The sequence below is a fragment of the Bicyclus anynana genome, chromosome 4 (assembly GCF_947172395.1).
Source record: "Bicyclus anynana chromosome 4, ilBicAnyn1.1, whole genome shotgun sequence".
Lineage (NCBI taxonomy): Eukaryota > Metazoa > Arthropoda > Insecta > Lepidoptera > Nymphalidae > Bicyclus > Bicyclus anynana.
The window spans coordinates 15897352-15969440 of NC_069086.1; the positions used below are offsets into that span (position 1 = coordinate 15897352).

The 72089-nt window shown below is 36.4% G+C and overlaps 5 protein-coding genes across 5 annotated transcripts; 3 read left to right on the forward strand and 2 right to left on the reverse strand.

Annotated features, from left to right (window-relative positions):
* The first annotated feature begins 12928 nt into the window (after nt 1-12928).
* On the forward strand, nt 12929-20197 carry LOC112057036 (homeotic protein ocelliless-like). The gene is made up of 3 exons (XM_024097527.2): nt 12929-13216; nt 17573-18084; nt 19428-20197. The coding sequence occupies exons 1-3, from the start codon at nt 13201-13203 to the stop codon at nt 19902-19904; spliced, it is 1005 nt and encodes a 334-aa protein (XP_023953295.2). The 5' UTR covers nt 12929-13200; the 3' UTR covers nt 19905-20197.
* A 392-nt stretch (nt 20198-20589) lies between these two features.
* LOC112057035 (uncharacterized) lies at nt 20590-21320 on the forward strand. The gene has a single exon (XM_024097525.2). It carries the CDS (start codon nt 20651-20653, stop codon nt 21272-21274), a length of 624 nt encoding a protein of 207 aa, XP_023953293.2. The 5' UTR covers nt 20590-20650; the 3' UTR covers nt 21275-21320.
* A 1484-nt stretch (nt 21321-22804) lies between these two features.
* Nucleotides 22805-28091, forward strand: LOC112051479 (estradiol 17-beta-dehydrogenase 8). Its single transcript, XM_052881181.1, has 7 exons — nt 22805-23071; nt 23776-23913; nt 24713-24906; nt 25510-25615; nt 25913-25997; nt 26635-26750; nt 27399-28091. Exons 1-7 carry the CDS (start codon nt 23026-23028, stop codon nt 27482-27484), a joined length of 771 nt encoding a protein of 256 aa, XP_052737141.1. The 5' UTR covers nt 22805-23025; the 3' UTR covers nt 27485-28091.
* A 438-nt stretch (nt 28092-28529) lies between these two features.
* On the reverse strand, nt 28530-31927 carry LOC112051471 (deoxynucleotidyltransferase terminal-interacting protein 2). Its single transcript, XM_024090132.2, has 4 exons — nt 31725-31927; nt 29863-30224; nt 29308-29472; nt 28530-28795 (listed from the first exon to the last, which is right to left on the reverse strand). The coding sequence occupies exons 1-4, from the start codon at nt 31807-31809 to the stop codon at nt 28550-28552; spliced, it is 858 nt and encodes a 285-aa protein (XP_023945900.2). The 5' UTR covers nt 31810-31927; the 3' UTR covers nt 28530-28549.
* Nucleotides 31928-42925: 10998 nt separating this feature from the next.
* Nucleotides 42926-55926, reverse strand: LOC112055661 (chymotrypsin-2-like). The gene is made up of 5 exons (XM_052891567.1): nt 55787-55926; nt 55089-55266; nt 54162-54408; nt 50265-50411; nt 42926-43521 (listed from the first exon to the last, which is right to left on the reverse strand). Exons 1-5 carry the CDS (start codon nt 55833-55835, stop codon nt 43366-43368), a joined length of 777 nt encoding a protein of 258 aa, XP_052747527.1. The 5' UTR covers nt 55836-55926; the 3' UTR covers nt 42926-43365.
* Nucleotides 55927-72089: the final 16163 nt, after the last annotated feature.

Here is a 72089-nt window from a genome sequence, read left to right on the forward strand (position 1 = left end):
ATATAGCCTATGACATTCACAAATAATGTGACTTTCTATTAAAAGAATTTTGATAATTAATCTGTGGATTTACTGAACCGATTTTGAAAATTATTTTACCACTAGAAAGACATGTTGTTTGTAAATGTCATAGGAACAGAAATTATACAGGCGAAACCGCGAGGCGTTTTCTTAACGTGCTCGTGAAAATTTTTGGAAAAATTCTTAGAAGTAACTAAAGCTCAGTGTCTCATTAGCCTGTCCGAGGATTCGAACCCAGAACCTCCTGATACGAAATCATATGGGCTAACCACTGGACCAACCAGGCAGTTAAACGATAATTATTTTGAGCACATTTTGAATCTGCCCCAGCTACCGTTATCTTTTTCGGTAACTTGCAAAAGGGCTTCGGTAAAATATTATTTACAAAACATACAAGCTTAAGTTTTTTTAAGTGGCCCCCAAGGAGCCATGCGACCTTGTTGTCGGCTGAACATATTGCTTTGCCTTGTTTATGGTCACCATCATTACCATAAATTAAAGACTGTCTCACTTCGAGCATTATTTTTCTTCAGAGTTGTCTTTCTTTTTTTTTGGCTCTTTTGATAGCTAATTAATAATAATTAGATTGCTTGATACCTAAATTATAATGATTAGATTGCTTGATTGTGTTAATCTCTATTATGGACAATGTTTATTCGATAAAAAACTGTTTACTTATTTAGCCCTAGGTAAGATTAATTTGCAATGTTTTAAAATAAAAAAAAAAAAAACAATTAAAAAGAAATTATAGTCGTAGAAATTCAGTGTTTGTGTGACTTTCAATAGAATTATATGAAACAAGTTGAGTTGATCAAGCTTTGTCACAAAACAAATAAAATTATATGAAACAAGTTGAGTTGATCAAACTCTGTCAAAAAACAAATAAAATTATATGAAACAAGTTGAGTTGATCAAACTCTGTCAAAAAACAAATAAAATTATATGAAACAAGTTGAGTTGATCCAGCTCCGTCACAAAAAGCAAGCAAAAGCGCAGTTCTTTTATTTTTGTTTTGTAAATTCATACTAATATTATTAATTTGAAAGTCCGTCTGCCTGTTACTTTTCATAGCTTAACCGCTGAACTAATATTGGTAAACAAAAAATATGACCTTGAAGCAGAATATAGGTACTGCAATAAATCTATGGTTTTCGCGGCATTTGTGACTTAGTTCACTAAGACATAATAACGGCTGCACATACACAGCCTTTCTTGATGAATACTGATTACCAACAAAGAAATTAGAAATGGAGGTAGAAAAGGTTGTTCATTTTAAATTATGTATGGTTTGTTTATAAAATGTTATATAAAATATATTAATCATATCTCATTGTTCTAATCTTATAAATCAAATTTAATTGTAATTAATTAATGACTAGTGATTCATACCCTAATTCTTAATTCGTTTGTTGGTAAACAGTACTCATCAAGAAAGGCTGTAGTATAGTTGATAGTTATCCATATATGTCAAAACGCATGGTCACTCTAACGTTAGCTTTGAAGTGCGCGTATCATGTAGACAGCGCTGTCGCCGTAAATCCTGTCAGGACAAATTTCCACTCTTTGAAATCTCCAGTTAAAAATGAGGCGCGGAGTTAATTCGATTTATTGCTTACTATATGAATGAAATAGAGGTGAACCGGATAATAAACATGTCAGAGTAAAAATAATTTGCGAACTTTTACAAAGAGTATTAAACAGCAATGCATATTTATTTATTTTGCAAAAAAAAATATAAATATTTTTTGCTACTTTGTTGTCTCTCGTTCTTTGGAATTTGCCTAGACGCGCTCCGCACGTCTCGACTATGCAATGTTGCCAGTCTAACTAGTACCTGCATCGTTGGTCTAGTGGTTAGCATATGTGGCTTGGGATCACGAGTGTCTAGGTTCGAGTCCTGGGACGGGCTATTGAATATTGAACTTTTTTTGTTCTATGAAATTGCAGTAAAAATTGTCAGCTCAGAAGTTGGGAAGTTATTGCCGTGCCTCGTAGAGTATGTTAATTCATTGGTCCCGATTGTTATCCTTAGCATCTAGTAAATAACAATAAAAACCTCATTGGGAATTTTCAAACAAGGAAAATCTTAAGAGCAGCCTGGAGTTGGGAAGTTGGTGATGGTGGTACACCCTGGAGCCTTGCAGAGCACGTAATGCCGTCGGTCCTGCGCTTGATCTTTTACTGGACGTGTCGGTGTGCCGTCCCATCGGAATGTAAAAGTGAGGGAAAAGAGAGTGCATCTTTTGAAGGCACAGTGGTATGCGCGGTACAAGACGGAGGTTCTGGTTTCGATCCCTGGCAGGGCCGATTAAGATTTTCTTAATTTATCCAGGTCTGGCTGGTTACCACCCTACCGACAAAAACGTACCGCCAAGCGATTTAGCGTTCCGGTACGATGTCGTGTAGAAACCGAATATGGTGTGGATATTCATCCTCCTCTTGACAAGTTAGCCCGCTTCCATCTTGGATTGCATCATCACTTACCATCAGGTGTGATTGTAGTCAAGGGCTAACTTCTAAAGAATAAAAAAAAATTCTAGTTTTCGAAGCGTTTGCGATCGTAGAAAGAGAATCGACGTTCCACTTGGCTACAGGGACTGTTCTTGAGCATAAAACTGAGCACTATAATATCTCCTCCTCCTACATGGTTAATCTCATCATGAGATATACCACCGTGGCCTAGAAAAGACCAATTCGATCGGAACCATTACTATCATCTGCTCATCTTATCTGCTAATGTCCTTTGTTCAAAGTTTTTATTAAACGTAAGCTTATAGAAAAATCGTATTATAGTGTTAATGATTACGTAAACGACAAAATTGCTTGGAAATGAAATGTATTACATGACAGGCTACTTATATACCTATTGTTAAATGGTGATAAACTAAAAAAGGATAAACCTGGCTGAGTTTGTTGTGGGCTCTTCTCGGACCAAGGCGCGTTTGCAGCCCTCGTAACTTTAATTTTAAGTTTTCGAATAATTATTATCTCCATTATCTTAAGTTTAATATTATTACCTGACTTTCGAAAGAGCTTGTAAACTAAGCCTATTTGAAATAAATGAATTTTGAGTTTGAGTTTGCTACGTTTTCCCTCTTTAGGGTACCAGTCAAAAACAGTTGAACTCTATTGTCCAATCCATGTCTTTGGCCAATTCGAGTAAGGATACTCGGGTTTTTGTTGTACGACCTATATAAAAGTTTAAAGAGATCACTGTATATAAGTTGACAGGTCACGGTCCGGCGTCAGCAGTCAGCTGACGTCGCCTGTCAGCCGGCGGCGTCTCTGTAACCGATACCGCCAGAGGGTGGTCGGCTATTTACAAAGATTCGAAGAAATCATCCTGTGTGTGGTGTATTGGGTTACGTAAATACTCGAGCTTACCGTTTGAACTTTGAATTTGTGTATTAAGTATATATTTATATAGAGCCGCGATAGACCTCTGCCTCCGATTTCGGAGGGTGTAGGTTCGAATCCGGTTCGGGGCACGCACCTCCAACTTTTCAGTTATGTGCGTTTTAAGAAATTAAATATCACGAGTCTCAAACGGTGAAGGAAAAATATCGTGAGGAAACCTGCATACCTGAGGGCTAGTTTTCGAAGCGTTAGCGAGCGTAGAAAGAGAATCGGCCACTTGGCTAGGAGGGCGTTTTCGTAAAAATATATTTTTCCTCAACAACTTCTAGTTTAGTATCAGAGATATACCTATTCTAAGCTCATTTTCCTCTAAAAATTTTGGGTGCGATCCTTATATCTTATGTCCTTGTCTACCTTGAAGGATTTGATTTAGCCCCACTACTCCCCAGCCATTCCTTCAGCTCTGTATTGCTAGTACGGGAGACGTACAAGACCACTTTTCAGCCTTTCTAAAATATTTACCCAAAAATGTCGATCAGCTTCTGCGAATATCTTGAACTTACATAACGAACTTGGACATTTTGTAAAAAAATGCTAAAGAGCTGCCGTTCCCAAAAATTGACACGTCAAAACTGAAGTGCACTTCGAATCCCATGGGACGTGTCATTGACGGCTTGGCAATACTGTCAAAAATAGTGAAACACTCTACACTGACATGCTCTTAACGGGGCTGATAAAACGATAAGCGGTGTCGTAAAAAAGTGTCAAAGTATAACGACATTACGTAAAAAAGCTAAAAAAAGCTAAGACAGAGATGCCGACTCCCGGTGCTACTTTGGAGTGGTCTGTTTTCAATTAAAATAATTGTAACGCGTTCACAAATTATAGATTTCCTGAGGAAATATTACTTATGTCCACGTATTTTGGGACATTTTTTACGACAACCTATTTGTAAGTCGGGAGGAGTTAGCAGATAACGAAAATTATTTATTAGCAACTTTTTATCGAACATTGTTTTGTTTAACTGCGATAAAATCATATATTAATAAAGTGTAAAAAGATGGTGTGGTGGACTGTTGAGCACGAGTCTCTTCTCAGAATGAGAGGCCTTAGGCCAAAAGTCCACCACGCTGGCCCAATGCGGATTGGCAGACTTCACACACCTAGAGAATTAAGAAAATTCTCAGATATGCAGGTTTCCTCACGATGTTTTCCTTTCTCCGTTTGAGACACGTGATATTTAATTTCTTAAAATGCATACAACTGAAAAGTTGTTGGTGCATGCCCCGGACCGGACTCGAACCCACGCCCTCCGGAATTAGAGACAGAGGTCATATCTACTGGGCTATCACGGCTCGTAAAACACGATTGTAAGACGTGTCCTGCGAAATTCCTCATTGTGTTGATTCCCACATATCAAGGGTACCTAAATTGTTTATCGCATAATATATTTCAGAAAATAATGCTGTACCTATCAGTGGCTAAGGATGTATTTTGGATGAAGGTAAGCCATCCCAAAGAGAAAGAAATTTAAATAACGTGATACAATCTCCGGTTTCTCATATATCTAGAAAAACAATGAATATGCATGCAATGAATATGCATGGATTTTTAAAGGTAACCAGCAAGGAATCAGCTTGCATGAACTCTTCGCCGCTGATACCTATAGTATTATAGGTATCAGTATCAGTCATCAGTATCATCAGTAATCATGGCCTAATAAAAATAAATGTATATTGTATCAGCGGCAAAGAGTTCATGCAAGCCGATTCCTGGCGGGTTACCTTTACATCGAGTCCCGTCGGCCGGCGCCCGCGCATCCCATACAAGGTCTTATATTCCGGATGTTCTCGCGTCGCAAATCGCACGAGCCGTTAGCTTCCAGAACCATTAATATGGTACAAATGTCAACACGAGAGTGTTCGGCGATGAGGCGAAACACTGATGATTAATTTGTACGGGGTTTATGGTGATTTTTAAAGACGACTATAATTGGAGTTTACCTAATGTTGCTAATGAGCCGTGATAGCCCAGTGAATATGACCTCTGCCTCCGATTCCGGAGGGTGTGGATTCGAATCCGGTCCATGACATGCACCTCCATCTTTTCAATTGTGTCCATTATAAGAAATTAAATATCACGTGTCTCAAACGGTAAAGGAAAACATCGTGAGGAAACCTACATACCAGAGAATTTGGTTAATTCTCTGCGTGTGTGAAGTCTGCCAATCCGCATTGGGCCAGCGTGGTGGACTATTGGCCTAACCCCTCTCATTCTGAGAGGAGACTCGAGCTCAGCAGTGAGCCGAATATGGCTTGTAATGTTGCTAACTGCACTGGATCAGGAGTTAATTTGCTATGGACACAGAATACCATATCATCATCATCATCATCATCAGCTGGAGGAGCAAGAGGTCGACGTCCACTGCTGGACATGGACCTCTTGCATGAACCTCCAAACCAGTGGCGTAGCGTGTCTTGGAAGGGCCCTGTATCAAAATTAGTTGGGGGCCCAAATGAGGGGTAAGGTTTCTCACAAAATAAACAAAAATGCGTGCTTAAAATAAGTATGACAGTGACTTCACCTATGTTTTCAACTTTTAGGCGTACAATAAACCCGGGGAAAAAAAGAGATTGTTTTTTACGACTTTTGTCATATTTGAAGTGAAAACTCTATAGATAGATTTTTATCTTTTTTTTCCGTGAAGCACCAGATTAAGTGGGATTATGGATTACATTTTGCAAATATTTGCGATACGGCTGATACGACGGTAGCTACATCCCTGCTCCAAACACAACGGTCTCGAGCCGCCAGCATCCAGCGGCTACCATACCACCAGTGGCGTGCATAAGGTTGTCGATCAGGGTATGCACTAGTAAGAAAAAATAACCGAACTGGGAAAATCTTCATTTAATAAGCATGCATGCATGAAGTGCACGCCACTGAATACCACATGTACAAGAGATAAAGTCCTGAATGAGCTCGATCCTAGATCGGATTACGAAATATTCATTCTTCAAAAAAATTCACAGCAAAACGGTTGTGGCCTTATGAGCGATAGCGACCACCAGTTTTTAAGTTGTCTATTTAAAGGTACGCGAACGAGAATGGAGTTTATTCTTAAAATAGGTTTGTCAAAAAATTATTTCCTAAAACTTCATTGACCTCTTATTTTAAATCCGTGAAAAACGTAGCGGACATATTTTTATTGGCAAAACGTATTGTCCATTTTTTCAACCAAATTTGGGCTACTCCATGTATTCTTTTCAGTGGTATTGCGTTGGTAGAATTAATTTTTTTCACTCATGTTTCAAAATGTCATTCAATAGTAACTTCAACTAAACTTTTATTTATACCCGACTACGGCGAAGTCAAAAGGAAGGGTATTGATTATTGATATCTATATCGAGCCGGGTAACAATTAGATTTAGTGCAATTAAATATTTTAAGTTCGGTATGCAGTTAAAATAAACTCTTAATTAATCGTTGGGACGAACCGTTGCGTGGAGGCGACGTGACGGATGGCTGTATTGAGTTGCGGTAATTGTGCTGCGCGCGCTGGTGTGACCACACTGTAGTGTTATTGTGGACAAGTCCCTTCTTGAGCATAAGTTTGGGTCAGACCTTGAAAATTTTTGATACGTACCGTCACGGTATCATGGAGCTGATATGACCGTATAAAGTGTTGTTTTTTCATAATTTTTGTCGGCACAGTATGGGAACCATATCGCCAATCGCCGTTACTTAGCTTAGTGTAAACTTCTCGGATAAAACTTTAAATTTAACTACACTAAGGTTCTCTAACTCTAGGCAAGGGTTAGTATGAAGCTAACTATTGTGCTAGACATAAAAGTGGTAAGTAATATTTTTAAATCGAAATTTAAAAAAGATTTAATCCAAGACTTAAATTCGACGACGAGGATATTTGATGGTATCATTACCAGCCTATTTTAATAACACACTAGAGGGCCAGGCCTTCGTCCTTACATATAATGGGATATAGAGTGTTAGTATACTACTAATATACAACTTTTGCGTGAACCGCGAAAGAGCCACTGCATACATTTCCGCAATAAACCGTCAAAATAAATTAAGTGTGTTTTTATTGAGCCCTAACATGGAGCTTAAAAATAAAAGAACAAATTGATAGTACTTATCCTCAAAATCAAAGCAGAACAGTCACCCTACCGGATGATATTTGACAAATGACAATGTTCACGCATTATTGGCCCTACATCCTACATGCATGCGAGATGAACTCTTAATGCCACAGACCACCGTGACGAAAATATTGTGTCAAACTTATGATTTGTTGTCAACGAGCTCACATGATTTATTGAGCCGAGGCAGTGTGGCGTCTACCTAAGACATATTTATTGATCTTAGACCTAAATCTCAAGACCTATTCACTATGTAGTTTTAGTGGACATGTTAACGAAATTGTTAGTAATTCTTTCAAGTTTAATTTAATGTTATCTGAAGATTGAGATTATGGTACAAATGTCATCCGGTAACAACTGCCTTTGTGGATAACATAGAGTAGTGGTAGTGGTTCAGTTGACATTATATTTTTCGTTAACAATCGGATTTAAGGAAAAGTGTAGTTGAAATCGATTTGATGTTAATTATATTAAGTAGCTAACATAATGTTATGTCAACGTTAGTAATTTAGCCGGCTGAACATGCATTCGCAAACTTGGTTGCTTTCAGAAACACACCAAATTCATTTTAATTTCTTTTTAATCTAAAATTCTCAGCCGAAATTGGGAAGTTGGTGGTGTTGCAGCCTCGTGCTGACGGTCTCGATTATAATCATTATCATCAGTGGCCATACAAGTATTGATGTATGTATGTATGAGTTGCATGGTGGGTAATCACCATATCCACTCTGCTTTATGGAGGTAGGTCTGGCCTTGTAGTCGACCGTTAAAATAAGCTGACAATGATTATGCTTTATGCAGAGGCTTGTACTGTACTTACCTATTAAAAATCTGTGGCAGAGGATAGACATTACAGAATTCACAGATAAAACTGTTATTCTAAATTCTAATTCATTGCTTAGAACCACGTCATAATTTAGATAATGGCGCTGTCTAGAAGTAGAAATTGAGGGTAGGTAATCAAACAAATATATTAGGCAGTTATATTTAGAACATTAGTCATAACGAACGCTTTAATGTCTATCCATCTCTTTATTATTAAACTACAAGACAAGATTAGTACAGTCTCGTTACGCGCCCGCGCAAACGAGCTCTGTGGACCAGCCGCCGCCGTCAACTGTCACCCCCAATTATGGCCGCCATGACACTTTCGCGCGCTTGCTTTTTGAATATAGAACGATGCGGTCTAGAGGAATTTGATTGTCTATTTTTTTCATTTTCTTCTTAATTTAAAATTTGCTATTCAGAATAGACCGAGAGTGTGTGATATTAACTCACTTTATGAAGGCCAAAAGTTTGCCCATGTGCTTAGCATAGTTTTTTTTATTCATTACAAGTTAGCCCTTTACTACAATCTCACCTGATGATGAGTGTTGATGCAATCTAAGATGGAAGCGGGGGTAATTTGTAAGGAGTAGCATGAAAATTTACACCCCTTTTCTACACGACATTGTACCGGAATTCGGAACGCTAAAATAGCGGTTTGGCGGTACCTACCTTCGTCTTTGCTGGTAAGGTGGTAACTAGCCATGGTCGTGGCTTTCCACCAGCCAGACCTAGATCAATTAAGACAAACTCAATCGGCCCAGCTTGGGATCGCACCTAGGGCCTCCGTTTTGCTCTTGTAAATCCACCGCGCATACCACTGCGTCACGGAGGCCGTCAAAAATAACGGCCGGAGGTAAATTTTTCTAGTCGCCAGACTTAGTGGTAACTCTTCACTAAACACTCTTGAAATTTTCTTAAGAATATATTACCGGAGTTATTCACGCAGTACTCCAAGCATATCTCGCTTCATCGCCCGCTGAGGGAGTCTTTTTATAAGGCTATTTAGCGACTAATTCTCGGATACCTAAGTCATCACTGGCAACATGCACAGTTCTTCGTGTTAGGCACTGAAGAATTTTAGACGAATCCAAGTTTCGAGACCGTACTAGATAGAAAACGCACTGTTCGAAGACTTTCTTCATCAGGTATTAAGGAATTTTGAACAAAAAGATATCGCAGAGTTTTCCGAGCGCAGTTTAACCGAGTTTGATTCGGCGGTCCACCTCTGTCTCAGTATTGAAGTAACTTAAAAAAAAAAACAGTAACTACTAACAATGTACTACCTTACCTTATCAGCCGATAGACGTCCACTGCTGGACATAGGCCTCTTGCATGGACCTCCAAGCACAACGATCTCGAGCCGCCAGCATCCAGCGGCTCCTTGCAACTCGCTTGATATCCTCGGTCTAGTGGGGAGTCGACTAACACTGCGCTTTCCAGCCACATAGTTCGAAGAACCGATGGACGTTGGGGTCCCAAGGTGCTGGAATGGCGACCCCGCACCGAAAACAATGTACTAAAATCAATAAACTTCGTAATAAAATCTATTTATTTTTGGTACGTGGAAAGATAATTTGATAACTTTCCATGCCATCAAAAGTTACCTTAAGTATCTACGTATATTGAATTATTGAAAAACAAAATCCCCAGCTGCATGAAACGCATCAACCGTACAATGTTCCATATAGAATTGGAATAATTTTTGAAATTTCCGTCGTGCTGCATTCCCGTGTGTGCCAAGCCGGGAATAGAACTGAGACCCGTCGCATCGAATTAGCGTAAAACCTCGAAAAACGACTGTACGCGCCGACTGCCAGACGCTACGCGGGGACGGTAAACTCATCGCCTGATAATTGCATTAAATCATTGAATTGCGATTCAAATAGAATATAATATGTTTAGAGATATACTTTGTAGGTAATAATTACCTGAAAAGAAGAAAATAATATATCAAAACTGAAAATTTTCAAGAAAAATATACAACTATGGTACAACTAAAGATTTTATTTTGTATAGATTTCCCACAGAATAAAGAATAAATCCAAAATGAGTCTTTACAAGCGGTGTGGTGAAGCCGGTGAAACCTATAAAAACCCAAAAGTCACGCGTCTCCTTGACTTCCGCATAGGTTCAAGATACAAACTTTTTTCATAATTTGTATTTCAAAATTTAACACTAACAACAATTACGTAAATTAATATAGGTGTTATTCAATAAATACCAATAAAAATACTCTTTATTTCTTTAGTTTTTGTAAATAGTTTTTAAAATATTTAAAAAACATAAGACCATTTTTCTTCAATAATATTAGAGTCCGACCTAAACTGGTTTTTCGGCCGAAACCGAAACCGAAACTCACGTAGTATAAATTATTCTGCATTAATTAGGACATGAAATGTTAACACAGTATATTAAGTTTGATAAAAAATTATTTATTTAACATAGTATAAAATATTAATAATATTTTCATTATATTTTCAAATGATTCTCACAGCAAAATGTTTAACAGTCATCAATAATCAAATCACTATTTTGTTACTGTTTCATTCAATATTTTGTCCTATTTTGGCTGAAACCGAACCTTTCGGTCGGACACTTATTATAATATTTAAAATTACTTAAGCGACGCTTCGTGGCGTACTGACTCGAGAATGTATTCGTTTTTTAATTTTGTATTTGGAGCGGCTACGACACCGTCGTGTTCCGTGCGTTCTATCTGTTATATCTGTATATATAATCTGTGAGATTTCCAAAAATGCTGATCTAAACATTTTTACTTAAAGCCTCAGCCCTTAATGGGGATGATGACTAGGTTTGAATATATTGATTTTTATGATACATTCGGGTAAATAAGGTCAATGTTAACTAATTTATACATAAAAAGATTGTCTAGATATTTGCAAAATAAATAAGATTATAAAATTTCAAAATCTATTAAATTTTTTTCATCGTAATTAGATGAAAGTTCATACAGTATTAGCTTCCTTACATTAAATGTGCCATTTTTTAATATGTAAACTATAAACATAAACGCAGAAATAACAAAGATATTAGTAATTTTGTTTGAACGCCCATACAAACCTAACGATCAGCGAGCCAACGACGTCACTAAATCGTGCCATTTTGTATGGAGCGTTTTTCAGAGATCCGCGGCAGCGCCGCAAATCTGACCCTTTAAATCCCTTTAGCTCCGAAAGTAATGATCGCAGATACCCTGTTGCTTTTACAAAATTGCTTTTCTATAAGTATACTCTTAATTTATATACAATTTAAAAATCTGTCATCATCCCTATTGTCAACGGTTAGGGGCTCGATTCAGTATCGAGAGGACACGGATTTCATTCCGATCCGGTTGATTATTTTTGTAACAAAGTTATTACGGATTATTGGAGGGGAATTTTGGTCATATTATTTAAAAGGCAGGTATGGCGAAATATTTCATTTTTATTGAACAATAACCTTAGCTAATCTAAAAGTTAAACTTGGGCTTTACCTTAGTAGCTCCACGGCTAGTGCGCAGAAAAAATATAAAGGTCTGGGCACATATTAAAGAATAATAGGCAGATAGAACGCACGGAACACGACGGTGTCGTAGCCGCTCCAAATACATAATTCAAAAACGAATACAATCTCGAGTCAGTATCACGAAGCGTCGCATCAGTAAATTTCAATATTATTCAAGAAAAATGGCTCTCTCATGTTTTTAAATATTTAAAAAACTGTTCATAAAAACTAAAGAAATGAGTTGGACTATTTTTATATTGGATTATTATATTAATTAATTTATTTATTTATTTATTTATTTATGATAACTTTATTGCACAAAACAGAAAAATAACCAAAGAACACATAAATTTTTAGGCAAAAGGCGACCTTATCACTATTTACTTAATGAAAAAGTTTGTTTAAGTGAATGTTATAGAGACGCGTGACGTTTTTTTATATATAGGTTTCACCGGCTTGACCACGCTGCAAAGACTCATTCATCATTATTCATTCTTATGATTTCCATAGTAACACCTACCAACTTTAATCATAGGTTATTTTTATAAACAATGCATTACAAAGGAAAAATAAAATTGAGTTATTTTTTTTTGGTTCCTTTAATCTAATTTTGTGGCTATAAAAATAATATTTCCACATCCTCAACAACATAAACTTTTCAAAACCAATTACATAAAAAGTTAATGTTAATTTTCTTCTTTGCTATAAATAATACTTGACGTGTCAATTATCGTGACTCGAAAACGCTTCCCGCTCAAATCTCGTTCTTTTTTTAAATGGGCAGGCAAAGGTAAGCCACGCCTAAGTGTATTCTTAACAAAATGAGAAAACTCCTATTCGTTTCAATTCGTTCAGAAATAGCTTCAACCTATCATGAAGGTAAGGTTTACTTTTCAATAATATAATTCTAAATCTTAATTTGTAACTGCCTTTGTGTATTTTGGACTTTATTACTTTCATGATAAGTGTGTGTTTAATTGTAACATTACAAGTGGGTGTATTCTGTAGGGTTGTTTACACGACATTTTTTCGCACACACATGTCGGTTTTCGGGATCGGCTAACGAACGAGCCAGATCACAGTAGAGACTCCATTAGTTCGCACATTAGACCGTGTTAGTTGAATTATTTAATTATAGTAATTCAATAAGGTGGTGAATTAATAACAATTACATGTACTTCGATTGGAGTTAAACTGGACAACGGCGTTTATTTGAATCGGTTGTGACATCGCTGTTCATATGAAGAGAATTTTAATTCAACATGCTTATCTAATGCTGAGATATATTATGTTTATGATTGTAGTGACTTAAAACTGTTTTAAATATGAAATGGACCAAATTAAGGGTAAGTTTTGTATGTTTTTCATTACGTAATACAACCAATGTTGAAGTGGCCTAAACCTATAAACAGAGATGTACAAAATGGTTTTAAAAAAGCATTTAAATACAAAATGCAAAATACTTTTGATATTTACTATTTCAAATGCAAAATACCAAATAGGTTTGCGTTTGGTATTTTAAATGCTAAATGCAAAATACATATGTATTTTCAAAATAAAATACCTTTTGACCAAATCACAGATAATTTGTATTTATCATGAGAAATAGAGACACAATGCCGAGCCGAACAAAAACGATCGTCGAAAAAGACTAAAGGCGCGCACTTTGACCAACGAAGAAAAAAATAAAAAACCAGCCAAGCCAAGTATTTCAAATAAATCACATCTCTGCCTATAAATGACAATTTAGACAAAAAAAATCTTTGTTTCTCTGAGTAGACCGACACTTAAAAAATATACTTTTCTTAATCGTTACTATTTTTCGTAATAACCAACGGCGTAATATTTAAAATATTCTCTCTAAAAATTATGCAGTAGGTAATAAAGAAAACTGCAACCAATTGGATGAATGAATGTTTTGACAACAACGGGTCCAAAAATTTAACCTCCTATTTTGAGACGGTTAATAAAATAATGGAGTTTAAAAAGTTCATTTACAACCCATATTCGGCTCACTGCTGAGCTCGAGTCTCGTCTCAGAATGAGAGGGGCTAGGCCACGCTAGCCCAATGCGGATTCATACACGCAGTGACTTAAAAAAAATCTCACGATGTTTATCCTGCACTGTTTGAGATATTTAATTTCTTAAAATGCACAGAACTGAACAGTTGGAGGTGCATGCTCCGGACCGGATTCGAACCTACACCCTCCGAATCCGAGAGGTCATATTCACTGGGCTATCACGGCGCTCTTAATTTATAAAGATTAAAAAGTAAATACTTTTATTCAGGAAAACTTGAAAATAAAACAATTGACTACATATTTGTTAAGCCAACTTTGGCATTTACGCAAACGCATATCAGAAGCAATACTAGCCGAATTTTGAAGAAACGATAGGAAAAAATAGGTTCAGGGTCGGTTGATTCCTTCTTGATAAATAAAACAATTGCAATAAACTAATGTTAGAACTAAGGTGCTTATCCACCAGAGATGTGCTACGCACGTTGCTATGGATGCGTTTAATATTACACCAATCAATATGATTGATTGATGATAATCAAACGCATAATTTCAACCGCATTGGTGCACATTAGCTCTGGTGGAACGGGTTCAACTAAGATATGTTTTTTATAGAGAAAAATGCGTGCTATGGATGCATGCTATGGATGCGTGCTATGTATACCTACCTGCTATGGGCCGTAGCTACTCGTATGTGCAGATCAGATTATCTACATATCTTTCTCGCGCTAATTTGCGGCGGCGCATCTTTAAAGCGCTCAGACCAATTATTGTATAGGACCTGCCTCGCTAGCCATTACTTTTCTGTCAAAGTATATGATCAACGATCTAATGCGATTATAAAAACTGTCCCTATAGAATCGATCTTTAATAGTTGTAACCGTGTTCATCGGTTAAAGAGCTCCGTAAAAATACCTTTTTGTGCAATTGAGTTGTGTAAAAAACGGGCAAAAACCGTACTTTAGTATAAAATATATACCAAATCTAAGCTCGTTTTCTTCAGAAAATGACAGACAATTTTGTTCGTGACTATGCGTGCGATACAGGTCCTTCTATAATTGGTCTGAGTTAAAGCGCATCTTCCTCGCACATCTCTGGTGGAAAAGCGCCCTTAGATTTACATGATTATTGTCTTAATACATTAGTAGAGCACTATGTACCTAGAATACATAGACAGGATGACATAAATTGTAAAACTGTAAAAACGTTTGTTGTATATTTAAAACCCGTAATAGATTTGACTTTTTAAAAGTGCCTCTTGAAATGAATTTGAATTATTGTTTGTATTAAATTTAGATACTAATTTGAGAGCTGCTATGGATGCAATACGAGTAAATTGTATTTATTTTTAATCGTCAGATCTACATTACGTATGTAATCTATGTAGTAAGAAAGAAAAATGAAAGGATAGGTACAATAGACAGAAGCACAGATAGGTAAATAGGAAAGAAAGAAAGGAGTCTAAATATTTATCAACTTAACTAATACTGCGTTGACGTAGGTTTTTAACTTATAGAATGATAATTTACAATATTGGTAATACCTGACTGCATTTCCTACACGTATCTAACACTAAAGTCGGAGGTTGATGTCTGCATCCTTACCCATCTAAATTAGTTGTCTAAGAAAATATACGTGCTATTTAAATTTAAAATCTTTAGATTTTATAACGATACCTAAGTTAGCAGAACAAGCAGATAACCCACCATAGAAGACAACTACAGCTAGAATGTTGATCATATTATCTAAAATGGTAAAATATACTGATGGAAATATTTGTGCTACCTTTGTAGATAGTATGTTTATGTTAGACCGGATGTAGGTATATCGTCGTCATCAACCCATATTCGGCTCACTGCTGAGCTCGAGTCTCCTCTCAGAATGAGAGGGGTTAGGCCAATAGTCCACCACGCTGGCCCAATGCGGATTGGCAGACTTCACACACGCAGAGAATTAAGGTAATTCTCTGGTATGCAGGTTTCCTCACGATGTTTTCCTTCACCGATTGAGACACGTGATATTTAATTTCTTAAAATGCACACAACTGAAAAGTTGGAGGTGCATGCCCCAGACCGGATTCGAACCCACACCCTCCGGAATCGGAGGCAGGGGTCATATCCACTGGGCTATCACGGCTATGTAGGTCTATCTATCTACAATTTGTTAAATTATGTTAAAACAGTAAGGGAGGAAAAAGTATTACCAACTTAAAAATACCGCTCTCTTCGTCGTAGGCCTATATGGCATTTATTGTGACATGAAGAGTTAGAAGCTATTAGTTAATCAATTTTTCATTTGACTTGCATAGCTAACACTAAATGGTCATAGGTACGAAATTACTACTCATCAAGCGCTCAAGTCTTTCTTTTATCTTAAAATTACCAGCTTTAGTTCTCGCTAATCTTGCTTCGCTTTTTTCAAACACATAATAGGTACTGTATTTTGATATACAAATCAAAAATTAAATCAAATCAAAATATATTTCGAATTCAGCTTACATACAGATCTTAAGAGCCGTGATAGCCCAGTGGATATGACCTCTGCCTCCGATTCCGGGGGGTGTGTGTTCGAATCCGGTCCGGGGCATGCACCTCCAACTTTTCAGTTGTGTGCATTTTAAGAAATTAAATATCACGGTGAAGGAAAAACATCGTGAGGAAACCTGCATACCAGAGAATTATCTTAATTCTGCCTGTGTGAAGTATGCCAATCCGCATTGGGCCAGCGTGGTGGACTATTGGCCTAACCCCTCTCATTCTGAAAGGTGACTCGAGCTCAGCAGTGAGCCGAATATGGGTTGATGACGACGACAGATCTTATTGAAATAGACCTTATCTTATTCAAATATACCTTGAAACTGCCACTGAAACTACCCTTTGGACTTTTCCCTTAAATCCGGGGCTGGCTTGCATAAAAATACACAAGTAGAGGCTATATCTAAACTATCGGACCATATTGAGATGAAGACGTATCTTTGCTTTGCGGCTTAAATCAATCGCACGTGTTCGTAACTGATATTGTTGCGCGAATCACCGAACAATAAGACACACAGATTGCCTCCCGTACCGTGTATAATGTAAAACGGCTTAAAGAAAATGACTCTTTGTTCTTTATATTCAACCATTGGGAAACTGAAGGTCATAGAGACATAGCTGACGATGTTGAGATGGTAAACTTATTAGTTACCTAAAAATACTTACTTAAACCTACCTTTAGAAGCATCTTATCAGACCTAATTTGAGCTGTGAAATTTTTCATCTTACGAGTAATACGACAAGCGATTTTCGCGTTTTCGTAAAATATCGCATTTACGTGATTGTAGGACCAAGATCAATATATTTATTATAGCTTAAGCCTATCAATATTGACAGTAATTTTACAGAAAACTCAATTGTTTATAACCTCTTATACCTTAAATTTTAGGTAACCCTTAACGACAGACGACTTACAGAGGTACAGAGAGTAGATAAAGTCAGTAACTGTTAATATAAATCTAGCCAATAAATGTACGTTTTCTATTTATCACTACATGCTTAATCAGCAACATTAGGTCTCAACATTGTGTATAGGCTCACTTAAAGAGTCGTGGATAAAGGCTTAGGTAGAGAAACTAACAGATCACAATCATAATTATAAAATTATAGGTTATAAATCCAATGTTTATGTTAATAATATTGTTACAGAAGGAATAAACATTAAAGATTCAGTAATTAAAAACTACGAAGTAAAGAGTCAAACGCAAGTCAACAACTACAATACTTCAAATTATCCAGAGAACAATCACAATTTATACCAAATGATTAAGTGCCACGAAGATAGTTTGTTAAGACTCCATCACTTAACAGCGGGACGACAAATAAGTTCTAATTATGAAACAAATTACCAAAATGACCTCTCATGGTATCCCAAAGATTTCCAAAGACAATATATTAAGCCTGTAGATTATTTAGCGTATGAGGACATGAGACGAAAATTTGACGAAGCTAAAGTAAAGGATAGGGAAATACGAAAAGAGTCAGAGGAAGAAAAGGATGGTAAAACAGACGAAAGAAAAAAACCAAGAAGAAATAGAACAACATTCACAAGTCAACAATTGGCTGCGCTGGAAAAGGTCTTTGAAAAGACGCATTACCCTGATGCGTTTGTGAGAGAAGATTTAGCATCACGAGTCAATTTAACAGAAGCCAGAGTTCAGGTAAAAGCAACTATAATTGATGACTTCTAAGTAGTAGGCGAAGTAGATTAGAGATAACGAATTTTCCTCTTATCCTACTTTTTTCAAGAGTGGTAATCCTACTTTAAAAAACGTGGTAATCCTTATATCCTACTATACAGGGTGATTCGGACTTTAGTGCGGACATTTTTTTTCGTGGTTCTGTATCATTAATAGAACATAAATCTACAAACAGTTCGATACATTTTATGTATTTTTTTTTTTCAATTTATGTCTCAGAAATAACAAAATAATGGACACATTCCCAAACAAACTGCGCAACTGCTGGCGGCACTTTGTAAGACGCCGACAAAGAAATACCGGCAGTAGTCATATCTCTTCGGCTTCGGCTGACGGGGGTGGCAGGGGTGAGGGGATCGAAAAATCCCTGAGGACGCCTGCCGAATTGCCGATGGGCGACCAGTGACAGACAATCTGCCGTCGCTTGCGCATTTAAGTCGAATCATCCTTTAATGCAAAAGTTTGCGTAATAATAATCATCATTTGTATTTCATTATTCCAATCGAAAGTTTATAATTTTTATTATTACTACGCATTATTGATGGTCCTAAGCCCAATAAAGTATGAAGGGAAAATCGATACTCAACTCAAAAGTGACGACCTTTAATTATTATAAAAAATAATAGGTACAAAAATAAACGTAGAAAGGTCAACGGCCCTCGGCGCGGGCGCTCGCTAACCTAGTACCTACCAGCTGATTTTGTAGTTGCCTATTACTGTGCTATTACTTAGTACAGCGATAGGGTGACCCTCAAATCCTGTTTAAATGTTTAAACTTTAGCTAACGATAACTTTGTTATTGTTGAGTTAAAAAAAAAAAGAAAAAATACGTGTTCATTAAATTTTGTTTATGTACAAAATATAAAAATATCCGTACTTGAAAAAATTTCTTCCTGTATAATATTATAAACGCGAAAGTTTGTATGGATGTTTGGATGTATGTTTGGATGTTTGTTACTCTTTAACGCCGCTACTACTGAAGCGATTTGGCTGAAATTTAGAATGGAAATAGATTTTATTCTGGATTGACACGTAGGCTACTTTTTATCCCGAAAAATCCATGGTTTCCCGAGATTTGCGAAAACTGATGATTTTGATGATATCAATGTTTGTTACTCTTTCCGACTACCGAATTAGCTGAAAATTGGTATTAAGATATATTATAGCCTGGATTGACATAGTCTACTTTTTATCCCGAAAATCAAATTTATCCATGGTTTTCCGAGGGATTTGTGAAAAACTAAATTCCACGCGAAGTCGCGGGCGTCCGCTAGTAATCTAAATATTTTAATTGTTTTTTTCAGGTTTGGTTTCAAAACAGGCGCGCTAAATTTAGAAGAAACGAAAGATCAGCACTATCGTCACATAGAACTTCAACTAGTCAAAGTTCTCCAGAACCAGTGTCAGTTCCAATTGGTATCGCTCAATCTGCAGACCATCGACAAGATTTCAACCGAAACCCGAAGGAACCGTGGTTACACCACTTTCAAACAAATAACTTGAATTTCAACCTCGGCTTACCGATTAGTAACACAGGGTTATACCAAAATGATTATACATTAATGATGCAAAATGTAGGTAATAGGCAATACGTGCCCAACTCGAATACGTTGATGGGACAAAATGTGGCAAATTATGGAACTTCATCAGACAATGGTTATGGTTCCTGTGCGTTATTAGGGAGTTACGGTGGAACACTACAACCAGCACATCACAGTTCCTATAATTTGAATTTGAGACTTAGGCCACACGATTTCAGTATTAACAATATAACTTTATGAAATTTGTTAAAACTAATTATACAATGTACCAGGTACCTCCTGAATTAAAATAAATGTTTTATAATTCGTATAATATTATTTTTCATTCATAATCCTCTTTTTACAAGTTACCATTACAAAAAAAAACTGTAGATTAAATCAACACTTTCCTTTTACCCTTTTATTGCACAAAAATACCGATAAATATAAATAAATTGATTGGCTAGTGAAAGTAGATACTAAAATCGCCCGTCAAATTTAAAAAACCTTTTAAACAAATTAAAAAGACATGCGTTTCCTTAAATTATTTTTTGTTTGCGGATACGTTACTACCTATACTTTAAGTTAACTCAGTTATTTCAATTTTTGCACTATAATTTTGAGAATTACATCCGATTTTTTTAAATTTGGCGGGCGATTTCAGTCTCTGTCTCTACTTTCATTTAGCCAAACTCTACATGAAAACAAACAAAGATATTATCTACACCACATTGTATTATTTGGTCTGAGTTGTAGAATGTCAATCTGTCAATATCAATATGTTTATGTCATATTCTGTGGTTGCGGCCCGCGCCCTTCATTTGTCGTCTGTGCTCGCGCCGAAACGAAAAAGTAAAAACATTGGAATGTTTTGTTTTGACTTTTAAAAATTTTGGTCAGCTGGCATACCAACTTTGGTTTTCTGAAATTCTTGTACGTAAGATTTAGTTCTGTTAGTCTTTAACTTGTGATTTTGATCTTAGTGTAATGAAAACGTGTATAAAATAATGTTTTTTAACAACAAAGCGCAAGCTGTGATAGCATTTTTCTCGTTAGCCTTTGCTTCACACTTTGTTTATAAACACTTTAGAAAAAAGTATAAAAAGGCTGCAATAAACGAGGTGATAATGTTCTCATATGGTACCACAGGGGTGAAAAGAAGCAAACTATCACGCTGTTTAATATCGCCGAGTATGGAGCGTCTACTTTACTATTTAAGTTCTCCTCGACGAAGTATAGATATCTGCATGTACGTAATGACGAATGTCGAATTGACGAACGAAATACTCAAGCTGGCCATTCGTGGTGTAAGAATTCGTGTAATTATCGATGCTGATATGGCATTCTCTAATGGCTCATCGTTAAAACGTTTGGAGAAGCAAGGTATACCTGTACGTTGGATGAAATCTACAAATCTGATGCACCATAAGTTCTGCTTGATTGACACAGAATTTGACGACATTCGGTGTACACCTTTAGTAATAATTGGCTCTCTAAATTGGACAACACAAGCCCTAAATGGTAACTGGGAAAATGTTGCAGTGACGTCTCAGGAAACACTAGTGGAACAGTACAAAAATGAATTTGATAGACTGTGGTTGGAATTCAAACCAATTGTTGATATTGCATAGTTCAAGTATTCTTCCTACTTATGTTAATAAAGTATTATAAACTGTGTGCATGTTTTTTTTTTTAAATATGTAATAGAAGTCTCTCTAGTATCTTGCTGTTTTTCATTAAATAATTGCTATAATCAATTCGAAGGCCTGCATTGAGACCTGAGATAAGTTCACGGACATCCAACTCTGAATATAGCCCATTGTTGAGATTTCTAAACAAGTCTTATAGATATCTTGAATTGCTTTTACTATAAAATGTAATTGAATAATTAGTATAAGTATTGTTAATGATTCTACTACTACAAACAATTAAACAGTGAAATTTCTGCAAATAGATTACTACAAGCCTCAATAGGTCAGTAATAAATGGGATCTAAATCGTCTAAACAGAAATATTTATTACATTTAAAATGTTATGGCAAAATATTCCTTTATTATGAAAAAATACTAGATCAAGATCCTCTCAAATAATGACCCATCTTATGTAAGTGGGTGGCCAGTAATACTTTTTCTCCACTACTTGTTGACTTTGAGGAATACCTATATAGATTACCTACATAACCAAGCATGGATGAACCCTTCATAATTGAAAATTTTGTAAGACTTTATTTATTTTTTATGGAAATTGATTTGTTTGACAGATCACAGATAGAAATGAAAAACAAAGATTACAGTGTATTATGTAAAACTTGAAAATAATGTGACCAGCTTAACAAAAGTAGTGTTGTCTCCGCGCTCGTCGATTAGTTTCGATTAAAGTTATATCATATCAATTAATTTTAGAAAGTAAAACAAAAAGTAATTGTAAAAAAATATGTTATTGCGATTTTAAGCTTTGCATCTTCCTACTAAAACTAATTAAAAACGCAAAAGTTTGTATGGATGGATGTTTGCTACTCTCTATCTCTTTGACTACGGATCCGGAGAATCGATTTGGCTATAATTTGAAATAAATATAGGTTATACTTTTAAGCTACAAAAATCTTGATGGATCTTGCAAGATTTACGTTTAAAACTAATTAAGTACAGCAGGCTCCTCTCTCTCTCTCTCCCCCCTCTCATTTATTTGGAAATGCAAAAATAAATCAAGAAAACTGAATTTGGGATGTGACGTGGGGTGGGCCTATAAACGCTTAACTTCAAATTTTCTACCACGGTCCACGATTTCTTCAGTGCATTTTTCGGTTTTCCGCCATCTTGAAAAAGAGTCGAATTAAGTTTTACTTTTTTTACAATAACTAATATTACATAATAAATATTATTGATAAATACTAAAAATCGGTTATTTTTATCGATAAAGTACGTCACTATTTACCAGACAAAAAACAGACAACACATGAAACTTCATTATTTTGAGTCTGGTATTTCTGGACGTAATTTATTTTACCAAGGCTTAACCATAACAAAACACATCAAGTATTTCTAAACGCTACAGAAATGTCAGAGTCAACTGTCACCTTAATATGTCAACTCTATAGCAGTTAGCTATTCAAAATTCTGTTAATTATCAAATGCAAAATAAACTCTAATTCCATAACTTTAAGTCCCAAATTATAATGTAATTAACTTGTTGATTTTACAAATTTCTACGATTTTCTCACAAGAGGCGGAAAATTATAGGGGGCAAAGAGCGGTAAATGTGCGATATAAGATCTTCTATGATATATTTGAAGGTTATTTACTGATAAGAAAACTATTTGCTATCTTTTCTTATATAATTAACTTAATGCACTGTTATAGTTCTTAGTACAAAAACCAAGAAAATGGTCTCGAAGGGTTTGGTGTCTGGAAGACTAGCACTTGTTACAGGTGAGTTAATGTTTTGGACCTCTCTCCTGTGACTCCTGCTGAACTATTCTATTCCTACTAGTAAACAATAATGGAATGCTATTAAATTAAAACAAAATTGGTGTAAACTACTGTTTACGCTTCTGTCTAAAAGTTGGTGGGTAAGTGGAAAACAATTGCATATAAACAGAGAAACACTGTGTTTGTCTGCCACTGAAGGAATGTCAGTAAAGCAAAAACATCCTTATTAATTAGTAAATGTGAATTGATGTTTTTTACACTTACACCTAAATGATTTTAGGAACTCTTAGGGCTCCCACACAAGAGCCACTGGCCACAACCACAAAACGCGGCTACCGACATATTTCCTGTATTTTAACATTTAATATGGACTATGCCACACACGGTTGACGCCGGTGGCCGGCACCCTCTACAAAAGTCGCTGCTTGCTTGTAGCCCGCACCGGCCACTAAACGCTGATACAAAACGCCACTACACGCAACTCGCGCGATTATGATACTGCATGTATGGGTAAAAAGTAGCAGTCACCGACCACAAGTGGCTGTCGCGAGCTTCTGCTATTTTTGTAGTTTGCTGTTGCGTGTGGCCCATGTGCGACGACACTTATGAATGGAAATCTACATTATCAACATGCAACCATTCTAAGTTCACTATGGTTAAGTTTTAAACATATATGAAGTGCTTATTTAGATGGACAATTCCAGGTGCTGGATCAGGTATTGGTAGAGCTGCATGTCAGGTTCTATCAAGAGAGGGTGCCACTGTCATTGCAGCTGACAAGAATTATGATGCTGCCCTAGAGACTATTAAGAAACATACTGCCCTAGCATCAGGATCCAATAGTAAGTACAAATATATTATTTCTTTAAAATTGTATTAGTTTACTATGTATAACTTATAAATTTTAATGATTGATTCATGTTTATTGGCCATTTCTAATGCCTAAAACAAGCATCAATTATTAGGCTCATTGTCTCTTTGAGTCACACGAGTCTCCTCTCAGAAAGGAAGGGGTTAAGCCAATAGTCCACCACGCTGGCCCAATGCAGATTGGCAATTTTCACACACTCAGAGAATTAAGAAAATTCTCTGGTATGCAGGTTTCCTCACTATGTTCTTCCTTCACAGTTTGAGACACATGATAGTAAATTTCTTAAAATGCACACAACTGAAAGGTTTGAGGTGCATGCCCCAGACCAGATCTGAAACCCACATCCTCCGGAATCGAAGGCGAAAGTCATATCCGCTGGGCAATCATGGAAACAAGCATCACTTAGCCCGAATTTAATATGAAAAAGTCTGACCCCATCATACACACAGTCTGATCTTTGCCTGTCCTCTAAAAAAAAAAGCTAAAAATAAGTTTGTTTAGTTCAAGCATACAAATCTGATTAGTGGCTTATAGTTCGTTTCATGTAGGATGGTGCTGGTGACAGTTTGTTTAACACTTGAAAGTTTGCCACAATTCATGATAATAGTATGTATTATGAATGTCATACAGGCGAATGTTGACTGTCACCGTACCCATGCTATCTGAAAAACACTTTAGTAGGACTTATTCTTAAAAGCTGTCTTGTGCCAATAAGAGTCATAGTAGCAATAGGTTAACATTTTTTATATAATCAAATTTCAATTTTCCAGATACCGGTGACCACAGTGCCATGGAACTGGATGTATCTGATCCTAAATCAGTGCAAAGCCTTCTGAAGGCCATCATAGATGAGTATAAGGTGCCGCCAAAGATAGTTGTCAATTCAGCAGGTGTTACACGGGACAACTGGCTTCTTAAACTCTCACAGGAAGACTATGATAGTGTTATGAATGTTAACTTAAAGGTAACATAATATTTGTACTAATATTATAAAAATATTTGATTGTTTGTTTTGTTTGCAATAGGCTCTGAAACAATTTGAAATATTCTTTCACTGTTGGGAAGCTACACTATCTCCAAGTGCAATAGGCTATATTTTATCCCCATATTCCTACAGTAACAGGAACCACTCGGCTGAAACAGCACAGCGTCTGCTAGTAAATAATAAATTTGGATAGGCAGGGAGAACAACACGAACGGAGAATGGGAGTGTTAATTGACTTCAAGGAATTCCTCAACCCTACATCCATTGGTCACAAGTCCTGGACTTTGATTGGAGTTTTTCTCTCTGCCACGCGATGGACCCAGCACCTGCACGTGCACAGTGAATAGATTGCTAAGATAATTTCTGCTTTAAAGTGCACACTCTTAGAGTCCTTCAGGCCTCATCAGGCCATGCTTCTGGGAGACATTGCTGAGTTCTCATTAAGGAGCCTACGGCACTTACACAATCCAACTTAGCATAAATTATCCTTAATGGACCTACTATTAGATTGTAACAAAATTATCCCTATGAGGTTGACAACCGCAGGAAAAAAAGAATTAAATGACTTTTATATTGTTTCAGGGAACATTTTTAATAATGCAGACATTTGCTAAAGCTATGACTGAAGCGTCTGTTCAAGGGTCCATTATTAATATATCGAGCATAGTTGGGAAATATGGAAATATAGGTGAGAAAAGGCTTACATTTTTGTTCATTATCAGATGATTGAAAAAAGTTTATCATTTTTTGAAATGTGAATGCTGTTGGCCATGATGGTCTATATTTTAACTGTTTAATGACGTCACGTCAACACTAAACCTTAAGCAAACAAAGGTTTAGTGTTTTTGATGTTCAGAAAAATTTAATTACTACATAATTTTTAAATTAAGTTTTCTATGGAATTAAGTGGAAAGTATGATCTTTTAGATAAATAAATATCTTTAAACTGAAATAATTATATTCTTATAAATGTCTTTACTTTCAGGTCAAACTAATTACTCAGCAAGTAAAGCTGGAGTGGTAGCCATGACACAGTCTGCAGCAAAAGAATTAGGAAAGTTCAATGTAAGGTAATCATCATTTTTATATTTTATACTAAATCCACCCTGGTTTTAGACAGGTTAGTAGACTTTTTGTCGGCCTCTATAGCGCAGTGGTATGCACAGTGGATTTACATGATGGAGGTCCTGGGTTCGATCTCTGGCTGGGTCAATTGAGGTTTTTTTAATAGGTTCAGGTCTAGCTAGCGGGTGGTTAGTTTCCTCCCTTCCGACAAAGACGTACTGCCAAGCGATTTAGCTTTACAATGTCGTGTAGAAACCGAAAGGAGTGTGGATTTTCATCCTCCTAAGTAACAAGTTAGCCTGCTTCCATGTTAGGTTGCATCATCACTTACCATCAGGTGAGATAGTCAAGGGCTAACTTGTAAAAAATAAAACAAGACAACTTTTTATTAAAGTATTAAAAACTAGCTGGCATCCTGCGTAGTTCCCGATCTCGTGAGAATACGGAGATAAAATGTAGCCTATGTCACTCACAAATAACGTGACTTTCTTGTGGTAACAGAATTTATAAAATCGATTCAGTAGATTCAGAGAATTCCCCCTAGAACACAACAAACCTCTTTAAAATATCAATAATTTAGTCAGATAAATATAAATAAACAATAATTAATAATTCTAAAACAATATTGTTCATTTATTCCAGAGTAAATGCAATTTTACCAGGGTTTATAGACACGCCGATCATCAAGACTGTACCTGATAAAGTCAAGGATCACATGCTCAAACTTGTGCCTTTGGGAAGATTAGGGGATCCTACAGGTTAGTTCTAAATCCGTCTAATATTGAAAATATTAATAAACGAAATAGTCGGATGACTTTATGACGTCTCGACGCATGAGACGGCGGCGAGTTGGTAGGAGCCTCCCCCCACGTTACCGCTGATACCTAAAATTTTGTACTTAAGGCACTATGTTCGGAAAAGTCATAAATATTGGTTCCAACTATACCTATCTGCTTTTGGATGTTTATTTATACAAGCACGCAATAACAGCTGAGTTGGTTTAAGATATTTAATTGAAAATGTATATGTTTAACTAGCGGACCCGGTCAAGCTTCGCTTTGACTTATGTGAGCTTCTTCCCTGCCCCTACCCTACTCCCACCCTATCCCTACCCCTACCCTAAGAAATAAACTCCGTGAAAACCATTGTCGAGGTTTTCTTGATTGGTCCAAGTCTAGCTGGTGGGAAGCTTCGGCCGTGGCTAGTTACCACCCTACCGACAAAGGCGTACCGCCAAGCGATTTAACGTTCCGGTACGATGTCGTGTAGAAACCGAAAGGGGTGCGGATTTTCATCCAACTCCTAACAAGTTAACCTGCTTCTAAGATTGCATCATCACTTACCATCAGGTGATGTCAAAGACTAACTTGTAAAGAATAAAAAATAATGATTGTTTGTTATTGCAGAGGTAGCCGAGGTGATAACATTCCTGAGTTCAGACAAGAGCTCCTTCATCACCGGCGCAGCCATCGACGTCACCGGGGGATTTTGAAAAATTCTAATCTTTTGACTATTTATTTTTCTATATTTATATAAATACTAGCGGACGCCCGTGACTTCGTCTGTACTTAGACCTCTTTAATCCAGCCCTTACAGTAGTATCGCTGTAAAAATGGATTAACTTCTCCTGTTTTCCCAACATTTCCCTTCACTGCTCTGCTCCTATTGATTGTAGCGTGATGAAAAGTATACTATAACCTGTCTAGGAGTATGAAGAATAATTGTACCAAGTTTCGTTAAAATCCGTCGAGTAGTTTTTGTTTCTATAACGAACATAAATACAGTCAGACAGACAGACGAAAAATTTACTGATTGCATTTTTGGCATCAGTATCGATCACTAATCACACCCTGATAATTATTTTAGAAATATATTTCATGTACAGAATTGACCTCTCTACAGATTTATTATAAGTACTTATATATACACTTTTACTCAGCCTAATTATTATTTGTGCTTCCAATTCCTGTGATATGCTTACAATTTTGTTAAAATGTATTTACAATTTTATATAGACAATCATAAGTAAAGTCTCCTATTTTCTGTACATTTGGACATATTTTTTGTACCTACACTTTAAATAAAACTTGAATTTGAAATAGTGTATTTCATTTCCTGCCATACTCTATGTCCTTTTATTGCAACATAATCAATCTATACTAATATTTAATAGAGGTAAACTTTGTGAAGACTTTGGGAAAGAAAGAAAGAAAAAGAAAAAAGAAGGATTGAAAAAAATTTGAAATTTTTGGATTTTTGAAATTTTTTTTACCCCTAGAAAGCATTTGTGAATGTCATAGGCTATATTTTGTAGATACATTATATTTTATCTCTGTATTCTCACGAGAACGGGAACTACGTTGGTAAAACCACGGCTAGTTTAATATAAATAGAAAATATATTTAAAGTTCTAACATTTAACAGTTTTAAGAGCTTTTGTACTTATCAAAGAACAATTACTCATTTGATAAAGATGTCATTAAAAATCAGTAATTACTGGTAATAAAAAAAAACCGGTAGACATCAAAATAAACAAATATGATTTAAAATTCTTTATTCATTTTGCCTTTTTAGCTTTAGCCTTATTACTTTTTAATACAGCTTTATTCTTCTGTCTCTTGTCTTTCATGAAAGTCTTGTACTCTGTCTTTCTCTTTTCATCAATAATTTCTTTGTATTTCCTCTTGTTGTACTTCTGAAACTCTGCGTCTGCCAACAATTCTTCTACCATTGTACGTTTCCTTTCTTTTCTTGTCAATCTTTCATTTACATGGTCCAAAGGAGAGTCCATTATTTTACCAACCTGTAAAAAACATGGTTTTGATGCAATGGAATGAAATAGGTTGGTTAATTAAAAAAAATATCATTTGATAATCATCATTATCAACCCATATTCAGCTCACTGCTGAGCTTGAGTCTCCTCTCAGAATGAGGGGGGTTAGGCCAATAGTTCTCCACGCTGGCCCAATGCACATTTGCAGACTTCACACACAGAATTGAGAAAATTCTCAGGTATGCAGTTTCCTCACAATGTTTTACCTTCACCGTTTGAGACACGTGATATTTAATTTCTTAATATTCTTCATTTATTTCTTATCTCTAATAAATCACAGAACAGATGTAAATCTCATAGTAACTTGAAAGTACAAGAAATTAACATAAGTATAATTTGCAAGATTTTTATATTTTAAGTACTAAAATTACCACACCAGTAATCTTAAATTCCTTGTCCCAACAGTTATAATTTTGAATAGTTAAGATAAGTATATTACTTGAAATATTTATAAACTACAATGATATTGCAAACAAAATTACCTGGAAATACTTGGGTAAGACTTCCATATCATTCTTTTTGTAGAAGCGTTTGGGATCTAATGCTGACCTCATTTTCAGTATCTGCAGGTCATTTTTAAGGTCCTCTGTCATTTCTGGTACTGGCATGTTGAACCATTTGGGTCCTTTGGTTTTCTCTCGCTCTTTCTGTAAAATAAAATTCAAGTTTTTCAGTAAGAAATTAATTTTCATTTTGCAATACAAAGGCAATTTTGTATAGATGTTATCTGAATCAATTATAATTAGTTGTAAATAGCCTCTAGAAACTATATTACAGTTAAAGTAATTAACAACAAATATTATTCATTATTACATCCCAATTTAGAGAAAGTGATTAATGAAACATTCTAATCAGAGTAGGTAAGATCCTGAATTTCAATCAATCAATCAATCTATTTATTTGCAGATACATGCATTATATATATACAGGTGGTCGGTAGATGTATCTTGCCAATTTGGCTTGCAACTTTGAACCTTCTCAAGAAAATCCCATTAAAGTTTCATTACATAAATTATAATACTTATTAAAAATCTCACCTTACGCAGCAGTTTCAGTTTTCTTTGACTGGGGTTATAGCTAGGTAGGGAATGCTCTTTTTCAATACCAGGTTTGAGCACTGACTTCTGCATTTCCTTTTCAACATCAACTGTACCCAGATTTGACTTTAATTTCCCCGTTTCCAAATCTAGTTGATCGAAATGGAATAACTTTTTCTTTTTCACATTTTTTATAATGGGTGCAGTCCAACCCACTTCATCAAAGAACTCATCAAACAGTGTGTCTATTTTTAAACCCTTCAATTTGTTTTGCACTTCTTCTTCAGCTGCTTCTAGGGCATCCAACTCTTGTTTTTTCTTTTCAAACAAAGCTAAGATTGCTTCTGTTTTCTTTTCTTTATCTATAAATAACAACAAACTTTTGAATGCAATCCTTGTAGATACATCATCATCATTATCATTATCAACCAATATTCAGTTCACTGCTGAGCTCGAGTCTCCTCTAAGAATGAAAGGGTTTAGGCCAATAGTTCTCTGCGCTGCCCCAATGCGGATTGGCAGACTTCACACACACAGAGAATTAAGAAAATTCTCTGGTATGTAGGTTTCCTCACAATGTTTACCTTCACCGTTTGAGACATGTGATATTTAATTTCTTAAAATGTACACAAATTAAAAGTTGGAAGTGCATGCCCCGGACTGGATTTTAACCCATACACCCTCCAGTATTGGAAGCAGGGGTCATATCCATTGGGCTATCAAGGCTCTCTGTAGATATATGTTACAATATAATGATATACTTGGTACTAATATAACACAAAGTGTTTGTGAATAAAGTAGACATCTTTATGACAAAGATTTTATAGGTAGGTAAGTAGCCTCGAGCTAAATAAAGTTAAAGAAAATAAATCCTCACAAGGGATATAATTTTAGCTACTCAAGAGCACCAGTTATGTTGACACTTCTGACTCTGATTTAGTAATTTAACTCTATGCAGCATGATCTATAGAGTTTTTATCTAACAAATTTTAACTTAGTAAATCAAATAGTCTTTGGTGGAGTGTCCATTTTCAAACAATTAGTTACGATAAAACATATTATTGTTATTTTTTCTATTATTGAATTTTTAACCGACTTCCAAAAAGGAGGAGGTTCTACGTTCGGCTGTATGTATGTTTGTTGAGTGCCCAAGCAACTGGTGGTCAGGGCTCCAGAGTGAGGAACCTCCTCACAATATGCACCGTCTTAAGAATCACTGCCTTCTGTATCTGACTCTTGATCCAGCAGGTGGTGTTGTTCTTAAGGTGTTGGTCGAAGCATTTCGCTATAAGACCATTGACTGAAACAACTATGGGAACAATAACAGTAGACTCAACATTCCACATGGCGGTAATCTCATGTGCAAGGTCCAAGTATGGACGGCGACCTGAGTGGCCTGCTAAGCTTCTGGAGCGAGCTTGGCTGGATGGAGTGAATCCAGCGGGAACCTACACCGAGGGACCCAAGTGCGGAAACGGCCCAGACAAAAGAAGAAGAAGGTCCAAGTATTTTGATACTTTTTCTTTTCGACTCCAACCAGATGATTGTCATGTGGAACAGCAATATCAACAATTATTGCACGGCGCACTGACCGATCGACTAGCACTATATCAGGTCTATTAGCAACAATATACCTGTCAGTGATAATCAACATTTCGCTCTTCTGTTGTCAATATCAACTTCGTGAGTACATAAATCGGTTCTGGTAAGTTACCTTCATTACATTTTATGTACACGGTGGGCAGTTATGGGTAGCCAGAGAGGCCACATGAATAAAGAATGTATGTAATTTTAGTATCTATCGATAGAATTGCTACAATGAAACATTTCTGAATCCAAATGTTAATTTAAAATTAACTAACCTATAAAAAGTTTTTCGTCTTTGTCCAGTAATTCCGTCTTCACCTGGAGTTCGTTGTCTCCAACTGTGTCTACTATAAACTCCATGATGAAGCAGTAGCTACTACTTAATTTGTATTTAATCACAACAATGAAACAATATTCCAGTTACTTAATTTGTAAACAACACACAGCACACATTTTGAATTTTGAATTGTCAAAATATGTCAATGCGCCAGCCGCCAAATGCCAATGTCATGTGTAAAATGACAATGACAGTTGACATCAAAGACGAAAGTGTCTTTGATTTTTTTTTAGTGTTGGCTTCCTAATCTTTTGTACCAATAATGGTACAAAAGATTAGGCAATGGTAGCTTTACCCACTTCTGATGATCCTGCTTTTATTTTCTGTCAAGTCACTGATAGTGATGTTGAGAGAAGTATTCGTGAGGTCAACTCTGATGCTATTGGTACTGACTGCATTAGTCGGAAGATGATTATTCCTCTCATTAACCTACTAGCTCCAATAATTAAATCCTTATTCAATTTCTCCATGTCTTCCGGGAGTTTTCCTTCCTCTTGGAAGGATGCTCAAGTCATTCCTCTACCCAAAAAATTAAATCCTTCCTGCTTTTCTGACTATAGGCCTATTTCCATCCTCCCATTCCTTTCGAAAGTTTTTGAGCGTTTAGTCCATCGTCAATTAAGCCTTTTCCTAACCCGACAGAATCTTTTAAATCCTTTTCAATCTGGTTTCCGCACTGGTCATAGTACGACTACTGCATTAGTAAAAATTACCGAAGATATTCGTTTTAATATGGACAATCAGTGTGTCACAGTGTTGGCCTTACTAGATTTCAGCAATGCATTTAATACCTAATGTCGATTTCGAACTTCTACTAGCCAAACTAGCTTCTCTCAACATATCTCCTAATGTGATTGACTGGTTTCATAGTTACTTGTTCGGACGTCGGCAGCGTGTGCGAGTCAATGACTCTGTGTCTGATTGGTGCACAATTTCTGCCGGCGTACCGCAAGGTGGCGTGTTGTCTCCTCTTCTTTTTTCTCTTTTTATAAGTTCTATTACTCTTCAACTTACCTCGCTCTATCACCTGTATGCAGATGATCTCCAAATATATGCTCAGTCCAAACTGGCTGATTTACCCAATGCAATAGATGCCATAAATAAAGATTTAGATTGTATAGTGCAATGGAGTAAGGCTTATGGCCTTAAAGTCAATCCGTCTAAAACCCAAGTTATTATTATAGGCAGTCACAGTTTGGTTGCACGTATTGACTGGGATAATATTCCATACGTAATCTTTGATGGAACGCGTGTGCCATTTAGTGACACGGTTAAAAATCTCGGAGTTACTTTTGACAAGTATTTCACTTGGGCCCCTCAGGTAAGCAGAGTAAGTGGGAAGGTGTTTGCATCCGTGGGGTCACTTCGTAGGTTACGAAACTTCCTTCCTTTATCTACTAAAATTGCGCTTGCACAATCTCTCCTGTTACCAATTCTCGATTACGCGGACACTTGTTATCTAAATTTGAGTGAAGAATTACTGGATAAACTTGAGCGCATTCAGAATGTTTGTATAAGATTCATATTTGGACTTCGCAAATATGACCATGTTTCCGAATTTCGCGAAAAACTCAAGTGGCCCTCGATCCGCCTTCGCAGGAATACTCACATTCTGTCTTTTTTGTATAATGTCCTGTTTAATCCTACGACTCCGATTTATTTAAAAGAGCGTTTTAGCTTTCTAAGTGATACTCACTGTCGCTCCCTTCGCTCCGAAGACAACCTAATCTTAAAAATTCCTTCCCATAATACTTCCTTCTATTCTAAATCCTTTTCTGTTAAAGCTGCTCGGCTCTGGAATTCATTGCCTTTAGACACTCGGCGTGCCCAATCTCTAACCTCTTTCAAACGGCTGGTAAACATGCACTTTTTTCCTCCCTGATCTTTTAATTTAACTTATTAATCCAAATTACGCTTGTATGTGTATGTTTTATTTATTATTATTTTTGAATTATTTTGTTTATTTATTTTTCTTTTGTCTTCCCTTAGATGCCGTCTTGTTTTTGTTTTGCAGGTTTTCATGTATGTATGTATGTGTGTATGTATGTGTGTATGTATGTATGTATGTATGTATGTATGTATATATATATTTCTTTGTATATATGTATGATGTAGTTAAGTATAGTCTATGTATTATTATTATGTATTATTGCTTAATATTTATGTATTTAAATTACTTAACTTTTCTTATTTTTTGTGTGCGTATACCCGAATCGGTGCTTACGTTTTTTTTTTTTTTTTCTCTTCCACAGTGGTTGTCTGGAAGAGATCGCTCTTTAGCGATAAGACCGCCATTTGTACATTAGTTTCTAAGTGTTATTATAAGTTATTGTTTATTTTTGTTTTTAATGTACAATAAAGTATATTTCTTCTTCTTCTTTTGCACGGAACGATGGTAATCTGGCAAACTCCGACGAATTATGTAGTTTTTTGGTGTGAGCTAAGAAATTAAAGCCTAACCTGAAAAAACGCTGCACATTTAAAAATATGGATGTTGTATCAATATCTAGACGAAAAGCATAGCTAGAATATAAAATAAAATAAAAAAACTATTATTGAAACACTTCTTCCTGTCCTAGATAATGTTCTGTTATTATTATATCTTTTAATAGACTTGATTTTAATTGACTTATGTCTTTTAATAGTTGCTTAAAACAAATATTCGAATAATGTGCCGTCGTTCTATGACTTCATGTCACAATAATACTAGCCGAGGCCCTGGGAAGTTACCGTTTCCGCGAGAATCGTTATCAACCTTTGAATATTATCAACCCATAATCGGCTCTCTGCTGAACTCGAGTCTCCTCTCAGAAAGAAAGGGGTTAGGCCAATAATCCACCACGCTGACCTAATGCAGATTGGCAGACTTCACATAAGCAGAGAATTAAGAAAATTCTCTGGTATGGTAAAATAGCATAAGTCATTCACAAATAACGTGGATTTCTTGTGGTAGAAGAACTTTCAAAATCGGTTTAGTAAATCCATATAGGTAACAAATTACCTACCCCTACAACATCACTCACCTCTTTATTTTTGGTAGTTCTATAAAATACTAGCTGACGCCGCCCGGTTTCACCCGCGTGGGTCTCGTTCCCGTAATGGACTATCTAACAATTTAAAAAAAGATTTTTTCAAATCGAACTAGTAGGTTCTGAGATTAGCGCGTTCAATCAAACAAACTCTTCAGCTTTATATTTTAGTATAGATATAGATTAGTATAGTTATGCAACGTAAAAAGAGCAATATCTGTAGATATGTTACGCTCTTTTTACGTAAGTAAAATTGTAAATAAATAAAGTAAACCGCATTTATGGGTAGATAGCTGATATTTAGGTAGGTATTTACCGACAACAGAATATTCAAGATATGCATTCGCGTTCCAAGGTCTTAAGGGACGGATCCTTGAGTTCCCGAGGGAGCGCTGTGAAGTGCTCTTTAAATTTTGAGCGTTCAGGCGTATACCTACTTTGTCTAAAAGGATGGTCAAGGTTGATTTATTGAAGTCTTGTGTTGTAATTCTTTATTTTCGAACGATGAAATAATTTCATATGTACCTACCTAATGCACTGTTTCTGCACGTTTTATTAAAATAGTACCTACTTACTATATACTCTATCCACAGATTAATCTTACTAATAATACGCGAAAGTTTGTACATAATATGTTTGGATGTTTGTTACTCTGTTTGTTTTTTTTAATGAGTTTCACCGGCTTTATTACGTTGCTTGTAAAGTGACCTTGACATCCACTTTGGTTGATGTCAAGGAGACGCGTGACGTCTGTTTTTTATGGGTTTCAGCGGCTTCACCACGCTGCTTGTAAAAACTCACTCTGTATGATCTTTAATCTGTGTTAAAGTAGTACTATACTCTATCTACTAAACCAAATTTTAAAAATTCTTCTACCAATAGAAATAATAGGTATTTGTAAGCTATTTTATCCCTGTATTCTCACGAGAAGGGCAAATTCGCGCAGCGTCGGCTAGTATTGGTATAGGTAGCTCTCTCTGTTGACCCGTAGAGATGTTCTAATTGAAATAAAATATTAACCCAATGTTCAGGTAGGATCCTTCCTACCTAATTAAATTTTCTGCCCTAATGTATTATTTATATAGGATCTACTCTTGAAATGGCATTGACCTTTCCTCAAAATCGTAATCACGTTTAAATCAGTAGACCTTTACCCAAGTGGCACGTCGATTTTCTTTCTACGATCGTAAACGCTTCGAAAATTAAAAAAAATGTATAGGAATGACTATGCTATTGACGTCACGTTGTCGATCAGATCTGTCATTCCCATACATTTTTCTAGTTTTCGAAGCGTTAGCGATTGTAGAAAGAGAATTTACGTACCACTTGGCTACAGGCTCTGTAGCGCTATTCTGTTACGATGTTTTGTATAACTCGCAAGTGCTAGTTAAAAAAATATTCTGATTTCCCAAAAAAAAACTCTCGACTAAACTAGCGTTTTAATAGCTGAAGGACATTTTTAAGAAAATAAATATCACGTGTCTCAAACGGTGAAGGAAAACATCGTGAGGAAACCTGCATACCAGAGAATTTTCTTAATTCTCTGCGTGTGTGAAGTCTGCCAATCCGCATTGGGCCAGCGTGGTGGACTATTGGCCTAACCCCTCTCATTCTGAGAGGAGACTCGAGCTCAGCAGTCAGCCGAATATGGGCTGATAACGACTAGTATAGGATTTAGTACTTGTCGGCGAGTGAGTTATTTGATCGATCAGAAAAATCTACGTTAATAATTATTGTGATAATATTAGAATCATGTTTTCATGTAATTGGGTTTTAATTTACCTACAGACTGTTTAAATAAATAAGACTGTAAAAGGTTTCCTTCTTAAATTACATAGCTTGTGCATTGAAATATTGTTTGTATTGTATGCCACTGCACGTAATTAGCGATTGTAGCACTCGTGCTACAATGACCCTCTTGACATGACAGTGGCTTATACAACTATTAAGTATGTTTAGTGATGAGTAATTGTAGGTAAATGACTTATCTATATAAGTTTAGGTCATTCACCCTTATTTACGAAAAATAGATGATAACTGTTTTGTATCTGAATTTTTTTTTATTATATTATTATACTAAGTATAGGGAACTTTGTAATTTAAGTAGGTATCTTTAAGTAGCTTGTAAGCTCTGTTAGTATTAGTTTGTAATTTCTTCGTGATTTTTTAATTTGTTTTTTTAGCTGAATAAAGGATTTTATTATTATCTGTAAAAGGCTATAAATGCGCTGTTTAATGTATAGTCATCTTTGCCTCTTTCGGAGCGGAACAAATGGAAAAACAATATGAAAGGCTGTGTACTTCCGCCTATTGGCCCAAAGTTGTTATTGATTCCGGCAAGGGCTACTGAAGGAGCTCGATAATGACCCTCAAGAGACGGGATTTAGGGACAATTCAGGCTGGAAGCTCTCATACCTACTTTATACTTTACTTTTCGATGATGAAACAATATTGTTAGACCTCGAAAGTAAAAATTACTAAGCTCTTTTTTTGGTTCACACACTTTATCTATATATCTATCTATCTATACTTATAATAAAACTGGTCGAATTCTATACATTTATTCGCAATTTGAGATTATACTTAAACCATTTGTAACACCAAACGTTACCGTATCATAAAGGAAGCTAGCGCTATCTAGAATCTATACTTATAATACGAATTCTGTACATTTTGTGCATTGAAGATATTTTGAAAATTTTCGTTGGGGGGCATTACATAATCGATACTGAAGCTAAAAATTTTTTTTTTCGATTTTTTTGTCTGTTTGTCTGTCCGTGATTTTTTGTTATTCGGGTATCACGCTGAAAGTACTGAATGAATTCAAATCAAACTTGGCACGGTTTAATACCATAATACGAAGAAAGTTAAAGGATACTTTTTATTGCGAAATTAAAATGAGAAGGGGGTGAAATAGAGTTTAAGAGTTACAGTTTTAAAAAATTTGTTCATAAATCATAAAAAAAATACGAAATATAATGTAATTCAAAATTTTTTAAAATTCAACCCTTAAAGTGGTGAAATAGGCCTTGAAAATTAACATTGATTTCCACGCGGACGAAGTCGCGGGCGTCCGCTAGTACTTAATAACAATAAAACAACCACCCTAGTCTAGGCAGTGACCGACTGACCTTCGCCACTAACCGTCGCATTTTTTGAACCCGCACCAAATTTAAAGAATTTAACCAGCTCCGCGCCGCTGTACCTGTACCAAATCAAACTCAAATGTGGTCATTTGCTGCATGTGAAAAGAAGACCTACCAATCGAACGAGCACTAACAAACACGTCGAAAGGTAAGATTAGCTATAGAATGCTATTTCAATTTACACAGTAAAGCGATCGAATATTTGAAGCATAATATAGGTATTACATAACCCCACCCGCTTAAAAAACTCGTTTTAGGTACTATTTACACGTGCCTAAACAGTTGTTTACCTACTATACCTACTAGTTGTACTAACTACAAGTTGTATTTTCGTAGTTTTTCTCTCGTGAGAAAATTATTGTTTACCACAGCCGAAGTTTCAGGGACAGCGTCGTAATTAAGGTCCTAGATAAACGTTAGAGTGTACCTCGGTGTTTATATCCCTAGGGAAATCAAGAGAATAATAATATTATGTACACAATTGAGATTAAGAACACAATAAACAGTGTATTGTAACTACTTGGAACATTACTATAAGATTAAGTCAATGGACTTTTGTCAATGGACTTTTGTCAATGGATCTTAATTGTACAGACATACCGACATAAATAACTGTATTTGTGAAGATAAATAGTTATAATGTCAACCAATAGTAGCGCAACCGGAAATTGTAGCTAGCTAGCATGCTAGGCATACAACTTCAGAATACAGAAAAACAGCAGAAGGGGTGATAGCGCAAAGAAGTGAAGCCATTTAAACTACACATTTTATGAGTTATAAAAAAAATAAAATCAAAATTGCGCCCATTTTTTAAATTTGGGCAGTAACATTAAGCGGTTGTCATTCAATTTTGCAAATAAGGTATAGATAAATAATAATTATATTAATTTTCTAAGCAAGAGTTCATTTTCTTGCTGACTCTTAGCAATCACTAGAAAACCGGTCCCACTGTTTTTTTTTATTTACCATATAAGTTAACATGTACTGATGAACTGTACACTTATTGTTTTCCTTTTAACATTATAAACTTTTACCACAAAATAGGGAAAAATTTAACAGCGTCATGTACTAGCAACATTACGCGGGTGGGAAGTGCGAAGAGTGCGGGATGTTGCTACAATTTTTCAACACACTGCACGCTATATAATGTGTTATCGCCGTTTAGTGTTGGAAATAGTAGTCTGTGATGGATATGACGTCGCTCGATCTCGTGTTGGCTTCAGTGTGCTAATGGCGTTCGAGGCGTCCACATCTCTTGTTGTGTAATTCTTTATGGGTTACTTAGGATAGGCGGGGAGAGTGACTTGAGTGGAAAAGGGGAGTGTTAGTCGACTGTCAAAGGATCCTTTAACCCTACATACATCGTTCACAAGTACGTGACTCCACTCAAGGTCATTCTCTGCCATTGTAGGGTCTTATTTTGGTTACAGTTTGATTTGTTAATTAAGTTGTCCTGACAAATGTTGTGAATCATAACCTTTGTTCGACATTAGTTTTCTTATATTTGTAATCACCTTTAGAGTCCTATAATAAATGACATCTAAACGTGGCTTCTGGTGTTTTTCTGTATTCTGAGCATACAACATAAGCATATACTCTTCAGCTATATAAGTAGTTTACATATTGGATGAAAATTGATTGAAATTAAATTCAGTTTGTTAAAAAAATATTGCGAAAACGTTCCCTAAAAACTCTTGGTAAAGGTCATTTATAATTAAGATCGTATTGAATTATAGGAGTATAGGATTTATATACTGATTTTTTAAATTACAAAGATGTAGGTACCATGGAGTCTGAAGTTCAAGGACCTTACTCTTGACTAGCGTTTTCAAAATTGCAAGGTTTCAGTTATGTAGGTCAATGCCGCTCGCTCGATACGGAACCAAGGTTAGCTCGAGGCTAGGGCTCGCAATTTTAAATAGATCACTGCTATTTTGTGATCAAATTATTATCCATACCAATATTATAAAGAGGAAAGATTTGACTGTTTGTTTGTATTGAATAGGTTCTGAAACTACTGAAACGAGTTGAAAAATTCTTTCACTGTTGGGAATTGGTATGAATTGGATGCTAGGTACACTATTCCTGGGTGCTATGAATATAATTAACACGATTCTAGAAACACCTTTGTTTAATCTATACTTATAATAAATCTGTAGAGAGGTCAATTCTGTACATTAAATATATTTCCAAAATAACTATCAGGGAGTGATTAGTGATCGATACTGATGCCAAAAATGCAATCAGTAAATTTTATGTATGTCTGGCCGTGTGTCTGTATGTTTGTTATAGAAACAAAAACTACTCGACGGATTTTAACGAAACTTGGTATAATTACTCTTCATACTCCTAGGCAAGTTATAGTATACTTTTCATCACGCTACGATCAATAGGAGCAGAGCAGTGAAGAAGGGAGAAGTTACTCCATTTTTACAGCGATACTTCTGTAAGGCCTCGTTTAAAGAGGCCTTACAATCAACAACAACAAATCGCGGGCGTCCGCTAGTATATACTAATATTATAAAGCTGATGAGTTTGTTTGAACGCGCTAATCTCATGAACTACTGGTCCGATTTGAAAAATTTTTATAGTGTTAGATAGCTCATTTATCGAGGAAGGATTATTATTAGGATTACGGAGATAATATATACAGGCTATATATTATCTCCGTATTCTTACGGGAACGGGAACCACGCGGGTATAACCGCGCGGCGTCAGCTATAGTAATTATTTTGTGGTTTAATCTTAACAGTAGGTAAGCTTAGAAGGTTTTGTAGGTATTTGTTACCTACAGATTTGTTCAAACAGCGACTAAAATGGAAGTTTAAATTTTACTAAGCCGTAAACTTCCATCGTCTCCGCGACTTAGCAAATTGAGCTTGACGCAGAACTTTAAGCTCAGGTGCCTTGAAACTTTGAAGTCGCTCTGGGAGCTTATGAAACACGTTCCACACGGAGTGGTTTTTCACTTTAATAACTTTAGTTGTTGTTTTATCCTGTTGTTATATGAAAATATTTTGTATACCAGACAAAATGTTTTTATTTTTAACATGACGCATCGCTAGTCCTTCAGATACCTTCAGATAATTACATCATTTCTGACAAACGCAAAAAGACTGCCAGCAATGTTGCTTAGTGGAAATAGTAAACCGTAAACCAATCAGTAGCCAGAATAAATAATTATTCCACAAACTAACTTTTTTTTTTTATTCTTTACAAGTTAGCCCTTGACTACAATCTCACTTGATGGTAAGTGATGATGCAATCTAAGATGGAAGCGGGCTAACTTGTAAGAAAGAGGATGAAAATCCACACCCCTTTCGGTTTCTACACGGCCTCGTACCGGAACGCTAAATCGCTTGGCGGTAGGGTGGTAACTAGCCACGGCCGAAGCCTCCCACCAGCCAGACCTGGACCAATTAAGAAAATCTCAATCTGCCCAGCCGGGGATCGAACCCAGGACCTCCGTTTTGTAAATACACCGCGCATACCACTGCGCCACTGAGGCCGTAATTACCTACGGCCGGCTAAAGGGCTGGATGAAAGTTTCACATAGTAAGTTTGCACATAAGCAACTTTTTCTCCCGTTATTCTTGTTCATACAAACGTTATCCACACGGGTAAAACCACGGTGCATAGCTAGTGTGAAAATACTCGTATAATAATTTCGTAGTATTATATTAAGTTTAATTTTTTGAATGTTCATATATCCAGGCGTATTGAAATCGTTGGGCGAATTCGATTTTTACGCACCAAATATTTATTATATTCGTTTAAAAATACCAGCCGAGTGCACAATAACAAAAAAAAGAAATACGCTTCCAACAGTAAACTGTGAACAAACTTTAAACTAAACCATCGATGTGACAACGTTGACAAAGCCGTCAACACATCCGATTAGTTCGCCTTCCCGCGCACTGTCTATACGCTGTGGAACACGCGATAAAAATAACATATCTTGTCTATAAGAACTTGTATCCAAGGCCGTAAAATAAATTAAAAAAAAAACATATTTTAACGCTGCTTCTCTACCAGTTGTCACAGGATTTGTGATAGTATTGAGACGAATATCTTAGCATTCCATGGATTCACCGTGCGGTATCCATCGCGTGGTAGAGAGAAAAACTCCGAGCAGAGTCTTGAACTTGTGACTACAGGATGTAGGGTTAAGGAATTCCTTGACGATCGATCAACACTCTTCTTTGGTCTCTAAAGAGACGAAAAAAACCCGGTCAAGTGCGAGTCGGACTCGCGCACGAAGTGTTCCGTGCGATGCTAATAAGGCAACCTACTGAACCGATTTTGAATATTCTTTTACCACTAAAAAGCTACTTTATGTGTTAGTGTTAGTGTTATTTTATCTCCGTATTCACACGGGAACAGGAACTGCAAAGGGTGGAATCGCAGAACATTGGCTAGTTATCTATAATAACAAGCAAAAAACCATGTTTGTTGTGTGGGAGCTGACTTAAATATTCATTTCATTTTGTTATTAGTATTTGTTGTTATAGTGACAATAGAAATACAATATCGTCTGTGAAAATTGCAACTAACTATCATGGTAGATACAGCCTGGTGACAGACGGACGGACGGTATAAGAGAATGTGAGATATTTGTAAACATTATCTATATGTGCATGTATTTATGTGTATGTTGTAAGTGTACATAAATAAATATTATTATTTTTATTCTTTACAAGTTAGCCCTTGACTACAATCTCACCTGATGGTAAGTGATGATGCAGTATAAGATGGAAGCGGGCTAACTTGTTACGAGGAGGATGAAAATCATGTCCTTTCGGTTTCTACACGGCATTGTACCGGAACGCTAAATCGCTTGGCGGTACGTCTTTGCCGGTAGGGTGGTAACCAGCCACGGCCGAAGCTTCGCTTTGACTACGGAACCTTAAAAACAATGGCACAGTAGAAGAGTAAAATAAACAAAAAATGTTGTAGGTAACTTGATGTTTAATTTATAAAAGTTAAGTCACAAAAGAATTACGGTTCTAAGCATAATAAAAAAAAATACTAGAGCAGAGAATATCGAAATGGGTCAATTTTGGAACGCCCGCAAAATTACTGTTTATTATTATTGCAAAATATAGTCATTAAACGACATTTATTTACTTTTGTTTATTTATATTCTTTATTTATACAAGGAAGAAGCAGTACACCAAAGGCGGCCTTATCGCTACATAGCGATTTCCTCCAGGCAACCTTAGTTTTCGGAAAATGTGAAAATACAAGAATGCGGGTGGTGTGAATTAAAAAAATATATACAACCAAATAATTACACTAATACATAAACTATGTAACATATAGGTAAGTATAATCATATGATAATTACAATAAAAACCCTTAAAATAAAACCCTTACAATAAAAACCCTAATGGCTTTAGTTAGTTCAGTGTTCGCTAGATATTTCAGTCTTCTCCAATATCCAGTCCTTAAAGCTGAACACCCTGGAGTACACGTCAGGGTACCCCTTCGCACACGGCACCCCCCACGACACGACCCCCACCACCTTGCCATCTTCTACCAAAGGGCCGCCGGAATCACCCTGAAATATTATAATATTAAAATTTTGAAAAATTTGAAGATCATGAAATTAACTAGAATAAAGACATTCTGTATATAATGTCCATATAATACATATATTCCATAATAAGTTATCACTTCAAAAATTTAGTCCTGGATTAGTCTATAAGTTGTTTAGGCAATTGCTTAGGGTATCCCGTTTATGCCGGCACCAAAGACGACCGAGAAAAAAAGGCACGACGCATACGATAGTTATACCAAATTCAAAATTCGTGCGTTTCTTGTTGATTTTAATATTATTTTTTTATAGTTCACCTAAAGATAACTCATCAACCATCAACTGTCCTTAATCCGACACTGTCGGACAATTATGTACCTACTTTAATGAAATTAAAAGTGGGGGGTGGGGTAGTTGGTAATGCACGTGATTGTTCACAAACCGGATCTGAATGTGACCACTTTTCTTACGTGGGTTTTTAAGTATAGTTATTTCGTAGCAAGCGTAGCTTAAGTGCTTTGCTCGTAGCAGTTTTACAAGTTCGTTTGGCTTTGGACGTAATTTGGTAAGAAGTACATACTAAACGCGTTAGTCTATAGTGTATACTAATATTATAATGAGGAAAGATTGATTGTTTGTTTGCATTGAAGAAGCTCCGGAACTACTAAGCCGATTTGAAAAATTCTTTCATTGTTAGAAAGCTAAATATAATACTATCCCCGAGTGCTATTCCACAAGATAATATTATAAAGGCGAAAGTTTGTGTGTAAGTGTGTAAGTATGTTCGTTCCTCTTTTACGCTGCGGCTACCTGCCCGAAGCGAAACGATTTGCCTGCATTTGGAATGGAAATAGATTATACTCTGGATTAACAGATAGGCTACTTTTATCTCGGTTAATCCATGTTTCGCGCGGGATTTGTGAAAAACACAATTCCACGCGTACGAAGTCGCGGGCGTCCTCTAGTATTTTATATTTCTACGGGAACTTATAACGAGCAATTTTTATAAATATATGAATATATATAATATAATTACAAAGGTAATCTGAATCTCGGAAACGGTTCCATGAATTTTATGCACGGAGTTTCATGGCGAGAAATCGATCTATTTTCGTTTCCTTTTTAAGAAATTTTACCAAAAAAAATAACGAAATTTTACCATCTACGAGTAATTCTATCTATTCCGTCTAAAATTCGCAATTTCTTTGTATTATGAATAAACTACACCTAAATCTACATAAGCTGGAAAAGCGAAAGCCATGTTACAGGTATATTCGTAACTCCTAACAGCCGTGAGCGTTCTTGTATTACAGCGTACGTTGTAATCCAATTAGTTGAACTGACGCCTTTGCTAATTGAAATTTTATAGTTATCGATAACTGAAGTGTTAACTTGTATTGAGTAATTGTATATTGTCCTATATTTAAAGAGATGTTAGTATTAGTTAATAGATATGCCTACTAATCTTTATTTAAAACCCAGTTTAAGGTTAATCTATACTAATATATAAAGCTGAAGAGTTGGTCTGTTTGATTGAACGCGCTAATCTCAGGAACTACTGGTCCGATTTGAAAATTTCTTTCAGTGTTAGATAGCCCATTTATTGAGGTAGGCTATAGGCTATATATTATCCCCATATTCCTACGGGAACGGGAACCACGCAAGTGAAACAGCGCGACGTCAGCTAGTATAAACATATTATAAAAGAGAGACTTTATTATGGCTCCAAAAGGAGGCTTTATCTTGAGAAATAAATACAGTTGTTATGTTTTGTCTATTTCCCGTCTCTGCAGGAAATAATTATTGGAGCCGTTGATCCGAAAATCTCGTTTTGCGCAATTTAACGCATCACTGGAACGTATTGCGTCGTCATTATAATTTTGTTTGATTTATGAGTTATTTGTGTTTTTCTTTACTATTCTAAGAATGTTAGCTGAACCGGCAACGTTGTTCTGCTTATAATTCTAGTAATTTTTTTTTTTTGATAAAAACATGCTGAAGTCACGATTAAAATGGTGGGGGGGGGGGAGGTATTCTGACCCTTAACGTGATTACATGAAATTTTTAATTTTTTATTATTTTTTGACAATACGAGCCAAGACGCATGTCAGCCATGATGGTCTATATTTCAACTGTTTCATGACGTCACTATCACAAATCCCTTACAAACAGAGCTTTTGACATTAGTTAACAATGTGTTTGACGTTTAGTAAATGAAGTAACATTGTGACAACTACTTCACACACGCAGAGAATTAATAAATTTCAAAGTCTTGTGTAAAATTAATTAAAAAAAATAGCTAGGTAAGTACCTACCAGCAGCGAGGAATCTAAACAACCCGATTCCTGGCGGGTTACCTTTTAAAAAATCCTTACATACTCGTACATAATCATAATTATTCAGCCACATCATTTCTTGTATCTGTACAATAAACGTCTGCGCGCATGACTAAAAAAACACATGACTAGGTTACCTATTACAAAATTCCAGCCTTCGCTACTGGTACCTATTTCTATTTATTTACCTCTTCTTCATTAAGTTAACAATCGAAACAACAAAGTCTGCGGGTGAGATAATCAAGTTGAGAGATCAAGCCGATGTCTTACTCGTATGCGGCCTTCGATTGAGGTTTAGTCGTATACCTATTGAGATTCTATATTGTTTCATCTAAGCTTATTAAACCGTCTTCGTGTGATTGATTACCAAATATATATGTGGAGGTATTTGATGTAATCATCACTATCATCATTAAGAACACATATTTGACTCATTGTTGGGCACGAGTCTCCTCTCAGAAGGAAAGGGGATAGGGTAATAGTCCACCACGCCAGCCCAATGCGAAATGGTGGACAGGCATTTCCTCTTGATGTTTTTTTCTTTACTGTTTGAGACACTTTAAATAATTTCTTAAAATGCACATAACTGAAAAGTAAAAGGTGCATGCTCCGCACTAGATTCGAACTTACGAAATTCTGAATTAAATGCAGAGGTCATATCCACTGGGCTATTACGGTATCACGGTTTTGATGTTATAATATTTTGTAAATAAAAATTGTTATTTGGAAAAAGTCTCCCTTATATTCCGAATTACTTGACTTGTAAGAGCGTGGCTTTAAAGAGGAAAGACTTGTATTTTTGTTAGTAACGAATAAACTGAAATAATACTGGATCAATTAAAAAAATATTTAACAATAGCGAGCTACATTATCAGGTAGTAACATAGATTCATCCCCGTTTATTCCCATGGGCGTGAAAACGCCGGTGAAAACGCGACATGCTGTTTTTATTGTATAACCAAAAAAAATATCTATTTTGTATAGCTTTTCATCCTCAATTTCAACTAGGGTTGCCAACCGTATTATAATATATAATATTGTACTATATTTTGGGTCTGAGTGCGGTTTCGAATATATAGTACGCAAAATACTATATTTTCAGCACTAAAATCTAACAAACAAATCTTTCATTTTGAAACTTTATAGATAAACATTAGTCTTTGACAGATGCAATAATATATTATCATGTAGGTATCAATGTATTATCAACTTTCGTACTATAAGCAAACGATAAAAAAACGAGCTTTTGGTTTTTTAAAATTTAAAAATTGCATGTGAAAACGAATTTAATATGACACTCCTAATTTAGCCGAAAAAACTGAAAAATGCAACTAACCCAAAAAATATATGAAGTTAATAATACTATATTTTCTTGAAGTGTACTATATAGCTATATATATTCTTTATAACTAAATCTGAATAAAATACCATATTTTTCTCAAAAAATGTTGGCAACCCTAATTTCAACCTTAAGTACCGGGAAAAAAGTATCCTAGATTAAAGATAAAAAGCGTACGTAATCTAATGAAAATCGACTTTCTGAGTAACACAATATCCCAAAATTTGTTCACTTCAAAAAGTTTTCTTACTTTTTCCGAAGTTTCCCGTTATCGAAAGGCGTGTGTTGAATATTTAATGTAATCTCTAAGCACAAGTTTATATTAATTCGTAATTAGGTTCCATCAACTCCTAATCCAAACACTAATTACAAGAGAATAACAAATGTGTGTATTTGCTATCTCTTTGAGTCTGAGATACAAAGATGCTGTAATGTACACGACTTCTAACCGACTTCCAGAAAGGAGGAGATGCTAAAATCAGCCAAAATCACTCTATATTATTTACACATACCCTTTTGACGGCCTCCGTGGCGCAGTGGTATGCGCGGTGGATTTACAAGACGGAGGTCCTGGGTTCGATCCCCGGCTGGGCAGATTGAGAATTTCTTAATTTGTCCAGGTCTGGCTGGTGGGAGGCTTCAGCCGTGGCTAGTTACCACCCTACCGACAAAGACGCACCGCCAATCGATTTAGCGTTCCGGTACGATGCCGTGTAGAAACCAAAAGGGGTATGGATTTTCATCCTCCTCCTAACAAGTTAGCCCGCTTCCATCTTAGACTGCATCATCACTTACCATCAGGTGAGATTGTAGTCAAGGGCTAACTTGTAAAGAATAAAAAAAAACACAGATTAAACAGATAGATCGCACGGAACACGACGATGTCGTAGCCGCTCCAAATACAAAATTCACAACCTAATACATTCTCGAGTCAATACGACACGAAGCGTTGCATCAGCAATTTTCAATATTATTACACATATATACACCTCCAACTTATCAGTTGTGTGGATTTTAAGAAGTTAAATATCACGTATCTCAAACGGTGAAGGAAAAACATCGTGAGGAAACCTGCATACCATAGAGTTTTCTTAATTCTCTGCGTATGTGAAGTCTGCCAATCCGCATTGGGCCAGCGAGGTGGACTATGGGCCTAACCCCTTTCATTCTGAGAGGAGACTCGAGCTCAGCATTGAGCCGAATATGGGTTGATAATGATGATGACCGGCTTCACCACGCTGCTTATAAAGACTCTCTCTGGTTACTCTGTGATTGTTTAAAAAAAAAAATCCAAACTAAAACACAAAAAATAATTGAAATCGCGTTTTCACAGACAGAATTACAGATTCACTGTAAACTATACTCTCTTTCGTAGATCCCTACGCAGGATAACTCAATAGTATCCACGTTCAAGTTTATGTTCTTGAAAGCTCGGCATTGCATAACAATTTCAAATACGCAAATACGTAGCATGGCTTTGTCAGCTGGGGAGTTATTCTCAAAGTCTCTACAACGTTGTTCTCGTCGACGAGTACACTCTTATGTATATTAACAACGATGTTCCACTATGGATGCATTACCTACATTGTATTCGATACGGCACAACGGTGTATTGTATAAATCGTTGTGCCTTACACAGAATATTACGGGGTAAATAAAACCAGTATTATTATAATTAAAAATAGTTGATCTATCAATAATATCAGTACGACACGAAGCGTCGCATCAGTTATTTTCATTATTATTTAAGAAAAATGGCGTCTTATGTTTTTAAAAACTTTAAAAATTGTTTACAAAACCTAAAGAAATGAGATGGAGTATTTTTAACGTTTGTTTTTTTATGGGTTGCACCGGCTTCACACGTTACTTGTAAAGACTCAATCTGGTTACTCTGTGATCTAGTTAAAAACTTTCAAACTAGTTTGGAGCAAGATACCGTTAGTTCAATTTGCGTGTGTTTGTTCAAAGAATATGGGACCAGTGATGATGACACGAACGGAGTGAAAGAGAACCATCCTCGCAATTTCGTTTACATCGCGATGCATTAACAAGTTTATAATTAAGTGCCCCATATGAGTTCGAAACAAGTCAGGCATCCTCCGATTAAAAACTACATGAGAATTCATAGGAAAATTTTGAGATAGTAATATTTTACAATGCCAAAATACATTTATACAAAAGTACAGCTCATTTCGTTTCATTTGGAGGTTATGATATTACATTTTTATAATATTGTCTCTTTGTTGTTGACTTACAGAATAGCACCGCTGATATCGGATTGCATTGAGTTAGTTGGGTATTCAATGCTATTATATTCGTGCTGTCGGCAAATAGTACTGAATGTGACAAATTCGACGTATCATTTGGACAATTACGCAAGGAAATTCACACCAAAATAACATTTCCAGTATACATTATACGGCGCTGGGGAAATTGAAAGGGCTTGTTATATAATCACACTCTATTGTCTGTGTTACTCTACCAAATTATGATATTTTTCTATTTGTTTTTTTTTTGTTATATAACTTACCGTTTGCCTGCAATCACGCGCGATGCGCGATGAAGAAGTCTATGGTAGAACGATTACCTAGAAGATTCCTCCTCCTCGATTACGGGTGGTATTCATTAACAATAAAATAAAAATCAATGTCAAATCAGTGTTGGTATAATGATAAAATAATAAATAAGAGGATATTTGATGACTTGAGGTCAGTTGTTTGTTAGGCAGCGTGGACGCCGTCACGCTGCCAGTCGAGTTATGATTTTGATCATAAATTGTTTAGTGTGAATGTTTATGCATTCTGAAAGGATCCTTTAAACTTACACCCAAGGTCACAAGTCCTGGGACCTGCTCGAGGTGTTTCCTCTACCACAAAATAATGAGGCAATCAATGGTAATGATGCTTGGGATACACATGCATAATATTACAAGTTCATTTTTGTTTACTTCCCGCCAACCCACATGGCAGGAGCGTGGTAGGTCTAAGCTCCATATCCCCTTTTTTAAAAGGAGACTTGTCTTATATGCCTCATAAGAGGCTGCTTAATTGATAATGCTGGTGACGTTTGGGTTACTTATTTGGGTTACTTACATGGCACGCGCCTTCACCAGCTTTGGTCAAGGAACAGATCTGGCTGTCGAAGACCTCGTTGACGTTGAAGTATATCTTCTGGCAGTCATCCACGCTCAGTGCGGCCAGCTCGATGATCTGCAGTTTGTCCGGTAGACTGCCAGGGTACTGGAATAAGACGAATGTTTCAGAAAGGAAAATGCCTAATTTATTATGAAAGTTAAGCCCTTTTTAAAAGCCCTGTTGTATCTTATGGACAAATCATCATGAATTAATAATCAAATATCAGATTTAGATTTATTAACCACGTTTACCATAGATAGAGACATATTGAAAACTCACACTGTTGAGTTATCACAACTTTTTACGATACAATAATAGAATAATAGGCAGATAGAGCGCACGGAACACGACGGTGTCGTAGCCGCTCCAAATACAAAATTTAAAAACGAATACATTCTCAAGTCAGTACGACACGAATCGTCGTATCAGTAACTTTCAATATCATTCAAGTAAAATGGCGTCTTGTGTTTTTAAATATTTTAAAAACTTTTTACAAAGACTAAAGAAACAAGAAAAAGTTTATTTATGTGGATGTCAAGGAGATGCGTGACGTTCGTTTTTTTATGAGCTTCACCGACTTCAGCACGCGGCTGCTTGTATGATCTTTACTGTGGATACGAGAATCTATACTAATATTATAAAGCTGAAGAGTTTCTTTGATTGAACGCGCTAATCTCAGAAACAACTGGTCCGATTTTAAAAATTCTTTCAGTGTTAGATAGCCCATTTATCGAGGAAGGCTATAGGCTATATATTATCCCCGTATTCCTACGTTACGGGAGCCACGCGGGTAAAACCGCGTGGTGTCAGCTAGTTATTTATAAGGTCGATGGCTTCAGGTGGGTATTAAACTGTTTAAGCAAAGTATAAACTAATCCTCTATTGAAAAGGAAAAATATTTGAATACTTGGACCTTGCTAACGAGATTACTGTTATGTAGAATGTTCAGTCAACTGTCAGTTCTGATAGTCGTTTCAGTATACCTACTTAATATGGTATTATAACTACACTAAGGACATAAAAAGAAGAATGGTACCGTAATCAAAATAACGTTCTGTAATTGAATTGGTTTAGATTGACCTACGAGTATTTGTACGCAGTTTTCCCAAGGAATGAAGAATAAAAATTTTCCGAAAATGAATTGCATATTTTTCAGGATATATGTTAATAGGTAGGTATATAGTAATTATGTATATATTTAACCGACAAAAAAAGGAGGAATTTCTCAATTTTTTGACGGCCTCCGTGGCGCAGTGGTATGCGCGGTGGATTTACAAGACGGAGGTCCTGGGTTCGATCCCCGGCTGGGCAGATTGAGATTTTCTTAATTTGTCCAGGTCTGGCTGGTGGGAAGCTTCGGCCGTGGCTAGTTACCACCCTACCGGCAAAGACGTACCGCCAAGCGATTTAGCGCTCCGGTACGATGCTGTGTAGAAACCGAAAGGGGTGTGGATTTTCATCCTCCTCCTAACAAGTTAGCCCGCTTCCATCTTAGACTGCATCATCACTTACCATCAGGTGAGATTGTAGTCAAGGGCTCACTTGTAAAGAATAAGAAAAAAAAAAAAATTCGACGCGTATGGTTTTTTTTAATGTTTGCTACTTCGTCATTTATTAACCTCTGTTTTTGTTCAAAGGAGTATACTTCCAGATTGGTCCCATTTAATTTTCATGAAAATCAGTTAAGTAGTTTTGTATTCAAATCAAAATAACTGAAATACGTCTTTGAAGTCGGTTTAATTTTTATGTTAAACAGATTATTATGTTCGTTTGTTTTTCCTTGAACATAAATGTAGTTAAAATATTGTTAAAGTATCGCAAAGTTGATTATTGAATTTAGAAGTGAATGAACTTTTTGTATTTACATTTTTATATTTACAAATCCCCCAAGCGAGTCAAATTTTCCTTTCAATAAGTTTTTTATTTGATCGGCGTGTCTTTGAACCTGGACTTTAAGTCAAGCAATATACAAGTTCATACTCTCTCTGAACGAACCATGCGTTGTAGAAATAAATTACATTCCCAATATTGGCTGGCTGGTTTTTTTTTTTATTCTTTACAAGTAAGCCCTTGACTACAATCTCACCTGATGGTAAGTGATGATGCAGCCTAAGATGGAAGCGGGTTAACTTGTTAGGAGGAGGATGAAAATCCACACTCCTTTCGGTTTCTACACGACATCGTACCGGAACGCTAAATCGCTTGGCGGTACGTCTTTGTCGGTAGGGTGGTAACTAGCCACGGCCGAAGCTTCCCACCAGCCAGACCTGGACCAATTGAGAAAACCTCAATCAGCCCAGCCGGGGATCGAACCCAGGACCTCCGTCTTGTAAATCCACCGCGCATACCACTGCGCCACGGAGGCTGTCAAAGGCTGGTACTCAACAAAGGTCGCATTTATGCTTAGTTATGCGTAATAATAATATTATAACTTTTAATTAAAAATACATAAATAAATGTAAACTAAAATATTTAAGACTACTGTATGTAAGTTTGTATTAAGTATAATTTGTAATTGTTAAATTTTCTGAAGACTGTTTAGTTTAGTTCGTAAATAATTATTATTGGTTTTTGTATTTTTTATAATTTAATAAATAATTAATTAATTAATAGGTAATTAACAGGTTTCACCATTTAATCACAATAAAATAAAATTAGTTAAAATTTATGGTTGCGTTTTCTATGCGGACGCAAATTGTATAACTGGCTTTGTAATGTTCTAATATGAGGTGTTTTTTTTTAATTATATTAACAAGAAGCCTGTAAGATGGCTATTAAAAAAAAAAGAACTCAGGCTAGTGGTTAGCCTATGTGGGTTAGGATCACGAGATCTTGAATTCGAGTCCTGGGTCTGATATACAGAACTTTTTTTTATAAAAAATTTTCAATATTTTCAGCCTATAGTTGGGAAGTATTTTTTTTTTTTAATTTTGGATAGGCTTGCGCTTGACTACATGCCTGATGGTGAGCAATTATGAGGTCTAAGATGAAACGCGCTTGCCTAGAAGATGCCTATTCACTTTTGCCTTGAAGGCGCACAGATTGTAGGTGTCAGAAAACACAGACGCCGAAAGGGCATTCCACATCTTAGCCGTTCTAGTTAGAAACGTTGACGCAAAACGTTTCCTGCGGGTCGACTGAATGTTGACAACAAAGGGATGCCATTTTTCACGACTTCTCGCTGTTCTGTGGTAGAAAAGAGATGGAGGAACAAGATTATAATGTTCCTGTGAACACAGTTGGTAGTGATAGGCCTCCCCCATACTTCGGGGCAATTTAAGCCACCTGTCATCATCATCATCGACATCACTGTGTGATCGTAAACAGAACTCGTACAAAGCGATTTGCTTCTTCCTTTCTTACGTACGCATAGCTAGGGAATGGAACTCTCTCCCGAAGTCAGTCTTTCCTAATTCTTACAACCAGGCCATCTTTTTTTTTTTTTTAATTCTTTACAAGTTAGCCCTTGACTACAATCTCACCTGATGGTAAGTGATTATGCAGTCTAAGATGGAAGCGGGCTAACTTGTTAGGAGGAGGATGAAAATCCACACCCCTTTCGGTTTCTACACGGCATCGTACCGGAACGCTAAATCGCTTGGCGGTACGTCTTTGCCGACCTCCGTCTTGTAAATCCACCGCGCATACCACTGCGCCACGGAGGCCGTCAAAATCAATCTTTAAGAAGAGAGAATAAACATCTTTAAGGCAAGCGCATTCGATCTTATGCCACATCTTCACTTACCATCAGAGGAGATCGTGGTAGCTTGACCAGCTTGGTGAGCTTATTCCATATTTTAAAGATCGCCTCTCTTTTAAGGAAGGAGACTATTTAAACAGACTGATGATCCTTACCGACAGTCTTCCCCATCCAGTCAGTACCAGATCAGCGCCACCTTCAGTGTTCTTATCAGGCAACGCTATAGGCTGCACCAGGTCATTGAACTCGATCTCTGTGACCACTTTGACCACGCTGACGTCATTGGTGATCAGCCCGCTGTTGTACTTCTCGTGGACTTTGATTTCATCCACAGAGTGCTTGACTCCGCCGTGGGTGAGACTGTTGGTCCCTACTACCACTTTCATTGAGTACTTTGATTGGCTGAAATATGAAAAACACTTATGAGAAAGCTAAGAGAAGTTTAAGTTGCTGGACTGGCGTCAGAAAAGATCGTCGAATCTACTGCTAAGCTAACTAATCACATCATTTCATTCTGATTTTCACTTTTAGGGAGTCGTTGGATGCAAGTGGTTCAAAACCTTTATTCACAAATAAAAAAAAAAAAACAATAAAGAGGAGGTTCTATGTTCGGTTGTAAGTAGATTAAATGTAAGTTGTTCACCGATATTACCATCACTAGTGGTTTGAAGATTTTAAAATCTATTTTTTTGATGCTTTATCCATTACGTCCATCGAGTAGGATTATTATCGAAGTCTAAAAAAAAATTTTCAAAACATTAGACCGGAGGTAAATTATATTATTAAATAACTTGAAACATTATTATTATACTTAATTTAATTATTATTATTACTAAGCGTCATGTCATATAAATCACGTCAACATGCTGGTAATTCACACCCTGATATACTTTCACTTATCTTCGCGTAGTCACGTTCTAGGCACTTTTATAGCAATAAAATAAAATTATTAATAATGAATTTCGTGCGTCAATTTTACACAGCCTTTCAGACTAATTTGAGAGGGTAAACTATTTGTCATATTAAAAAAAATATAAGGCAAATATTAAAAAAAAAGAATCTACAGAATGATATAGTCTTACCCCACAGTGCAATGAGCAGCTGTCAGCACCCATTTTCTGCTGATGATGGAGCCCCCGCAGAAGTGCGAGTTGAACAAGGACCTCAACGACGCCTGGTATGGGGCGCGACCCTCGGGGGCATCGTCGCCCCCCACTATACGGGGTATTGGCTGGTCAAAGGTGGAGGGGAGAAGGAACCCTGAAAATAGAATAAAAATAAATTAAATCCATTCCTATCAAGTCGCTAGGTAGTTTTCTAAGCCATAAAGATTTTTTTTGTTCCTTTGTTTGTTTGTTACGAATAAGCTTCAAAACTACTCAACTAATTTTAAATACCCCTTCACAAACGGAAAGCTATATTGTCAGCGAGTAATATAGGCTATATTTTATCCCCGTATTCCTACGGGAACTATGCGAGTGAAGCCGTGAAAATGAAGAATTTTACACGGATGCAAGGGCTTAATAAAGCAATTCAACTTTTGACATAAAGTTAAAAGATTAAAAAAAAAGATTAAAAAGTTTTTATTTTGAGCAGTTTAAAGCACATAAACAAAACGTGACGGTGGTCCCACAAAAGTTGCAACTGTGTTGTGGTCAAGTTGAATGTAGAGTTTTCAAATAAATATCCAAGCGATACTTTAATTCGTATATATTTTACACTATCTATAGGAATATTTATTTAGAAATAAATGAATAAAAAAAAATAAGCCGGTACTCACCATTTGTAATACAAATAAAGCAAAACACAACGCTCAGTAGTTTTTGCATATTTTTTTCTTTAATAAGTTCGCAGGTTTACAGGACGGGGAAAATTGTTGTAACTTCAGAATCTTGAAGAGATCCCTTTTATAGTATCCTTGAGTACTAATGACATAGTACAAGTATACCTACTAGTATATTTACTATCTAGTACCTATTAGTAGCCCACTTGGTAAATTTAATTAGTTATCGAATGTAGATATCAAGAGCTTTGTAAATATGCGAAAACTGGGTCTGTTGTAATATGATCCCATATCATGTACCTACTTGCGTATTGTGACATGGTACGGTACCATATATGGTACTGAGATAGTCTAATCGTGGAGGTAATACATCTATAATATCATATATTAAATTTCTAGAATTAGTTGCCATCATCATCATCATCATCATATCAGCCGATGGACGTCCACTGCAGGACATAGGCCTTTTGTAGGGACTTCCAAACAGCACGATACTTGCATCCAGCGAATCCCTGCGACTCGCTTGATGTCGTCAGTCCACCTGGTGGGGGGTCGGCCAACACTGTGCTTACTAGTGCGGGGTCGCCATTTAATTACTTTAGTTAGTTTAGCCAATTAGAATTAGTTGCCATACTCCTCCGAAAGGGCTTGACCGATTTTCATGAAATTTATATTATATGTATATTTGGTGGTAGGTCTGACATTAGGTTGTGATCTATTTTTCACACCCCACAGTGATTAGGGAGGTCCACGCCATTTACAGGGCAATACGTTTGCCGGGTCAGCTACATGTAGTAAAATCCTAATAATATTATAAACGCGAAAATTTGTATGCATGTTTATTTGCATGTATGTTTTGAAAGAAAGAAAGAAGAAAGAAAGAAAAATATTTTTATTTGGTCAGTAAACTTAAAACTAAGCTTTTTTATTTAACAAAGAACAAGAAAAGTAAAAGTAAAAGCGCACTGACCAAATAAAGGTCTCCCACTCAGCTTAAAGCTGCAGCTAGCTGCAGCGCTGGCTTTCAGTGGAAGCCTTTAAAAAGGGGTGACATCACGGGCGCAAACAACAGTTAACAAAAATAATAAAATAAGTAAAAGCAAAAAAAAGCCTGAGGGTGGAGTTTCGTGAAATTCGTGTCGATTTATCCCTTAGCCACAATAATTTATTACGTAAGTATTCAGGTATCCCGTTGTGTAATATGCCAAAGAGTAATGTGGCGTTTTGATGTGGTGTTTTGATGTTTGTTACCCTTTAACGCCGTAACTACTGAACCGATTTGATTAAAATTTAAAACGAAGTTAGATGATACCGAGAATAACACATAGTCTACCTTATATCCCGAATAATCCATGGTATTTTGCGAGATTTGCGAAACTGAATTCCACGCAATCAAAGTCGCGGGCGTCCGCTAGTAAAAATATATTTTTATTTAAATTGTATATTTTTTATAAATTTTTAATAGTGTTTTTTATAATATTCTTTATTTTATGAACATTGTTAAAAATTAAAAAAGACAACTAACTAAATAAGAGAATTAAAAAAATATCCGTAATGTACCTAGACCATAGATATCTAGTGTATACGAGATATCTCACATCAAATCCAATTTATTCAAGTGTAACTATATTCTATTTGAACCGCAATTAGTGAAGCAATTACGGGTGAAGGAAGTTCATAAATTATCTTACATCTAGGAGAACGTGCACAGAGTAAATAATTATTCAGCAGATCAACTCCTTGTAACTTCCAGTAAATTACCCAATTACCAATATTTTTCTAATGCGCTGCACAATTACTATACCATTTTAGCACTAATGTAATAAAATTTTCATGTAATCACGTTTAAAAAAAATATGAAAATAATTTTTTCAATCTTGTAGAACGGTAATGAAACTACTTAAGACCATTTAAAAAAGTGTCAACTAGCCTATTCGCTCTAAGAGTACTTATGGCAACCTTTAAAAAAAGATACCGCTTAATGATATTTGATGCATATATTCATAGCAAATTTAGGAGCATAACATAAAATAATCTAAAAAAGTAAAACAAAAGAATTCTAAATCAATGGGTCCTCAAAAGTTAGCCCGCTTCTATCTTTTATTGCATCATCACTTATCATCAAGTGAGATTGTAGTCAAGGGCTAACTTGTAAAGGAATAAAAAAAAATTTAAACCGTAGTTTTAATTCGTAGTGATGTAAATTTAGCTTATTAAAGATTTTTAACCACAATTCCTATACCTATATTGCCTATATTCAAACAAAATTTAAACGTTACAATTTCTTTTCAATATGTCTTTTTTCGTCATATTTCGAAAAAGATAATAAATTATTAACCATTTATTTTTGTTCACGTTCTTCCTTTTCGACTTGTTTTGTCGCTATCGACAAAAACATTCTATTGGCTAACGAACAACAACGAATCAGAGAGAGAGATCAGATACGAGCGGCCATTACACAGACGAAAAAGCTACTCTGTCCACAGAACAAAACCTCAACATCTCAAAAATCACAACATGTGTAACATTTTGTATCCATTGTCTTTTACATTGTAATGTTGTGATACTGTTAATTCTACACTGTGGAGTCACTTGATACGTAAAGTAATTTGATGTACGGTCGATTGAGTTATGTTCAGTAGACAAAATGGCTGTACCGCAAAATAATTTCGTTACAAATAATAGGAAGCGGAGACTCAACAAGTAATTTTATTTATTTACTTTATTGATTTACCACAAACATTCCACTTACAGGCTGCCACTGCGAATTTTCTTGAAAGGAAACTCGCGGACTTGGTTTTATCTAGATAACGTAAATTCCATCTTAATGTCTTCGATGGATTAGCGACAAGCGTTATGCATATGCGTGATTGGATTTGAAAAAGATCATCTCAGAAGACGCCTCGCGACTTAAATTACTTTTTGATATCACAAAAAATCTTGTGACGTCATTACAGACAACGATTTTTATTTTTTACTATCTGACGCCGCGTGGTTTCACCCGCGTTGTTCTAGTTCCCGTAGGAATACGGAGATAATGTGTATTGGATTGAAAGAATTTTTCAAATCTGAGATTAGCGCGTTCAAGCAACCAAACAAACTCTTCAGCTTTATAATATTAGTATAGATTATTTTTTTAAAAACATTATTTGCCATAATTATTATCTTTTAAATATGACTAATATCCCCCTCCAATTAGTCGGAAAAGACTATGTTAGGAGTGGGTACGACAATAGACATACGGGTGGGGATCGAACCACCAGCTCTCTGAGTCCGGCGCCTTTACTGAGCTATTGAGACTTCGAAAGGATTTCAAGAATTTTGTTTCGTACTATTACTTAGATCCGAGGTAATAGCCCAACAGCTCAAATATTTGCACTACCCTAGGATTCGAACCCTGCACCCCAAAAAAACTAGATCAATGAAACAATACTTAAAACACATTATAAAATAAACGAAGGTCATCATCATCATCAGCAAGCCATTTTCGGCTCACTGTTGAGCACGAGTCTCCTCTCAGACTGAAAGGGGGTAAGACCAATTAATTAATTTAATAAATAAAAATAAATTCTCTTCGTGGCAATAGTCAAAATAGTAAAAAATCAAAAGTCTATTGGCTTTAGAATTTTTTAGAATTCAGAAATTTCTCGGTAGGCATTTTTCCTTCACCGTTTAAGACACGTGATATTAAATTTCTTAAAATGCACATAACTGAAAAGTTGGAGGTGCATGCCCCGGACCGGATTCGAACCTATGCCCTCCAAATCGAAGACAGAGTCATATCCACTGGGCTATCACGGCTCACTGTCAAACGAAGGTCACTAAACCATTATGCTATAATCCCGAGGGTATGAAAGACCCTGGGTGATGCTCACTTCGGGGTCAAGTGGCGATATCTCACAAAACTTCTATACAGTAAGTACTTAACTACTGTTTTCAAGTGGTCAGGCAACTCGATGACTTTACAAATAAGTGCAGTGTGAAGTACTGGGTGCTAATCCATTTATTTATTTAACTAGCTGACGCCGCGTGGTTTCACCCGCATGGTTCCTGTTCCCGTAGGAATGCGGGAATAATATATAGCCTATAGCCTGCCTCGATAAATGGGCTACCTAGCACTGAAAGAATTTTTCAAATCGGACCAGTAGTTCCTGAGATTAGCGCGTAGCGCGAGGAAGGCTATAAACTATATATTATCTCGGTATTCCTACGGGAACGGGAACCACACGGGTGAAACCGCGCGGCGTTAGCTAGTGAATTATATAGAATGAGTTACAAGCAGCGCGATGAGGTCCGTGACGCGTGAAATTTGTTTTTTTTATGGGACTATAAAAAAAAACAAATGTCACGCGTCTCCTTGACATGCGTATTTACAAATTTTTTTTATTAAACAATTTGTATTTCAAGATTTAACATTAACAAGAATTATGTAAATTGATAGCATAGTATACTAATAATCAATATTTACTTATTCTAATATTAGGATTGAAACTGAGGCTTTATTCATTTGAAGTAATTTGTTGCAACTAGGTCGGTGTCTTCTAACCCAGATATTCATTAGCCTATATTCAAATTAGGTAGAAAGTTTACAACCCGTTAGAACTTTACAGTTGAATGAATTTAAAACTTTTAAACTCATTTGAAGCTGTTTATACTATCTACTAGCTGACGCCGCGCGGTTTTACCCGCGTGGTTCCCGTTCCCGTAGGAATATGGGGATAATATATGGCCTATAGCATTTCTTGATAAATGGGCTATCTAACACTGAAAGAAGTTTTCAAATCGAACCAGTAATTCCTGAGATTAGCGCGTTCAATCAAACAGACTCTTTAGCTTTATAATATTAGTATAGATTACTGATTAGTATAGATTATTCTATTATAGGTAATAATATATGTTCTGTAATAAAGGGGAATCCCCCACCAGCCAATACAACGTCGGCCCAAAGAACTCAGGTGTACCCCCGTATAAAAGTATATAGATTTTTTTATTTTTTTTATTTATTCTTTACAAGATAGCCCTTGATCATCAGCCCTCCATCATCACTTACCATCAGGTGTGATTGTAGAATCACACCTGATGGTAAGTGATGATGGAGTCTAAGTTGGAAGCGGGCTAACTTGTTAAGAGGAGGATGAAAATCCACACCCCTTTCGGTTTCTACACGACATCATACCGGAACGCTAAATCGCTTGGCGGTACGTCTTTGTCGGTAGGGTGGTAACTAGCCACGGCCGAAGCCTCCCACCAGTCAATAATATAAGAAAGAATATATCTGCTGCTGAATAAAAATAGCCTAAAAATCTGATCTAAATTTCTTAAAATGCACACAACTGAAAAGGTGGTGCATGCCCCGGACCGGATTCGAACCCACACCCTCCGGAATCGGAGGCACGACACTATCACGGTTACAGTTAGAAATTAAATATCACGTGTCTTAAACGGTGAAGGAAAAACATCATGAAGAAACCTGCATACCAGAGAATTTCCTTAATTCTCTGCGTGTGTGAATTCTGCCAATCCGCATTAGGCAAACGTGGTGGACTATTGGCCTAACCCCACTCATGAGAGGAGACTCGAGCTCAGCAGTGAGCCGAATATTGGTTGATAATAATGATGCATCTAATCTAGACCGTCGACTGAAGAATAGATGGTTGACAAGTCATCAACTACACAAAAGATTTCTTCAAATCTATCACATTTTTGTGCAACTGAAGTAAACCGCAAAGGTCTTCCTTCAGCATTAATTCATTTATTTTCAAGGGAAAACATTTCTGACCTTTTTAGGTATGTGAGTGGTGACGTCACTCCATTTTTCCAGTAATATAACCGAGTGCCGAGTCGTGTAAGCAAACCTAGACCCCGGGAGGTAACTACGTGAGTACTTCGCAGGATCCTTGATCCACATACTGTGGATGTACGTAACGTTTCGCAATATATAGTATAGAGAATAACTATTAACAATGATCAATCCATACTAATATTATGTGAAAGTGTGTGTGCTTGTCTGTTTGTTTGTCCGTCTTACATGGCAAAACGGAGCGGCAAATTGACGTGATTTTTTCAAGTGGAGATAGTTGAAAGGATGGAGAGTGTCATAGGCAATTTTACATCTCTTTCTAACCCCCCATATCCCTAAAATAGGGAGTGGAAGTTTTTTTTTTATTATTTTTTACAAGTAAGCTCTTGACTATAATCTCACCTGACGGTAAGTGATGATGCAGTCTAAGATGGAAGCGGGCTAACTTAGTAGGAGGAGGATGAAAATCCACACCCCTTTCGGTTTCTACACGCCGTCGTACCGGAACGCTAAATCGCTTGGCGGTACGTTTTTGTCGGTAGGGTGGTAACTAGCCACGGCCGAAGCCTCCCACCAGCCAGACCTGAACCAATTAAGAAAATCTCAATCTGCCCAGCCGGGGATCGAACCCAGGACCTCTGTTTTGAAAATCCACCGCGTATACCACTTCGCCACGGAGGCCGTCGAAGTTAGGGCAGGGGTAGGGTGGGGTAGGGTAGAGTAGGGATAGGGAAGAAGTGCACATAAGTCAAAGCGGAGTTTTACCGGGTCCGCTAGTATTTGAATAGTTTTTGATGCTTGGGATGCGCCGCTATATCAAGTGGCAGTGATTTTTAGTTTTTGCGATAATCAAAAGTCCGGCCGCTCAGAAATTGCGTTTATAGATCGTAATGTTGTCGCATGGGTTCGTCGGCTTTTCGCGGATGATGGCAATATAAATTATTATATAAATAGAGTTGGTATTAAATCTGTGCTGTGAGGTAGGAATAATATCAGCCTTCACTTTGAATAAGTTACGACTTCGTAAAAGCAATTTTTGGAAGTAATTAAGGCTCTCCTGCTCATTCGAAAACTTTGCAACTCCGGTACGGTAATGCTTCAAGATAATTACTTTGCAAACAATATCACTTTTCTAATTTACAGTCAAGATATCGCTTTGGGTGACTCGGAGAAATCTGCCGACGCGGTTAACGAAACTGTCAATCACTTTGCTCTGCGAGCGTGTAATTATGACATTGTTCGGTGGCTACGCACGAAATCGGTTTTGTGACGTCAGTGACATGTGTCATAGCGTGTACGTCATTGTTTTGGATTAAACAGGGATTTATTGGTGGAATGAACCGTGCCGGTGTGACCGAAATAAACCGGTGTAGGTGGAACCGAAATGCAAAATAGGCGCAAACATTTTTTGATAGTGAATAAATAACTAATACCTAAGCTAACAAAGAAACTTATAACGTTTTTCTTGTCATACCCAGTTACAACTCTGAAACCAGACGATTGGTTCAATGGTAACAAAAATACCAATTTTACAAACCTGAATGGAGTATTCAGGCTTGGCGGCAGAAATGATTTCTCTTCCTCATAAATCACTCACTATTGGGTGAAAATTGCATCAAAAAACCCGTTCAGTACAAAGTTCAGTTCAGTTTATAGTTTATTGCGCACAGACAGACGGACAAACGCGGCGGAGGACTTTGATTTGTATATATTGTAGGAAATAGTAGTCTGAGACGGATATGACGTCGCTCGATCTCGTGTTGGCTCGTGCCGACGCTAGCTGGCGCGACTTGTTTCCGTAAACAATAGGGATTTAGAGAGGGGTAGCGATCGGTTGGCGGTAACGACTTGCGATATAAAGTGCTCGTCGTACGGTCGGCTTCAGTATGCTCATGGCGTTCGAGCCTTCCACATTTCTTGTTATGTAATTTTTTATGGGTTACTTGGGATAGGTGGAGAGGGTGACTTGAGTGGAAAAGGGGAGTGTTTGTTAACGGTCAAAGGCGCCTTTAACCCTACACACAGCGTTCACAAGTGCGTGACTCCACTCAAGGTCATTGTCTGCCATTCTAGGGTTTGTTTTGGTTACAGTTTGATTTGTTGATTAAGTTGTCCTCACAAATGTTGTGAAACATACGTTTGTTCAACATTGGTTTTCTTATTTTTTTAAATCCACTTTTGAACCTTTTGCTAAAAATATACTAATATTCTAAAGAGGTAAAGTTTGTGGGAAATAATCTCTGGATCTTCTGAATCTGGAAAACAAAATGGTTTGCTCTCCGGTTATTCTGGGAAAAGGGTTATTGGTTTAAAAAATCAGCAAAGTCGCGTATACTTTTATATTGATATTCGGATTATTAATTGCCGGTATGACTTGCGCTTAACCGGCATTTTCTAAACTAATAAACGGCTGAGTAACGGCCTTGATACGCGATCCCTTTTTTAAACTGCGAAAATTTTCAGATAAAATCTGCTAAAACAAAATGGCGGATTCAATGGACCTCAGGATAGGCGTCCACATATCCGCAAACGGATCGTAGTATTCTTTGTAGAGAAAGTCATACAAGTGCGTCCATAGCGTAGGCGTCCACTTATCCATCTCTGACCTAAATATGACGGCCTCGTTACGGAGTGGTATGCGCGGTGGATTAACCATGAGGTCCTGGTTTCGATCCCCGGCTGAATCGATTGAGGTTTTCTTAATTGGTCCAGGTTTGGCTGGTGGGAGGCTACCGGCAAGTGATTTAGCGTATCGTGCATGCGTCACGCACAAGGGGTGTGATTTTTCATTCTCCTCCTAACAAGCTAACCCGCTTCCATCTTAGATTGAAGGGAAGAAAGAAAGAAGAAAGAAAATATCTTTATTGCTACACCATCGCTTACCATCACGCGAGATTGTAGTCAATGGCTAGCTTAAAAGAATAAAAAAAAAAGAAAAAGAAAATATTGGTCACGGCGTCAACTAATGGCTTTGCGATTTCTTTAAAAAAAAATCGAGTACTCGGATCCCACGGATCTTCTACTGCAAACAGCTCAAATATGTAATGTCCGACAAGATAGCTGTATTTGCGCCGCTTGAGGGTCTCTGCTGATGCAGCAGCAGCGAAAGAGAAAATAATTTACATACACATAGCATAGCAGGTAGCATTCGGGTAACTTCGCGACATCTTTTCGTCCGAAATTCCTCAGTGCCTGAAGACAAAAGTCTTTGAACAGTGCGTGTTGCCAGTGATGACCTATGGTTCCGAGACTTGGTCGCGAACTATGAGCCTCATAAGAAGGCTCAAAGTCACACTGAGTAAAGTCTGCCAATTTGTTTGTGCCAAAAAAAATGGGACAGCGTGGTGGAATATTGGCCTAACACTTCTCATTCTCGAGTTCAGCAGTGACCCGAATAATGATGATGATGATGAATCGAATCAGAAATGAACAATCAATCCGCAGACGAACAGAAGAGGCAATAGGCAATTGGGCAGGTCACGTAGTTTGAAGAGCCGATGGACGTTAGGGTCCCAAGGTGCTAGAACGACGACTCTGCACCGGAAAGCGCAGTGTTGGTCAACCCCTCGGGTTGCAGGAAGCCGCTGGATGCTGGCTCGAGACCGTTGTATTTGGAAGTCCAATGAAGAGGTTTATGTCTAGCTGTGGACGTCCATCGGCTGATACCGATGACGACGATGAAATCTTTAACTATCTATTTTTGATTAAATTTTGAATTAAAGATTTCATCATCATCATCATCATTATCAGCCGATGGACGTCCAAAAATTTATATCTATTGATAACATGATTTTGGTAACTGGTACCTAAGTTTAAAATGGGTCGAGTTTTTCAATTGCTCTTTCTGAATTGAATCTAAGCTTAAGTTTTTCCTAACAACACAATAACAGAAAAATAATGAAAATCTCGAAAATACCACATAAAAATACAGAAAGAAACGTAATGCATTATTATCAATTCACAATAAAACTTTAATCCTGAAATGGATATGTTGCATAATACCTATTAGGTGTTCCCAGAACTCGAGTATACTGGAAGCTTAAAGCTGATATTGCTTCTGCATTATAAAGGATTCATGTGAAGGCTGATTTAACTTGAATATGAAGATCGATTTTACAATCCAGTTGCTCGAAAAGTGCACTTTGCTATGTAGTTCATATTTTTCAAATGATTTGTCATAGTGGGTTGTTTACTTCTGTTTTCTGATTCTTCTGAATTTAGTACATCTTATTTAAACTTCTTTTTATATCGTTTTTATGACGATTCAAAAGAACTGTTTTGTCTAAATAGAAAATTAATTACATATTAATTAGGTAAGCGCACGACTTTAAAATGAATAGGTCGATATAGATGAAAATTTTGTGTTTGTTTGAGTGCATCTTTGCATGACATTCCTGGCACAGTAGTATGCGCGGTAGACTTAGAAGACGGAGGTCTATCTATACCTAATATTTAAGCATTCTCAGGAGATGTTGACTCTACAACGTGCAATTGCGTAGTATTATTTGCAATTGCTCCGGTTTCGGGGTTAAACGTACGTAGAGAGTATTTTGTCGCATGGGTTCGTCGGCTTTTCGTGGATGATAGCAAAATAAATAAATAATTCTCTATTCATGATGAACTTCCGTAAAGTAATGCCTGCTTCTATCAAGTACCTAATATTTGTAACGGTATTCGATATTCTACAAAATTTTCATTTTGAGGAGTGCGGTTAGGAACTCTTTTTGTGCCAACTTTGCCGTTATATCGCTACTTCGTCGATATTCCTCGTACGCGTTAGCGGTTTCATTCCTCTTTCCTTATCCTTATTTCAGCATCCATTTTCCCTACCACCTACCATATGGGTATCTTCAAGTCAAGAATAAATAGACATCTTCTAGACAAGCGCATTTCACTCTAGGCTGCATCATCGCTTACCGTGAATGAATGAATGAATGAATGAATGAATGATATTTTATTCATGAAAATGTAGGTTTAACATGATGGTACATATTATACAATTGAGCCTTTATACATTTTACCATAACTGGTGTATGAATTATCTTAAATAATTAAATACATTTGAATGAAGAAAAAAAAGAATCTAAATTAATACAATGTCACAATTAGAAAATAATAAGTTAGAAAATGTCCATGTCCATAAAATAATCTTGAATGTCATAATAACTTTTTTTTAATAATAATTTATAAATTTTACATTTAAATATTGACCAGGGCATCTCTTTTAGACTATGAGGAAGTTTATTATATATTTTTATTGCCATACAAAAAGAACTCTTGGAATATATTGTCAATCTTGTGGGAGGTCTAACCAATTTATTTTTGCGGCATGTTCTCAGATTTGCGTTGTTGGTGTGAATAGAGAATAGACTAGGGTTTCTTTTTACAAAAAGAAGCATTTGATATATGTACTGACTAGGTAATGGAAGAATTTCAAGTTTTTTAAATAAGGGTTTGCAGCTATCCAAAAAGTGCGCTCCGTACATAGACCGAATACATGCTTTCTGACGTATAAATGCTCGATTAGCATCTACTGAATTGCCCCACAAGATTAATCCATATTGCAGTATGGACGATACATAACCATGATACGCTAGTAAGGCAGTCTTTAAATTTGAGGTTCGACTAAGCCGTCTCAGGACATAGGTGAATCGGTCTAATTTTATACATAGTTTGTCCACATGGTCCTTCCAATTACAGTGTTTGTCTAATAAGAGGCCGAGGAATGATACAGTATCTACTTCTTCTATTGGCATTTGATCATATACAATACATAGATTTGATGGAGTACTATTGTAGGTCAGAAATTGAACACATTTAGTTTTTGTTGTATTAACTGATAGGTTATTAGCTTCCAGCCAATCCTTAGTTTTCTGTAATGTGGTGTTAATTTCGTTTTGAAGCATGTTTTTGTCTTTGCATTTCGTGATTTGTGCTTTTCAGCTAAGTGCGTGCTTATAACATAATAAAAAAAAAATGAAATATACTATTAATCTAATGACAATGTGGGCTATGTTTGGCTCTGCCCGGGCATGCTATCTGATAAAATCAATATCGAGGCACCGTGAAACCTCTGTATTGCACGGTGCAGTCTACCAAAGCGTGGGTATAATTGAATATTGTATAGGTTCAGTTTTGAAATGATTCTAGGTTTATTAATAGTGGGCCTAATCGGTGTATTGCTGTGGAAATAACTTTGCGTTTGTGTTGCAAAGAAGAAGTTATAATATAGATTTTCTTGCTTGTATAATAAATAATAATAATAATAATAATAATAGTGATTCTTGAGACGGCGCGTATTGTGAGGAGGTTCCTCACTCTGGAGCCCTGACCACCGGTTGCTTGGGCACTCAAATGTCCCGCAGCGGGAGGGTGATTTTTTTTTATAAATTCTTAATAATGTTTTGTATTTTATACTTATATTGTTAAAAATTAAAAAAAAAGAAGTAATAAATAAATGAGAAGCACAATAATAATGTCTTTATTTCAGGCTATAATATACAGATAAATAATAGTAGGTAATTAATTAGTTCAATTGTAAATGTACAGTAAAGTGCCTAATTTAAATAATTTGGTACGTTAAAACATTTCTCTAGGAGAGCAAACATTTCTTATTTCCTGTTCCTGTCACGATGCTCAGTAAGCCAATACTTTCGAATAGTAATTTCAGGACACTCGGAGCATACACTGAGGATTTCGTTACGAGAATTCCGGAGTCAGAACCAAACAGTTGCAATTCGCGATCTGATGACTGTATGACTTTTTCAAAAGAGCAACTGTTGAGTTTCTTGCCGGTATCTTCTCAGAAGAAACCTGCTTTCCGAACCGGTGGTAGAGTCTTTACAAATAGTCAACTGACGTGTCAAAAGTGCTTGTAAACTGAGCCTACTTGAAATAAATGATTTTTGATTTTGATTTTGATTTTGAAAGTTGCAATTCGCGATCTAATGATCGCGAAATAATCTTGTACTTTGGCGTCGGCAAACATACCCGATGCACTACAGTATTTAATCAGTTGTATCAATGCGGTATGCGTTATTATACTGTCTGATGCTGCTACGTGCCTTTGAGGTGCAATTGACCCAAAGCTGACTGGTGTAAAAGCATTGACAGTATGCTCTAAACAGAGTCAGCTTCGCCTCAGGCCTATTTGCCAGCCACATATGCAATTTTGAAAAGCGCACATATCGGATGTTCTCTACATACATCTCACAAATATAAAATAATATATTTAGATTAATTTTAGTAATTTTCGAAGGCTAATTAACAGCAAAATGTAACACAACAATTACTTTTAGAAAATATACCGTGGTTTGCAAAATAATTAGCATTTTTAATTCCTGGACATTTAAAATTCATTCATCTATACTTATAATAAATTTGTAGAGAGGTCAATTCTGTACATGAAATATATTTCCAAAATAACTATCAGGGGGTGATTAGTGGTCGATACTGATGCCAAAAATGCAATCAGTAAAATTTTTGTCTGTCTGTCTGTATGTTCTTTATAGAAACAAAAACTACTCGACGGATTTTAACGAAACTTGGTACAATTATTCTTCATACTCCTGGGCAGGTTACAGTATACTTTTCATCACGCTACAATCAATAGGAGCAGAGCAGTGAAGGGAAATGTTAAGAAAACGAGAGAAGTTACTCCATTTTTTAAGCTTCCGTCGCCGTCGCATGGTCCCTACCATAGGGGTAGTAGGATAGGGGTAGGGTAGAAGTAGGGTAGGAGTAAGGTAGGGGTAGGGTAGAGTAGGGATAGGCGTAGTAGTAGGGTTTCACGCAGACGAAGTCACGGGCGTCCGCTAGTTTGTAAAGTAAAAATCAAAACGCGGTGCTATATTGAAGAATGAGCCACAAAACATCAATCCAACAATAATACCAACATGACAGCACAGCACAAAGTTCAATATGGTGGTAAAAGCGACATCCGGTAGCTCACGGATATTGCTTCAAATGATGTTATTTCATCTCTCAACGCGGCAGTTTCAGAATGCCTTATTGTGTCAGTTTCAGAATGCCTTATGTTTTCCTAATACCTTGTTGACTTGCCGAGTGTGCTATTGAGCGATAAGGCCATATTTGTATTCTTTTATTTGTTATCTGTGATGTATAACTCTGGGTAGGAATAGGTATCTTTAAAACTGATTTATTGGTTCTTAATATATGGCACTTACAGTCATACGGCTAAGGACAATGAAATCTAAGGAACAAAGAGTTTTAGGTAATTTCTTTCTTGGAAAATTGAATAGCTCCTCGTGGTTGATAGCTGGTTGATAACGCTTACCTCGGAGAGCACGCAAAGCGGTCGATTCTGTGCCTGATATCTTTCCGGTCATGTCGGTCCGCCGCGCCGTTGCATTAGATATAATAGTTTTAGCAGACTTTGAAGTGGATTACAAAAATGAGAAAACCAATGTCGAACAAAGATTATGATTCACAATATTTGTCAGGACAACTTAATTAACAAATCAAACTGTAACCAATAACAAACCCTAGATTGGAAGAGAATGACCTTGAGTGAAGTCACGCACTAGTGACTGTTGTATATAGGGTTAAGGACGTCCTTGACAGCTAACTAATACTCCCCTTTTCCACTCAAGTCACTCTCCCCGCCTATCCATAGTAACCCATTGTACCGAAATGGTACATAAATATAACCTTTTAATATAAATAATTCATTGATAGCAAGCTATTAGCGACATATAATAAAATAAGTACGATGTGCTGCGCGCTCCGCGCCCGTCGCCCGGGCACTCCCCGCTGCTGCCGGTCTGCAGCTAGATCGCGAATTGACTTCAGTGTGGTAGCCTCGTCATTAGAGACTGCACACGTCCAACTCCAATTACTTCGTGACAGTCGCCTTAGTCAGTCGCGGAGAAATATAATTATTACAACTAGTTAATTAAATACGCGAGTGCAGTATTCCCGATTTAGGGTAAGTTTAGATTGGCACATTAAAACCTATTACGTAATATCAATCTCATTTTGTCGATAGCTTGTTTCTTTGTTCATTTTGTTTTAACTTTTTATAATGTCTTATTTTCAGCTTATTTTTATTTATTTCATTTCAATTCAATAGTAGATTCATTCCTTTAAATTCATAGTAACATCATATTAATTGCCAACTCATTAGTAATGTAATATTAGAATTGCATCATCTTAGTTTTATATCCACCCACATATTTTTGTAATTTTAACGTAATGATTTCTTTGTTCTTTTTTCTTAGCCTTCAGCTCTTAAAACATTTTAAATTATAATTATTGTAACTTCGTTCTGGTTGTTTCCACCACATCGACATTTCTACCATGCGTATGTACAATCCGTGTTGCACATCTGCCGATGAGTGGTAACCAGGACGAATCGATGTAGCTACCACTAATTAGGTGTGCTATGTCTATTCCAGGAGCAACGTACGGCTTAGGTCAGGCACGTACGGCTTAGGACGACCAAGTCAGGCCGAGTCACAAAGCTACTCAAGTTAAATTCACGCATCTGCGCGTCACCATCTTCGTCATCACCGTCCAGGGCCGGCTCCAGTATCCGCCTTGCTCCCGTTCCTGCTGCCACGTCACATCTCGGCCACCACAGGGGAGTACCTCGCACGGCAACGTCAAAGATTAGTATATATATCAAGGACCACGACCTTAAAAATTTGTGTGCCTCCGACGAGCTATTTAAGGGATAAACCTAAATTATTAAATTTTAATTATTTAATTGCCGTAGTTTGTTTTTTTTTATTTCTTTTCGTCATCAACGGCCTACCGGCACACTGGCGCCCTCCACGTGGTTTTATCTGCTTTTCTTTTTTGTTGCCTAGTAGTAGATCTGTACGGTGCATGGTTTTTTTTGTAAAACGCTTGATTTTTTTTTTGGTTTGCAGTAACTGAGGTGAACGTAGTGTCCTTTTATTTGTAATCGTTGACGATTTTGACGAATTAGTGCATATTTTTACTTTTCTTTTTTATTTCTAAAATTATTAAACTTTGACTGGTGGTACAGTCAACAAAAAAAAACTTATTAAAATGTTTTTTTCTTATTGTTAAAATTTATTAATTGTTATAATTATCTTTGTGTACTTCAGGACTAGTAGACTAAAACTAAAGGTGCGTTCACACCAGTTGCATTTTATTTTTTGTTTTTTTTTCACTTTTTTATTTTTGTTGCAAATCATTATTTCATATCATTCATTCATATTATCAAACCAGGGCGTTCTGTTAAATTGATTGTAACAGAACGAAGATTTTTTTTTCTCATTTAATTTTTTTTGTGCCATTCCACACATACCCGATTTATTAATTTTTGTTTGGATAATTATTTGTTAGGTTTTGGGATTTTAATTTTTTCATAATTATTTTTTTTTTCTTTTTATTTTTTGTACTTTAATTTTTTTTTCTCAATCTTGTTAAATATGTCGTATCCAATTAAGTATTTTTCATTGCAAAAGTCTGAGTTGGAATACGAGGTTGCGGTAAGAGGCGAAGTTCCCG

Coding starts and splice junctions, on each gene's coding strand:
- LOC112057036 (XM_024097527.2), top strand. Junction 18,085..19,427: donor TAACAGAAGCCAGAGTTCAG/GTAAAAGCAACT, acceptor TGTTTTTTTCAG/GTTTGGTTTCAAAACAGGCG.
- LOC112057035 (XM_024097525.2), top strand. CDS start 20,651: ATGTTTTTTAACAACAAAGCGCAAGCTGTGATAGCATTTTTCTCGTTA.
- LOC112051479 (XM_052881181.1), top strand. CDS start 23,026: ATGGTCTCGAAGGGTTTGGTGTCTGGAAGACTAGCACTTGTTACAG. Junction 24,907..25,509: donor TTATGAATGTTAACTTAAAG/GTAACATAATAT, acceptor ATATTGTTTCAG/GGAACATTTTTAATAATGCA. Junction 25,616..25,912: donor TGGGAAATATGGAAATATAG/GTGAGAAAAGGC, acceptor CTTTACTTTCAG/GTCAAACTAATTACTCAGCA.
- LOC112051471 (XM_024090132.2), bottom strand. CDS start 31,809: ATGGAGTTTATAGTAGACACAGTTGGAGACAACGAACTCCAGGTGAAG. Junction 30,225..31,724: donor AGACGAAAAACTTTTTATAG/GTTAGTTAATTT, acceptor TGTTATTTATAG/ATAAAGAAAAGAAAACAGAA. Junction 29,473..29,862: donor AACTGAAACTGCTGCGTAAG/GTGAGATTTTTA, acceptor TTTATTTTACAG/AAAGAGCGAGAGAAAACCAA.
- LOC112055661 (XM_052891567.1), bottom strand. CDS start 55,835: ATGCAAAAACTACTGAGCGTTGTGTTTTGCTTTATTTGTATTACAAAT. Junction 50,412..54,161: donor CTGGATGGGGAAGACTGTCG/GTAAGGATCATC, acceptor GTCTTATTCCAG/TACCCTGGCAGTCTACCGGA. Junction 43,522..50,264: donor CTGGTGAAGGCGCGTGCCAT/GTAAGTAACCCA, acceptor ATAATATTTCAG/GGTGATTCCGGCGGCCCTTT.